General features: G+C 44.3%; 3 protein-coding genes across 3 annotated transcripts in view; all 3 read right to left on the minus strand.

Moving 5' to 3' along the window:
• Positions 1-3,245: 3,245 nt before the first annotated feature.
• Positions 3,246-21,628, minus strand: IBSP (integrin binding sialoprotein). The gene is made up of 7 exons (XM_033160993.1): positions 21,534-21,628; positions 18,174-18,240; positions 16,280-16,330; positions 16,109-16,180; positions 13,000-13,074; positions 5,985-6,104; positions 3,246-3,966 (listed from the first exon to the last, which is right to left on the minus strand). Exons 2-7 carry the CDS (start codon positions 18,225-18,227, stop codon positions 3,397-3,399), a joined length of 942 nt encoding a protein of 313 aa, XP_033016884.1. The 5' UTR covers positions 18,228-18,240; positions 21,534-21,628; the 3' UTR covers positions 3,246-3,396.
• A 17,481-nt stretch (positions 21,629-39,109) lies between these two features.
• LOC117052604 (dentin sialophosphoprotein-like) lies at positions 39,110-46,480 on the minus strand. The gene is made up of 3 exons (XM_033159572.1): positions 46,431-46,480; positions 42,339-42,407; positions 39,110-40,576 (listed from the first exon to the last, which is right to left on the minus strand). The coding sequence occupies exons 2-3, from the start codon at positions 42,390-42,392 to the stop codon at positions 39,179-39,181; spliced, it is 1,452 nt and encodes a 483-aa protein (XP_033015463.1). The 5' UTR covers positions 42,393-42,407; positions 46,431-46,480; the 3' UTR covers positions 39,110-39,178.
• Positions 46,481-67,752: 21,272 nt separating this feature from the next.
• LOC117053480 (dentin matrix acidic phosphoprotein 1-like) overlaps positions 67,753-71,827 on the minus strand; it is a 6,153-nt gene continuing 2,078 nt past the window's right edge. Inside the window, exon 4 of the mRNA XM_033161224.1 lies at positions 67,753-69,981. Within this exon, the coding sequence (XP_033017115.1) occupies positions 68,023-69,981 (1,959 nt within the window). The 3' untranslated portion in view covers positions 67,753-68,022. The remainder of the gene's footprint in view (positions 69,982-71,827) is intronic.

Consider the following 71,827-nt stretch of genomic DNA (forward strand, 5'->3'; position numbering starts at 1 on the left):
GCGGCTCACCCCGCCCCGCCTCCGGCTGCAGGACATGCATGCCACACCTGGCACCCAATGGCTAGCTACACCGCTGCCCTGCATAACAGCTAGTTCAACTTTCCCTGCATCATAATGATATAAGCTGCCATATCTGCACTCCTACTTCACATCATCTGCCTCTGGTCAGGGGCAGAGTAGACACATTGTTGCGACAACAACAAGAAGAAGCGTTTGGATTTGATATCCCGCTTTATCACTACCCGAAGGAGTCTCAAAGCGGCTAACATTCTCCTTTCCCTTCCTCCCCCCACAACAAACACTCTGTGAGGTGAGTGGAGCTGAGAGACTTCAAAGAAGTGTGACTAGCCCAAGGTCACCCAGCAGCTGCATGTGGAGGAGTGGAGACACGAACCCGGTTCCCCAGATTACGAGTCTACCACTCTTAACCACTACACCACACTGGCTCTCAACACACGGGATAAGTTGATATTACAGAGGGGATGGAGGAACCTGGCACTGAGCCGCCATTTTTATTGGAAGCTGTTCCATGTGACGCCAGGATGGGAGATCTGCAGCCTTCTAGATGATGTTGCTGGACTACGACTCCCATCATCCACTGCTGGCTGGGGCTGATGGGAGTTAATAGTCCAGCAATATCTGGAGGGATGTGTACTTCCCTGTTGTATGGCACAGTTCCAAACCCAGTGTGGTTTTGTAGCTTCCCTTCCACCTTATTTACCATCATGGGTGTTGAACTGAAAGTGATCAAGTTAAAAGGAGGGCTACATTGAGTGAGTCAGAGCAATTATGTTCTGCTTTTTTGAGTACCGGGAATGCATTTTTGCCTAATTGGTTGTAATTGCAGCTTTTATTAAGTATACAAAAAACAGTTGTTGTGGAAACTTTAGGGAGTAATTGGTCTATTTTGCTTGAGTATCTGTAGGCAGCAAGTCTCCTTAGCATCAAGCAAATTTGAAGCATGGTAAGGAAATATACCTGTGGGCTGAGCTGAGGTAAGTTAAAGGGTAAGGCAGCTCACAGGGTGAAGAAAGACGAGGCAGGGAATAAAATAGCAAACACAGCTTGATTGCCAGACCAGCACCATGCCAGGTCAATACCCGTGAAAGCTTAAATATTTGCTGTGGTATTAAAATAAATGCAGAGCATGGGCAAATGGTAGATAAAGTAGGGAGCTAACTGCTCATAATTCCCATTTAGATTTATTAATAGGTTCTGGTTTTCCAGTCTGCTGCTTTCATTAAAATAATGGCCATAATGCACAGTTGCTTTATTGGCATAAACCATTGCTATGGCAACAGCTAAGGAGTGAAATATTGTGGTTGTGATTGACGAGTAATTTCAAATAACCTCCTCTGGATTAATTTATGTTCGAAAACCCCAGCAGGTGTATGGAGGTCCTGGGCTGGCCAGACAACAGGACCCCCCTCATGTGGGTCCAAAGGAAAGCAAAGCAATATGTTTGGCACCAGCTAGGCTGCAGGAGTTGCTTGAAGGTGCCATCCAACCATCTTAGTGATTCCACTCCAGATTTATGGGTGTTTTCTCCTTAGCCTTTTCTTCTCCTGAAGACATCCCGTGGGGCAGTGGAGGCTTAGGATCAGAGTTTTCCTTCTCCTAGATGGGTTAATAACCAGAGTGTAGTTGTTGATAGAGTTTCCTTTCCTCTTCAGAGAAGGGGAACCTGTGGTCCTCCAGATGTTCTTCAACTACATTTCCCATCATTCCTGACCACTGAACATGCTGCCTGGGACTGATGGGAGTCCAATAACATCTAGTAGGCAACCGGTTCCCCATTCCTTCTCTGTCTGCTTACTGCTAAAGTATTATGCTGTGTGAGCACCAGCTCATATGTACTGTTAGTCAGTACATATGCATGCATAATGGTGAGACTCGTGTGCTGTTTACTCAGATGAAGGGAAGTCATAATGTGGAAGAGGAAGCAGTCATCAAAGCCACTTTACATTTTTACACATACATGACATACGTGAATAGAAATGCACAAGGGAATGTGGAAGTTATGCACTGTTTCGGTGGCTGCAACTTGAAAACTTATCTGCAGTGTTATCTGCTTCCAAACATGAAAAAGTGTGTCAAGAGAAGTTTCTGGTCCCATATATTTTTCAGGATTAGGAGTGGCGGAGAAATTCATGGGTGTGCATTTAAAGCCTAATTATCAAATCTGCACTTTCTGAAACACTGTATGTGAACCAAAACACAGCAGTTCTTCAGAATTCGCACTTATCTGAATTTTGCAATGTACTTTTCCAACCAAATGGTGTTTACAAAAATGCATATATTTGGGGAATGTGTGCATGAAAAGGATGCTATTAGTGAAGATAACACAAGAAAAATGCATTGCTATGGGAAACTGCTTGCAAAAATGTGTACATTAGTCAAAAGTGCATGGAAAAATGTGTTTATTAGGAGAAATTTGCACTGAAATTCAATTTCCATCAGGATTTTTTTTTTTTTTTGCTAAAAAATATTGCAAATTGCTGAAAGATGTGTGGAGAACTGTATTTAAGATTGGAAGATGAAACTCTGGGAGAACCTAACCTTACAGATCCTTTTATTCCTAGTCAGGATCTGGATGTGAATGTTTTATGGTTATGCCACATAATGTTGACAGATGGGCATGGTATAAATAATAATTTATTATTAGAAATTATTATAAGGGGTTGTGGGGGCTCAGCCTTGTTACCTTTTATGATAAGTCCCATCGTTCTTATTTTCAGAAGGCTATTGGGGACATAGTCTGGCTAAAGTTAGGGGATTCAGTAGATGGGATATGCACATTTCATAACGGAGTCCCCTGCCTTTCTCTCATCCTATGTCTTCACCTGTCATTTGAGTACTGGGTTTTATACTGTTCAAGCTAAGCCGATTTCAGCCTGGCTGGATAGGATGACCTCTGGGTGCCCCATGCAAAGTGCTCCGCACTTCCCAAAGGCAATGTGGAACGAAATGAAACTGGCCTGACAATTTCATCATTCTTTATCTTTACTTAGAGCAAATCCAGCCTGCACACTGTTTCAAAACTCATCTTGACTTTAATAGAATCACACGGGCAGAGCATGTACGGCATATGACACACTTCAGTTTGACAATAACTCCATTTGAAACACAATCATTTTCTTCCAAACTGTTTTAAAAACAAAACTGCCAACCCTCCAAAAAGTCCACAACGGGTACATGAATACTGGTCAAAAGCGCAACAAAAACAGTTATCAAAAAAAAAAAACCCAGACAAAAAGAATACATTTTCATAGTTAGCAATAAAAACAGACAGCAACCTCCACTCTCACTTAAAAGGCACCATGTTATATTGTGATACATCTTCCTGAGTAGGCATTTGCAAAAACATTAAGCAGGCCAAGAGACAGCTTCTTTTCTTCATTGGTTGTAGTAGTAATCTTGGCCATAGACGTCGTACCCATGGCCTTTGTAGTAGCTATACTCGTCCTCATAGGTTCTGAAAGTATCCCCTCGGGGTTGCCCATTCTCACTCGCGTAGTATTCTGTTTGAACCTCATAGCCATTCTCATAACCGGTGGTGGTGGTATCGTACGGCCACGGCTCTTCAGAGGGCGTGTCATAGTGCCACTGGTCCTCCGTGGTGGTTTCGTATTGGTCCTGATACTCCGTGGTGGGGAGGACTGTGGGGAGCAGGGTGGTCGGAACGGCGGTGGTCGCTTCGTTTTCTCCCCCTTCTTCCTCTTCCTCCTCTCCATTGCCACCGTTTCCATTCTCTTCCGCAGTGCTGTTGGTGCTTGTGCTGTTTATGCCGCTTCCGTTCTCGTCCACCGTCTCTGCTTCTTCCTCTTCCTCCTCTTCGTTTTCTTCTTCTTCTTCGTCACTGTCTTCCTCTCCCTTCCCTCCTTTTTCGGGAGCTTTGTCCTTTTCACCCTTTTTAGCTGCTCCTCCATTTCCAGGTTTCTCCAGGGGCTCTTTCTTTACGGGGCCCTGCATGGACACATCAAATATTGGGGGAGGCAAGAAGGGGGAGAAAACCCAGAGTTAGAAAGGAGGAAGGTGGTCCAAGGCAATCCCAAATATGAAAGCTAGGAACATAGTATAACAACTTGTCCAACTAATCAACATACCATGTCCTCTTGTGATCCCAAATAGCAGTGAACGGGAGTTGTCTAACCCACTACATGATACAACTTTGACCATGTATATATTAGCAGCAGCGTTCAAAATTAACCAGGCGCCAGGCGCATTTTGCACCTGGCTATTGGCCACTTGCGACCAAGTGAAGATGCCTGGGTGCCAGGATGGTGCCTGACGTCTCCACCATCTGGAGGTGCATGCCTGGGGGATCCCCACATCTTGACTGTTTTCACATGCCAGCAACGCACCCTGTAGAATTCTATCCATTATATTTCATCTGTATCGTACAATCAGAATGAATTTCAGGAACCAAAAAGCTTTATTGGAAAATGCGACTTTCGAACTATCTGGCCCCAAAATGGCAGCTAAGCATTCCGTTTTGGTGGCTGTAATCCTGGTTTAAGGAGCCATTTGGTGCCTAGCTTATATATCCGAGTTTCTAAAGCTGATTAGCGCAGGCATAGGCAAACTCGGCCCTCCAGATGTTTTGAGACTACAATTCCCATCATCCCTGACCACTGGTCCTGTTAGCTAGGGATGATGGGAGTTGCAGTCCCAAAACATCTGGAGGTCCGAGTTTGCCTATGCCTGGTTTAGCGGCTTAAAATGCAGCAAGGTTGTTTTCGCACCACTGTTTCCCGTTGCATTTGCCACATTGCTGTACACGCTAGAGAGGGGCTGGGGATGCCTTCACCTGGTGCCCATTACCTGTTTGGTTTCCCCGTACCTGCAACCCCTCCCAAACTTCTACTGATGAAGCTGTCATCTGCACATACACTGTCATCTGCACATGCACTGTCATCTGTGCATGTGCCACAGCTTTCTCAAATGTACTCTTGGCTTCACTGCCAAGTGAGTGCAACTACCATTTTCATATTGGATGGAAGGTGATCTGGAGGAAAACGCAGAAAGCAGCAGAATTCCTCAAGAAGCTACAGGATAGATATGGACTGTGGCAAATGTCACATGCTCTGGGCAGCCTTCCAGGGGCCAGAAGCTACAGTGGGTGGAGAAATGAATATGAATTTTACTTTTACACAGGAGGTTAGCTTCTACACACACCTCTCTCTATCCTCCTTGCAAGCAAGCAAGAGCCGTTATTAGAGTTAAAGGAGACTTTCCAGAAAATCAGGACTAGGGTTGCCACATTTTGAAAAGCAAAAAAAAGAGCACGCTATGACGACTCACATTTTAAATACTTCTACTATATGTAGGCTATAAGAAGCTGTGATATATTGCTGAGGGTGGAAGGAGAAGAGAAGAGGGAAGCAAGTCTTCAACCACCAGTTACGTCTACATCTCATCCAGAAAGTATAGCCCAGAGACATTTTGGCAAATTTAAAAATACCCACTGGGACAGAAATTTCACCCCTGAAAAAGAGGGCCTGTCCTGGAAAAAGAAACACCCAAGCAAGAGGGTTAAGGTGTGGCCTGGAAAAAAGTCCATTAGGCCAGATGGAGAGGTCCAGGAGGCTGCACCTGTCATTGCAGACAAAGCAATATGTATAGGGTGCAAACCCATGTCCGCATTCCACCTGCTGAAGGGCCATAGGATATGTTGGAAGCCCTGCTGTGTCCGTAGAGGACCAGATTTGCTGCTGCCATAATAGATATGCCCCTGTCTGAGTTGGGTGGGGACCATGGCATGGGAGCGGGCAGGGAAGTTTTAACCCTTTGCCCCCACAGCAGTCCTGATCTAAATCAACTCCCCTCCATCCCCACTATTTGCAATGGGAGGGAAACTTGCCTTGATGCTATTAAGAAGAAAGCATCCCATTATATGGGATGGTTTGAGGCAACAGGCTGGTAGTAGCAACCTGTACAGCTTTCAATTTATTGCAGGGGTATTAAAGGTCCACCAAACTTACCTGCTTAGGAGGTGTGGCTTTGCTGGTGCCCATTTTATCTCCAGTCACTGGTGCAGCGGGAGCCTCGGTCGCCTCTTCATTCTCCTTTCCACCTTCAGTGTTTTCTTCATTTGACTGTCCCTGCAGATGTATAAAAAAACCAGGAATCTCAGGATTAATTTCAACTTCCAGTAGATGCAGCAAACACTGGTCTTCTGCGTTTATAGAATGGGCAACTCTCTCTCTCCTCCCATTTCTTATGTGTGCAATAACCATATATCATCAGATTATGACTGGTGCATAGAGAAGACATCAAACAGCTCTTTATGCACTATATGAAGAAGAGCTTTGTGGTGCTCAAAAGCCTGCACTGTCATCAAACAGTGACATAAATTATAGCACCTGTACACCTCCTGCTTTGAAACCATCCCAGCTCAACAGAGTCAATGGTGTGTGAGAGAGAGAGATCGAGACAGAGGACTCAGCCATACAGCTGCAAATAAAACATTTTGAATGTGTTGTAAAGTGCAATGTACAATTGTGACACAAGATGGCGGTTGTGAGCTATAGCGAATTCAATTTTTTTTTCAAAACAATTTTTTTTATATAAAAAAGCATTTTCACAACGTTTTTAACATGTGTGCAGATTCCACCAGACAGAAAGAGAACGAGACAGCCGATTGATAGATCCGCATGCCAGATCAAATTAAATGGAAACACTGCTAACCATATTTTATATAAAAAAAAGACAAAGCTTGAAAAAATGTTTCCAGGCTAATATTGGAATGATGATCCAAATGCATGCATGTTGCATTCTGGAAACACAACTAGTATCTGGTATTTATTCTAGAGCAATCAACAGTGTTGTGATATATGAACGCTGCTAAGGAATTTGTAATGAGTGCTTAAAATTAAACGGAGGCTGGAACGATGCATTCAACAGAGGTCCGGGTCTCTGCTGAACAGTTGCAAAGTGTCCTGGTGAGGGGCTCACTTGTAGTGGAGAAGAGGGAAGCAGGAAGCAGACGTTTCACCTTCCGCATGTCTGCTGCTTTTTTTCCTGCAACCCCCTGCCTTTCAGCTGCTGTCCCCTATAATGCAGTAAATACCTGTATTTATCAGGAACCCTAAAAATACCACCTTGCCTGATTGATCACTGTGTAGGGCCTCGTGCAGATTTCACCTCAACAGGAAATCTTTTCCATATGATGTTGGAATTGGGCCTTTCATATGGTGGCACCCATCCTTCAGAATCTCCATTATATATCAGACTGGGGCCTATTGAAGACCTTTCTTTGGAACAAGCCTTTTGAGTGGCTATATGTATATATAGCTCAGTTGGTACAGCATGAGACTCTTACTCTCAGGGACATGGGTTCAAGCCCCATGTTGGGCAAAAAAGTTTCCTGCATTGCAGGGGGTTGGTCTAGATCAGGCATCCCAAAACTCGGCCCTCCAGATGTTTTGGGACTACAACTCCCATCATCCCTAGCTAACAGGAACAGTGGTCAGGGAAGATGGGAATTGTATTCCCAAAACATCTGGAGGGCCGAGTTTTGGGATGCCTGGTCTAGATGACTCTCGTTGTCCCTTCCAACGCCATGATTCTGTGATCTTCATTCCAGTCTCTGCCTGCATTGGATTTGAAATTTCTTTTTATGTATGAAATTGGTTTTTCTGTATGTATGGCTGATGTTTTTACTGTGAAATCTCATTGACATATTTTATGGGAAGCGATTCATAAAGGGAATCAAATAAACAAATAACCCCAGACTTCAATAGGAGGCTGTTGGAGGGGCGCGTGGAGGGTCTCAGAAGAAAAATAGTGGTTGGAAGAAGTATAAATAACTCATTTGCACATGCCTCTAGTCCATTGCAAATCACTCCCACTGCACTGTTTGGCCAGGAGCTCAGCTAAATGTGTAGTTTTGGCATCAGGGACATTTTCAAAGGGCAGGATGTTCATTTCTCATACTATGGATGCACACACATTTTAAGATTTAAATTAGTTTGACTGAGAGATGGGGGGCTAGGGCACTTTGTGCTACAGCTGTCATTAAGGCAACTGCCTGATATTTGAAGGGCGAACTGGGAAAGTGAATCTCAGGTCCTGGATCAAACCTGATCTCAAACATTTGCACTGGCACCAGGGCCCCCCAATGCTGGCACAACCTCACCGCAAACTGGCATAATGCCGTGTTTTGCAGCGTTGCTCTGGCATTGCTGATGGTCAGAGCAAGCTAAGTACTTCTGTGCCGGGGCAGTAGTTCTTAGGATCAGGCGGTGAAAACACTTAAAATAAGATGTCGTGCAGTGCCAGTAAAAACCTACGTTATTTTCTTCTCTATTGCGAGAACTTGCAAAATTGCATGGTGTGGCTGGCTATTTGGATAGCAATCTGAGAGCATCACAACCTCTATAAAAAGCAATTATAGTGTTCTTGTTTGTTTAAATGTTCCTGAGGTTCTGCTTTTGTCGAGGCTGGACATAGCCAGTAGCAAAACCATGGAGATGGAACCGAGAAATACAGTGGTGCTTTCTGAATGTTCGCAAGTGACATTCTGCTTTTCTACATACTGAGGCTTGTGAATAAAAGCCTCCAGCTGTCTGTCGTGGCAGCTTGGAATCCCAAGAGCCCTCTTCCAACTGCAGTATTGCATTACAGCCACTTACATCCTTGTCAGCACCTGACAGAAGAGTGGAGGAGCAAGGAAGTGCTGCCTGGATAGGTAAATAGGTGAGCAACAGCTCTGAAGGAATGGATGTGATGAAGCACCCCAGATCCCTGTAGCAGCTGTCAGCTACTACAGTCAACTAGAGGCTTCTATGTGATTTTTTTCCATTGTTCCTTTGAACATATTTTCAAATCACTTAAAGTTTCTTAAGATGGCAATAAAAAATTATCAGGAAATATAATGTTTTCATTTAGTGCGCTTCCATCCACCCCTGAAGGGCTGTTTGTAATGTGATTGGGAAGATTTTGCAACCTAATTCAAAAGATCCCTGCATTGCAGGGGGTTGGACTAGAAGACCCTTGTTGTCCCTTCCAAATCTACAATTCTGTGATTCTATGACTGTGCTAACTACCTTCTGTTTCCCACTTGCAGCCCCACATGTCTTCAATTCCCTCTCCCCACTTTGTTCGTTTTAAATTCCCTAATTTACACCACCCCACCTCTTTGAATATATATTCCACACACATTTAGTAAATTGTGTTTTAGAGTAGTTTTCTCCATGCCATTCTAATTACTAATTGCTTCCCAACAAAATATATTATGGACAGAGGGTACAGTGCAAACATTGGCCCTGGCGTTCAGACCTCCTGATCCCCGCCCCCGCCCCCCCAAGCATTGACACAGGATAATTGCCTCTCATGTGTGCAAATTACAGCCTAGCAGAGCTGGTAATAAATAGATCTTTACCTCTAAAGCCCTATTCTGTTGTAATTAGAGTTGCCAACTGTGAGGATTATTTGTTTGTTTGCTTCTTTGGAAAGACAGTTCCCACCTTTCCATTTTAAAGACTATACTCAAGGCAGTTTACAGCAAGTATTAAACACACACACACACATACATATTCGATAAATATGAAGTTTTAGTGTTTTGACCATTTTCTTCAAGAGAAGAATCATAATCTCCATCCCATCCTGTTTTTGCATGAATCTGACATTTTAAAAAATCTGTGTGAAAATTTGTATTTAAATATATATTTCTGAATGTATTTTCTCACAAGAGATGCATTTATCAGTATACTTTATCTCACATTTATAAACATATTTTTATCCTAAAATACATATTTCTAAAGGTACTTTGGTACATTTTATGGTGTGCACACATTATATTCAATAAGTGTACAGTCTATACCTGTGTACACAGATAGCTGAGCTGCATGCTTGCGGAGTTATTCACATGTAAATTTCACTGGGTGTACAGTTTGTGTGCCTGTGTACACAACAGCTGAGCTGTACAAATCAACAAGTGTACACTCTTTCACACAAACCCTTGTACGTGTGTAGAGACTGCTTGTGACTTGGCACCACAAACAGCAGAGAGAGACAACTCCTTTCCCCAAAAAAACTTGGGAACTGTAGTTAAAGGTGCTGGGAACTGCAGCTCTCTGATGGGGAAAACTACATTTCCCAGGATTCTTTAGGGGAAGCCAAGTGCTTTAAGTGTATGGCATGTATGCAGCCGGGGGGGGGGGGTTGCCTAATTAAGGACAGGAGGTTAACTTTTTGTTAGGGACCCCTCCAATGCTCCTTCTTTGACCAGAAGCTCATTCCGTTCACACAGCAAGAAGTTATAACTCTTGCCACCAGGTTGCTTCACCTGGAAGCTCAATCTGGCACTTATTCTGATCCGCCAGGTGCCATCCTTTGCCCTCAGTTACCAAGCACTGCTCTGCTCTGCCCCCATCCTACCAGGCTCCACTTTGCGATCCATCAAATCTCACCCTCTAGTTTCCAGATTCTGCCCCTAAATCTCAGGGCCTGAGCCTCAGGAGAGCTGGCTAATTGTCATGGGGACAAGAAGAACCTTACTCAGAAGTAAATCCTCATTGTTGAAGCCACAGAGAACCCATGAAAGAGCATTTTTTGGGGAAAGCCAACAAGGCTTTCCCTAGTAACCAGAGAAATAGTAAAAGGTTGGGCAAGATGGTGAAGCCTGCATTTAACTTAGACCCACCCCAATAACTGTTCATAAAAACAACACCCTAACAGAGTGGGCCCAGAAGGCTCAGGGTTTGAGACAAATGTGTGTAGAGTTCTGATTCTCATGCAGGAACTTCATTTACATGGGAGAAAACATTTGCCCCAAAAGTACAATAGAACATAGTGGCACTCTTTTAGCTTTTGACATCCAAGTCAGGCAATAAATAAATAAATCATTTTTATAAATACTCTTGTGTCTAAGCACATATTGACCCAACAGACCATAACGGTACTGAAATGAAGAAGCTATTCCAGGCTGTTCAGGTAAAATATGTGTTCCCCAAATAGCATCTATACCAAGATACATATTTACTTAGGAGATTATATCGGCTCTCAGGGAGCTAACACGGTCCTGAGGTAAATACAAACATGGAGAAGATTCACAACAGCCAACACTGCAAATACGCCAGGGCCCAGACCTGTGTTAGGGGCCATTGCTCTTTGTGGACACATTGCCCCTTTTTGTGTCAATGGGCTTGCTTTCTGTTTGACTGAGGTGGGTCTTGTTGTGGATGACTCTTTGGGGACAATCCAAAGGAAATACAGTAAGACACAAGTCTACTGGCTTAAGGAGACCTAAGTCCTATTGATTACAGTGGGGCTGAGGACTAGTGGGAAATCCCTTCCTGGATTCTACCAGGTTGTGGATTGAGTGGACTTTGTACAGTCGAGGGAGCAGGTGGAGAAGCAGGGGAAGGCCTAGGCTGAACCTTCCTCCTTAAGGTAAATATTTTCTTAATGTAGGAAGTGATATCTGGTTTTCAACATCACAATATATCACCAACTAAACATAATGATATACCAATACAGTCGTACCTCGGAAGTTGAACGGAATCCGTTGCGGAAGTCCATTTGACTTCCAAAAAGTTTGGAAACCAAGGCGTGGCTTCCGATTGGCTGCAGGACCTTCCTGCAGCCAATTTGAGGCCGAGGAAGCCATGTCAGATGTTTGGCTTCCAAAGAACATTCGCAAACCGGAACATTCACTTCCGGGTTTGCAGTTTTCGGGAGCCAAAATGTTCGAGTTGCAAGGCGTTCATCAACCAAGGTACAACTGTATATCACAATGTCTGAACTAAGGATGGAGCTATGTAGAGGCATTGGCTGGCTTCATGGTTTCCCCCCACATTGTGATTTTTGCATAACACACACACACACACACACACACACACACACACACCATGATTCACGATATATTGCCAGGTCAAAAATTATGACACCAATGTCACAATATGGACTTCAAACTGCTTTGGACGATATAACATCCAGTCCTAACACACATTCATGATTTGCAATATACAGTGGTGCCCCGCTAGACGAATGCCTCGCTAGACGAAAAACTCACTAGACGAACTGCATTCGTCTAGCGGAAGCTGCCCTGCAAGACAAAAAAGTCAATGGGGCTGCTTCGCAAGACGTAAATTTTTCGTCTTTTTTTTCGTTTAGTGGAGCGCGGCTGTCATTGCCGCTTCGCTAGACGAAAAAACCGCTAGACGAAAAAATTCGTAGAACGAATTAATTTAGTCTAGCGGGGCACCACTGTATTGCCAGGTCAAAGATTATGAAACCAATATCACAATATGCACTCCCAACCGGTTTTGGATGGTATACGATCGTATATATCAGGCATGTCCAACTCCCAAGAGACCGTGATCTACTCCCAGTATTAAAAAAACTGGCAGTGATCTACCCATTGTCATTGGAGGAAGGAGGAGCGTGTGTGGGGTGGGTGGACTGCCCAGAGTTGTTGAGCTTGTTTTTAGGAGGGAAGTGCCCAGAGTTGTTGGAGGGGGGAGGATTGCACAGAGGTTTTTTAGCTCCCCCCATAACTTTTTGTGCACAATAAGGATCCCACAATCTACCAGGATTAGCCGGATATCTACTGGTAGATCACAATCTACTGCTTGGACATCCCTGGTATATATCACAAGGTGTTTCTTTAAATCATAATTCTTTAGATATGTGATTATCCTTATAAAAGAACACCGGAGGGTGAATTAAAGCTGACCTCCCCAAGTACTAAAGAACAAAATATTATTGAATGGTTCACCTGAGGATCATAACAGCTGTATTGGTATAAATGGACAAAAGTCACATCTGTCTCTAAAGCTTTGGCTCTCACAAGCTCTCACTGTGTCTTTAAGGGTTACTTCTTGTTTAGATGACTTGAGACTTAAAAAATATTGCAAGGAACCAGAATGGAAACTTGTGGGCAGTTAGTAATCGTCACCATGGACGCTTGCAGAGTGCAGTCTATAAAAACAATCCTGGTTGTTTTCTTATGCTCCTTGGTTATTTGTGACCAATGCCAAACATGTCTCTTACCCCTTCTTCTTCTTCCTCCTCGTCCTCTTCTGAACTATCACCACCATAGCCTTCTTCGGATGAGTCACTGTTAAACTAAAAAGAGATACAATTGTGAGGCATTTCCCGTATTTCGATCACAAAACAGAATGCTGAATTATACACATGTAAAAGGTCAACTTCAGTTCTCAGGGGGGGGGGAACACACCCCAAACAGCAACAATCCCATCTACACTATACATTTAAAGCAGCATCATCCCACTTTAAATAATCACATCTTCCTCCAAAGAATCTTGGGAACTGTAATTGATTAAGGGTGATGAGAATTGTTGGGAGACGCACACACACCCCATTCCCCTCACAGAACTACTATTCTCAGAGGTCCTTGGGGAAAGGGACCGACTGTTAAACCAATCTGGGAATTACTTGTATAGCACGGAAGGGCCTTGGTAGCCCACATGCTTGTTATGCATATATGAAACTTCATGTTCAATGTTTAAAACCGGAAGGTCTCTGTTCTGTTCTGTGTCCTGCTGATACTGTGAAAGTTATTTCTTTTTTCTTTATTAGATTTTTAGACCTCCCTTCATCAGTGGCATTGCAACTGTGTGGGGGTGGGGAGTGGGAGGTGGGGGGCGGAGTGCCCCGGGTGCCATGTCTTGGGGGGGTAACAAGGTGGCACCCTGCGGAGGCTCACGGTGGCACGAGCAGCCATCGCGCCGCAGCAGCAGCATGTGGAGGATCCTCCGTTCACGGCTGCAGCCACAAGCAGAGGATCCCAGTGCCGGCGGTAAACTGTTATATAGAGTGCATGTGTGGCGTCATACGCATGCGCTTTACGTAACAACGACGCACATGCGCTGTACATAGTGGTTTGGTGCCGGTGCCGCTCCAGCACCGTACAGACGGCGGTGGGATCCCTCCGTCGCCGCTACAGCCGCAAACGGAGGATCCTCTGTTCGCAGCTGCAGCCACGAGCAGAGGATCCCGGCACCGTTCGTACGGCGCTGGAGTGCCGCCGCCGCCAAATCACTATGTACAGCGCATGTGCAGTGTCACTACATACGGCGCATGCACCGTACGTAGCGACGCCACACATGCGCCGTACATAGCGGTTTGTCACCCCGGGTGTCACGACGCCTTCGTTCGCCCCTGCCCTTCATCATAAGATCTCAGGGCGGTTCACAGAATAAAACACAGGATAAAAGGAAGTAATTAATTTAAAACGAAACAGCAAAACAATAAGCCCACCCTTCCCAGAGACACATTTAAAAGGTTGTAGAATATTAATCAGCCAAAAATGTCCCCCTTTGGCTGATTAATATTTTACAGTTGCAGGTAGGTAGCCGTGTTGGTCTGCCATAGTCAAAACAAAATAAAAATAAAATAAAAAATTCCTTCCAGTAGCACCTTAGAGACCAACTAAGTTTGTTCTTGGTATGAGCTTTCATGTGCATGCACACTTCTTCAGATACTCTTTTGTTTTTAATATTCTTCTCTCTCTCTCTCTCTCTCTCTCTCTCTCTCTCTCTCTATATATATATATATATATGTATATAACTTTTAAAAAGGAGCAAGGATTATGAAAAATGGATGCTATTCAGCACCTGACCTTCAGCCAAAGAGCTCAGATGAGCTTATCATAGAAACGTATATTTGATTCCCAGAGAGACTTTCACGCAGGCTTTTTATACAGTGACAGGCCCACTGAACTTCAGCCATAGAGACCCCTTTTTAGTGCCATGGGATGGACCACACTTCTCAGCTCATTTAGCATCTACACCTTGGCAGTGCTCTCAAGGGGAGATGTTAGTTTCTTCCTATCAGCCATATAAAAAACCGGAATGTTGCAGAAGCATCCTTCGTTTTAGGTTAGGAAATGTTATCCCATTACAAGAATTAAGGGTCTGAACAGTGTACCTAGAAGTGTACCTAGACACCCAAGCAGTCTACAGATGTTTGGGTTGTATGTCTATATTGGCCTTAACCTAAAAGCCATGTCTGTTGTTGTTGTTTTTTAATGAGGAGGCAAACAAGAAAGATATGAACAGGATTCATCTACACAGCGAAGCACAAAAATATCTCTGTACTCAAGAGACATGCCAAACCACTATTCTGCCGGCACATCATTCCCAGAAGTAGGACCATTTTTAGGCTTCTTACATGAGCTATCCTTGAAAACATGTAATTAGCATCCCCCTGCCCCAGCTGGTATTTCTCTCTTACATGCAAGAGTAGGGGTGGAGGGACAATGTCAATTCTGTTTGCGTTTCAAGGTGAACCTGAAGTTTCTTAGACAATATGCAACCTGAAACACAGCCATCCTTAGAAATCCAAATTTTGCAGTGCACTTCTCCAACAAATTAATGTCTACAAAAATGCATATTACTTACGTGAAAGCATGCATAAATTAAATCCAGTTGTGAAAATATCATGCAAAAAAATGTGTTATCTTACGAGAAATGGCTTGCAAAAATGTGTCTATTGGTAAAAACTACATACAAAAAAAACTGTTTATTTGGAAAATTGTTAAGGAAATTTCATGAGGGTTTTTTCCATACACAACCCCCTAATTGCTAAAGAAATGTGGAGAACTGAATAAGACTGGAGAAAATAAGATACTGAAGAGAACAAGAGACCCTGTTCAAGAGACAATGATCAAGACTCCTCCATATGAAGCTGCCATGTGAATAGCTGCAGGCAAAGGTTTGGTTTCCTTTTCTTATCTTTACAGGGGAAGTTGTTATTATAAGGAATATTGTGACTTGTATTCAGAGGCCATCAGCACTGATCCCACGGGGACCAGCTTAAAATTCCAAAATTCTAAACACACACACCCCTTTTTGTGGTGTATGTGGCAAGGACCTGAAATTACAAAAGGGATTTCACATAGGGCTTGTGGGTTTTGTGGTTCTGTGACTTGTATGCCATTTCTGAGGGCTACACATAGATGGAGATGGTCTTTTAGGGTGAATGGCAGACCCTATTTTCCAGGGGACAGTCCTGGTTTCTGATTTGGTCCTGGAATTTCCTGCTTTTCCTTAAAGGGGCCTCTAACTCAGTGTCTCAGTAATCGTTCTTACATTTTTAAAGATTCAGGTTTGGCATTTTAAAAAGGAATTGCATTTACCTGATGTCTCTTTGCAGGTGGGTAGAGGTAGGGGTACCTATAAAGAAAATACCTATATCTGTTCTTGAATACCTGTCAGAAAAAGAGAAAAGTATTTCAGCTGTCGTATTTAAGGAAAGCGTCAACACATTTTCATTTTGAAGCGAGAATTTGATTTAGTTGACAACATACTGCATTTTCTTCAGAATCCTCTGCTTTGAATCTTCTTCTGAAGTTCTTTACCTACAAGAAAAGAAGAGATTACTTAAGCAGTGGTGATTTTCCTTTCCCCCCTGCTTGCTTAGCTGGGTTTGGGTGCAGGCCTTAGTGGTTCCTAGGTGAAACACATATCCACAATAGAAAGGAAGGTGTTCTTTATTTCTCCCACACTTTCAGGCTTCTGATCTGGGGTTGTGTTGTAGTAATTGTAATTTGTCCATACGTTGCACTAAAGTGCTGTTTGCTTCGGCATTACACACACACACCAAACAACAACGCTAGAGTGACACCTAGTGATGTATGTAAGATTGGCCTTCATAGATTGAAGCGATTTCTGCAGAGCAAAGAACCAAAACAGTTATCCTTTCATTCATTCATTCATTCATTCATTCATTCATTATCTGTAGTGGGGGTGGACCTCTCTTTATATTTGTAGGATGCAGCTGGATGGGATAAAGAAAAGAGCAGCAGTGTGATAAGAGAAAGAAATATATCATTCTAAACTGTACTATGTACTATGTGCAGGGATATAAGAAGCCAGAGATTTCCACCCTATCCTGTGGTGTTGTTGTTGTTGTTGTTGTCGTCACCAGCGTTGCTTTCATTTTGCTGCAGTTCAGCTTCTTCTACAACTTACATTATTCATCTTGCTATTTGCTGTGGCCAAAAGCAATCAAATCAGTTATGTAATTAATTTCAATGCATTTCGCTGGAAGGGAAACATCAGAAACACGTAACATTTGCAAACTGGAAAAGACAGAGCAAATTTCACTTATATTCTGTTTCATGATTTCTGTTCCTAACCTCAGATGAACATGTGAATTGCAGCAATTTCTGGTCACATTTCCGTTTCTGATGGAATTATCTTGCATTCCTAAAGGAGGTGATATTTTCACTTCTGTGAGTTAACTGCAAATAGTCAAAGCTCTAGGTGGGATACAAATTCACACACACCCAAGAGCCACATTCCCTTGGGGTTTATTTGCCGGGGGTGTGTGTGCATGCAGCAGCTCCCATCCATCTATTCAAATTGACATACAAGTGCATCCTATTCATCCATCAACCATTTATTCTCTCTCTCTCTCTCTCTCACACACACACACACACACACACAGAGAGAGAGAGAGAGAGAGAGAGAGAGAGAGAGAGAGAGAGTAAGATCCTTTTCGGTAATGCAAATTGCAAGCAAAGGGGACCCAATCTGCATTTGTGACTGCTGTTTGTGTGTGTGTGTGTGTGTGTGTGTGTGTGTGTGTGTGGAGTCTCTACACACACTCTCTCCAGGGTCCCAAACTCGATCATGCCCCCATCATCTGCATTTTGTTCCTTTCCCCTTACTCTGTAGTCAACATGGATGTCAAGGAGAAGAGATGGAGCTGAGAAGCACAGGACCCCTGGAGCCGTATGGGGAGGCTCCTTGTACACATCTTCCTTGGATGCTAAGCAGCAGATGTTTGATTTTGTCTGATGAATGATATTGGTATGTCTTTCTCCTCAACCATGACTTTTGTGGTTGTGGTTGTGGCTGTGGCTAGGCAACTCGGACATCAATCCATGACCAGTCCCACTGGGGACCTCCTGCCAACTTATCCACACACACACACACACCCATTCTGTTTGCATATCTGCCATCATGGCTGTGTGACCTGAGCAGGAGAAGGCATATTGCCAATATACACAGAGTTTTCTTGTAGCATTTCAACGGTCTGCCAGCAGGCAGGGCCAGCTGGCAGGAAATTCAATTGCTAGATGCAAAAACACAGAATGGAAGGGTCAGTACCCTTCAGAAACAGTTGCGATAAGTGTCATTGAAGTAGATGTTCACAATGAATCCTGTGCTTCGTAAATAATTGCTGCTTTTACTCACCGAGAAGGCGCAAGCTATTCCCAAAATGCAGAGGAAGATTAGGGCTGCCTTCATTTTTTTCTGATTTCTGGAAATAAAAAAGAAAATAGACTTGTGAATCTTCTAGGTTGGGAGACCAGGCATTTATGCACAAGAGGTGTTATTTTCATTGTCCCATTCACATAGAAATGTGTGTGGAGTAAACACATGAAAGAGGAAACAAGGCTGTGTCCATTGGGCCCACGTGTTCATCAAGAAATCATGGTCAGTAGAATTGAGCTAGATGAACCAATGATCTGGCTCTGTATAAAGCAATTTCCTAAGTTTCTAACAGAGCCTACATGTCTGTTTCTTGGCAAACTTACAGAGCGTTGCAGCCTCTTGACTGAGAGCCAAAGACCAAGAAGGTGAGACTATTAGACACATCCTTCAAAAACTCAGGGCCAGCTCCAGCCCACCCCCACCATCAGATACTGAGGGGACAGATGCCGAGGGGATAGGGAGTTGAGGTAAGGTGTCAGAGGACAGAGTTGTTGTTGTTGTTGTTGTTAATTGAATTTATATACTGCCCTATACCCGGAGGTCTCAGAGTGGTTCACAGAAAAGACCACAATATATAAAATCAAAGTAAAAACAATAACCCAATACCCCCCCCCAAAAAAGCTGCATTTTAAAAGGGTACAGGGTGTTGATCAGGTCAACCAAAGGCCTGGTTAAAAAGGAACATTTCTGCCTGGTGCCTAAAGGTGTATAATGAAGGTGCCTGGCAAACTTCCCTAGGGGGAGCATTCCACAGATGGGGAGCCACAGCAGAGAAGACCTATTCTTGTGTTGCCACCCTCCGGACCTCTCTAGGAGGAGGCACACGAAGGAGGGCCTCAGAAGATGTTATGTAGGCCATGCACAGTTTGCCATGAACCCACTAAGCTAGCCTGCTGCCTTCAGATAGATGGAGGATGCTGTGCTCTGGGCAGTGCTAAGAAAGCTGCCAGTTCTGGCTGGTTGCAGTTTATGTCTATGGAATTGGGGCAGGAACCGTCTTGTCCTCCTTTACCTCAAGCAGCAATGTTCCTTGAGCTAGTACTGCCTACCATGTTGATAGCCTCCCCCCCCCCTGTGTTGGTGAGTGGTCCCTCCTATATATTTCTGCTTGGACGTGGTAGAAGCTCCGTGGGTGGAGGAGAGGGCAAGGGCAGAGGTGGTACTCCTCTGATGAGTGCCTTTGCAATTGCTCACAGTGCCCCACAGCAATGTGATATTGCTCTGAGGCACTATGAGCAGTCCCAGAGGCAGCCACCCTGCTGGAAAAGGGAACTTAGGCCATCGGCCTCAACAATGGTAGACCCTTGGCAGCTGCCTGCGGTTGCTGCCTGCTTGTGCCAGGTTTGAAAAGGGCTGCCACTATTGCATTGACATATGGTCTGTTCCCTTCATCTGGTGCTCCTCCTCTCTCCCTTGGTCATGTTTCAGTGTGACCAACACGCTTCATCATGTTTCAGCATTGCCAATATACCTTCAGTCTTTATACATGCGACGAGAATGGCTGTTTTGCACCGTGAAGATGCTATTTCTTTGCAGCAGAGGAAACTTAAGCAAAACAGAGACACAAAAAAATGTTGTACTTGACCTCACATTTGCTGTCAAGATGGAATTAAAAAGGGGTTTTTTTCTGAAATATGGCTGCCAAACATGTCCTATACTCAAAAGCAACTCTTGATCCTATCATAATCACATGTATAGGCATCTATTATGTTATCACCATCCTATCATGTAATGTAGACCATCATAGCCTCATGTGATATAATAGGCATCTCTTATTTCACTGTAGCTCCAACTACCCATTATTTTTGAGAATTTGGCAGTGACATTGTGAGGAACAGCTGCCCTGGAACAGCTCCATGGATCTCAGTGGGATAGGAAGTAATACAGAGTTAATTGAATGAGGCTAGTGCTCCTCAAACCTCAAAACACCAACTCTGGACTGATTCCATGGGCCAGCTGTGGGGAAAGTTGAGAGACGGTGATATCTTTATCTCATTCCAGTCATCCAGCCCTGTTAACAGACTGATATTCCAATCCATTCCTTAACAACTTCACTGTTGATATAAGGCAGCGGGAGTGGCTATTTTTTGACCCAAAGGTCACCCTTGTCCAATTATTGGAGACCTCATATCAGTGGTAGACATTGCCAATAATGGGTGTGGCTACCCACAAGCTCTCTTGAACACAGCTCCTCCTCTTCCTCAACTGATCAGGGATGTCTGCATCTCCATCAGGGCACTGGCCTCTGCCTACCCCAGTTCTGTGCCCCCCCTTGCCACTACAGTCAAAATTGGTGGAGTCTTGGGGATCCAGAAAACTTTCTTGTGGGGCTGGATCAGGCCTTGAGTTTGGGAGTTAGCCACCCATGTTAGGTAAGTTCCTTGTCAGTAAGGATTGAAATCATAGTACGGGGGCTGGCTAAACGAGTTTTGAATAATCTAATAAATCACAATGGTTACAGCTTTATATGCATTCACTTCATTAAAAGAGACCAAGGCCCCTCAATAAACGGTCTAAAGTAATTGATGGCACCCACATTCCTAGTTTGGTTTTCTCAGCATAAAATCTTCACAACTTGGTGCCTTCTACCTGTTGTTGGACTACAACTTCCATCAGCCCCAACCAGAATGGGATGACAGGCGCTGTAGTCCAAAACATTGGGTGTGGGGGGCACCTGGTTAGGGAAGGTTGATATAAAGATTGATCCAGGAAGTCCCTCGTCATTTATTTCACTTCCTCCATACAGCAGATGAGTTCTCATAGACAGTGTGTTGCTTATGGCCTCCTAAGGAGACCGTGGCTGATGTGATGTTTGAGAAACTCAAGTAGCTTTAAGCAAGACAGTTACCTGCTAGGCTCAGCCTTGTCTACAGACGGCCGAGAGAATGACAGTGACCTACTAAGTAATGTATGGATTGCTGAGTAGAAGAATGGAGAATACTCTGAACATGCACAAAAGACTAAATAAATGAAAAGGATTATTACTGGATGTATTAGCATAGGCTCATTACATACAGCTAGAAAAAAACTTTTGCTGTTGTGGTTGTTAATGATTTTGGACTTCCTGCCTTCCCTCCACCCACTAGTAATGATGTAAAATAAAGTTCAGCCAAGCATCTTTGAAGCCAAAGAGCTACAAAATACTACTAGCTTGTAAAATGTAAAGCATTCCAGGTTTTATTCTGTTTAAGCAATTTCTAGCTAGCAAGAAAATGACTTAAGTCACAGAAATTGTACTCTTGATAAATTCACACATACAAAAAGAAACATAGCTAGAGTCAGAAATCCAGAAATCCGTGGTCTAAAGAGGAGAGAAAATTACAGTTGCCAGTCACTTACCAGCTTGCAGTCCTGAGAGTTTACAGGCTAGTCTCAAAGGAGTGAGGGGACAGAGATTTAACAGTTCGTCTGTTTGTTCTCGGCCATCCTAGTGGGATATAAGCACTATTTTTACCCTCCACCAGCCAATCACTGCTTCCCTTGCATGATGTCATTGAGTGGACTCTTACCAGAAATTCTCCAAACTTCAACATTTTTCTAGTCACAGATTTCGTTTATAAACACACAGTGCCATTTTAGTGCCCAGAGTTTTGGATCATTCCACTTAATTGAAGGTTTGAACCAGAGATGAATAGGTTCGGATGCCGAGCTGCATAATGATGGTCTGGGTTTAAATTAAACTAAATATCGGGAACATTAGTTGGGTGGGTTTTGTGTTTTGTTTTTTTAAAGAACGTGCTTTTTTCTTTTGTGAGAGGGAGGCAGAAATTGCAAAGGGGTGGAGTGAGAATTTCTCTATTTCCTCCTGTAATGCTCTCTACAAACAGAGTGAAGTCATTTGAATATGAATTAGAAATAACCCTGACATCAAAAGGGCCACTTCACCTGTGATGTTATTTCTGCATGGAGCTGCTGCAAATAAGCGGACGTTGCATTAAAATAGACATCTGTACTATTTTCTTAATCAACAGTTAACAGCATATTTTATTTAGCATTCAGATGGCACTTTAAAAAGTGTTCAATGCACTTTGCATATGAGACCGTTCTGGTGATGCTAGACTACAAGTTCCATCATCCCTGACTATTGCCCATGTTGGCTGGAGCTGATGGGAATTGGTGCCCAACAGCATCTGGAAGACCATAGGCTCCCCCCGATCTCATTGAACATCCTGTTTTCCACACTGTATCCACAATATCCTCCTGAGTTGCTCCCCAGTAAATATTATTCATTGGCAAACTATTTCTGAACCTTGAGGTTGCATAGGGCTGTCATAAATAATAACTATTGATAGACTTCTCCTTTGTGAATTTGTCTAATCGCCTTTTAAGTCCATCTGAATGAGCTGCCATCACCAAATCCTTTGGCAGGGGGACATCCATAGATTAATTGTGCAAGGCTGTGAAGAAGTACTTCCTTTTGATAAGTACCCCCTCTCCTGAGAAATTTCAGTAGCCTCAAAACAGTTTCCCCAGCTCCTCCATCAAAATGCTTTGGGTGTTTCTCCAACCTCCAAAATGCATTTGAAATTTTCACAATGCCCAAAACAACACTAGGTTGCGGCATTGTGGATGAAACAAAATGGTGGCTCTGTTGCCAACACAGTTCCAGAAGCAGCAAGGGGAAAACAATACAACCTAGGTGAAAAAGAAGGAAGCTGTGCTGGGATCCTCAACTTTGAGAAACTGTTGGAGAACTTCTCCTTCTCCAGGAGAAAGCTGGTGAAATGTTCCCTTATTTATTTCCTGTCCATTAACAAAGTGGGAAATTTTGAATAGGCCATTTGCAGACAGCTCTAAAAAGCAGTCAATGAAGATTGAAGATGTTAAATGCTTCATATATGTGGAGCAACAGTATTGTCGTAAATTACCGAATCAGTTGGATTATGGTCAGGACCCCAGGGCCAGCTACCCTAATCCTGAAGATCTGCAACTGGCCACAAGTGATGTTTGCAATGCTTTTTGGTTCCTTTGAAGACTGCCACCTTCTGAAGCTGTGACCTCCCAACACAATTCTAGGTTTGGCACTCCATGCTGACTCAGAGGGAAAATGGCCACCTACATTCAGGGCAACTTCCAGAAAACATGCTCCTTGGTGGTCTGACACTTGGCTGGACAACCAGCAGAAGCAGTTGGCTGGGATCTGCGATGGACACAAGCTCCTAAACTGGAAATGCCTTGGCAAATATTTGCATGTTATGCACATTCCAAATTTGAAAGAAGCATGCTAGTGCTATGTTTGAAACAGCATAATACGTGTCATTCTGATGCAAACGTGGGAGAACTGCAAACCAGAAATGGATTCTAGCATGCAACCTGTGTCCAAAATCCAGATGGGAAGGTCATTTCCTGCCGAAATAACCCCAGTTGACACTAGGTACATTTTTGTTGTGAACCCAACATGATGGAAAGTAATTGTAAGCCATGCTGAAAATAGGAATCTCTCTAGTTTCTCCTGGGATCTAGTGTCTGGCTGGAATAAAAAGAATCTTTATAAGACGATGTTGCATAAAAGTTTCAGTACTGGATGTTCTGACTTGAACCATGATTTAAGAATGAATAGAGGTCTGGAGAAAGGTCTGAAGGTAACTGATGTAGTGCCATCTCTGCAGTTTTGCAGATTTTGACCCAGCCAGTACCAAGGTGGGTGATGTCTTGGGTGGAAGGAATCCCATGTATCTTGCTCTGAGGCCTAGGATACAAGTAATAATACTAAGGCTGCAATCCTATACCCACTTACCAAGGATCGAGTCCCATTAAACTCACATAGAAAAAAGTGACATCCTTTTTTCTCTCTCACAAGACTTTCTCTCTCACAAGAGGCCAAAATGGCTGCTGCAATCTCGTGCAATTTCAGGCTGCACTTTTTTCAGGCATGGTGCCCAAAAGCACATGTTTTGGCGTTTTGTGCCTGGAAAAGGTGCTTTATGGGGGCACATGATCTTGCATGAGTCACTTGACTCACAGGGTTGAGGACCTAGAAGTTGGGTTCTCCATTTCCTCCATTTCCATAGCAGTTTGTGTTTTTTTAAAAAAATTCACATGAACATTCACCAGCATTTTAGTGCGAATTTCCCACGCTATACACACACTTTTGTATGCAGTTTCCCCGAAAACTCACGTTTTTGCAAAGCAGTTTTCCCTAATACAACACATGTTGTATGCTATTGTCACCACTGTATGCATCTGTATGCACATTTTACCCTAGTAGGTGCATTTTTGTACACATCGCTCGGCTAGAGAATTGCACTGCAGAATTAGGAGAAGTGCAAATGTCAAAGGATGGCTTTGTTTCCTGAATTGTTTTGGGAAGCATAAATGAGGAAGCTTTGGGCTGAATTTCTCCTCCATCCTTAGTACACACAGTGCTGAATGGGACACTAATTGTCTCTGTTGGTCCTTTAAGGCAAAGGTAGGCATTCCTCTCCTATGACTTTCTCATTTGTTGTTGTTCAGTCGTTCAGTCGTGTCCGACTCTTCGTGACCCCATGGACCAGAGCATGCCAGGCACCCCTATCCTCCACTGCCTCCTGCAGTTTGGCCAAACACATGCTAGTCGCTTCAAGAACACTGCCCAACCATCTCGTCCTCTGTCGTCCCCTTCTCCTTGTGCCCTCCATCTTTCCCAACACCAGGGTCGTTTCCAGGGAGTCTTCTCTTCTCATGAGGTGGCCAAAGTACTGGAGCCTCAACTTCAAGATCTGTCCTTCCAGTGAGCACTCAGGGCTGATTTCTTTAAGGATGGATAATTTTGATCTTTTTGCAGTCCATGGGACTCTCAAGAGTCTCCTCCAGCACCATAATTCAAAAGCATCAATTCTTCGGCGATCAGTCTTCTGTATGGTCCAGCTCTCACATCCATACATTACTACTGGGAAAACCATAGCTTTAACTATACAGACCTTCTCATAGGAGCCACCAGAGATTTTGTCTAGCAAACATCCACAGTGGGTGCTTCTTTTTCTCTGTCTTTTTTGTTTTCAGTGATAGAAGAAGGGGTGGGGAGAATTAAACTGCTTAGCTGACAGTAAGCCCTATTGAACTCAATGGGACTTACTTCTGAAGAGACGTAAATAAGATTTCACTGCTAATTGCTTAAACTGTGATCAGAAATATTTGTGTTTGGAAAAATGATTGTAAGATGTGCAGAACCCACCAGTGGTATTTGACTCCTAGTAAGTTGGCAAAATAACCTTTGTTAAAAAAAAAAACTTTAAAAAACCAGGAGCTTTTCTATTAGGAATTACAGGTACTGACATCCCAAAAGAGAAGAAAAGACTTTTTATGTGTGGAACAACAGCTGCCCAGATGTTACTAGCCCAGAGATGGAAAGAAGACAAGGTCCCCACCAGAGAGGAATGGCAAACCAAGCTGATAGACTAAGCCGAAATGGCAAAACAGACTGGAAAACTCAGAAACCAAGAGGACAAAAACTTTATGAAAGAATGGGAAAAATTTATAAGTTGTTTGGAGACCATTGTAAGCCAATGGAAACACTGGCATGATTTTGATTTCACTTGTAGTGTATGGACAATATGGATTGATATAAAAGTTAGAGTATGGAAGAATATGCAGTTCTAAATGTTTAAAATGGGACACCATGGAGGGAGTGGGGAAAAGTCGCGAGATTCGGAGGAATCTCTGTAAATGGATATATATATTTGGATTTTTATAACTCTGTATTTGTAAAATCAAATAAAAATGATTTTAAGAAGAAGAAGAAGTAAGATGCACTGAACCCAGGCGACATATAAACCCAATAAATGCACACAGAAATAAAAGCAGTTTGCCATGTCGTCATGGAGAGGATGCTATTAGAGGAACACAAGTTCAAAGCCCCTTTGGGACATATGGGACCAGTTGCAGTGAATGATTTAAAAGCTGAGCAGGAAGCAACTAAGTCAACCAATGGAATGTAAGAGAAAGAGAGAGAAATGTTATAGCTTCTCCAGAATCTCCACAGCGGTTAGGTCAACAAGCTCCTATTGATTAAGCACTTTCTCTGCAGGGACCTATAGAATTTTAACTAGTTTTTTTCCCCAACAGCTAGGTAAGAGTATGCATCCCACAAGCATGATTTTAATAATTAGTGATTGCCCCGGTGAGGTTAGCAATGAAAGTGAGCCTTTCAATGCCTATGGGGTAAATCATGTCAAGAGCGCAGGAATCCCACAGAGACAAGTTTATGCTTCATATTCTTCAACCCTGCAAAGCAAACAGAAGAGAGTGAAAATTGCCTATTGGTGTTTTTTATTATTATTATTTTAAAAAAAGACAAACCTCAAGAGTGAGATCGTACGTCCTGTTTCCAAATCAAACTGGAAAACTCCGTAGGACAGGAAAACCAAGGTTATGTCACTTCAAATTCCTTACCCCTGGCAGATTTCCTTCACAGCAATGGCTTATAAACACCTGGCTAGGAGACCCAAGTTTTTGGTTTAAAAAAAAAATGTCGTTGCTTTGGGTAGGGACGTTCTGGCAAAGATGGCCACTACCCTTGCTGCTCCCATTCCAAGTTTGCTGAGTTACTGAAGTTACGCCACAGATTATCAATCATGAGTTTTCAAAGGCACACCTCAGGGATGGCATTATCAAACACAGAACTCTTCCTTCTTGCATGATAATGAGGGTCACGAGGTTTAATCCCTTAGTGTTGGACCTGAGTGTAAGGAGAGCTGAGTTCAAGTCCTTAGGGATGAAACTCACTTTTTAAAGTGAGGGCCTTTTGGGTAGTGGCGCCCGCCCATTGGAATGCCCTCCCATCAGATGTCAAAGAAATAAACAACTATATGACATTCAGAAGACAACTGAAGACAGCCCTGTTTAGGGAAGTTTTAAATGACTGATGTTTTAATGTATTTTTAACCTTCTGTTGGAAGCCACCCAACAGTGGTTGGAGAAACCCAGTCAGATGGGCGAGGTAGAAATTATTACTATTATTATTATTATTACTATTATTATTATTATTATTATTATTATTATTATTATTATTATTAAATTTGGGTGCTGGCAAATGAGACAAATAAACAAGATCATGAATCCCTGTTCAGTTACCTTAACATCCAGCCTAATTAGGAGTTCCAGAGAATTTGAAAGATTACTCACTATTGTATGACATGTTAGTTGGTTCTCAGAAAGGTGTTGTCTGTGTGTGGTGGATTGAAGGTTTTTTTGTATGGACGCAACATCCTTTTGGGGGGTGGGGGGATGCCTTTCAATAGTTTACAGAGACAAAATAAATCTCTTTCACAAGCCTTCCATTATACTTTTCACTAAGAACTTCCCTGTTGCCTTTTCTGATAAAGAGACTTTGCATAATCTGATTTCATTAGCGTGGTCTGTACCAGGCTGAAGAAAAATGGGAAAGGCATTAATGCAATGCAATAGCCAGAGGACTTTAGCTTATGGGCTAACACAGTATTTTTGGTTCTTTTTCAAGGACAGCTTAGGAACCCTTAACGTCATCAGGAATATTTATAAGCCATTTTAGTTTTAACCCCTGCTTTCCAGGGAGTTTGATACATCCCACCCACCACCCACCCCACCACCCAATATATGGTGCTACTCTTCACTTGATCCTCAGATCTGTGATAGGCTAAAGTTGAGAGGAAATTACTGGCCTGAGGAAATCCAGTAAGCATCACGAATAAGCAGGGATTTGAACTTATCCCAGCCCAGGTGCAATATTTTAGATTCATAATGGCAAAAACATGGTTTGTCATTTAGTGCACAGGAGAGAGTCACAGGCCTGAAGCTTCCTTTTCTCTCTTCAACTCATGCGAGAGGAGGAATTTAAAGGTTCTAGTCAAACGTTCTAACAAACTGCAGTTTTCCATTTCTTCTGAATCCAGGAAACTGTGGTTTAGGTGGGGATAAGTAATAAAAAGAGGACAGGAGAATGGAGGAAGACTGTGGAGTCAAGTGTAAGGAAGTCTAACAAAGTTCTGATTTTCCTTACGAAGACTGAAATATCAAGTGTTGATTTCTTTCCCATTATATTTCTCGTTTCTTTTGGTGCCCTTGCTTTGCTGGTGCCCTAAGCACGTCCTTAGCCCGCCTATTGGCTAATCCAGCACTGCCAGTTATTGGTAGGGAGGTCTTCATATCCTTTTGATTTCACATTCCATAAATCGCTAAATTGCAGGGAGTTCATTTCAGCTGGGAGGGCTGTTGTTTCCTTATCTTAATCAGCCATGGAGCCTCCCCTCAGATTTTATTCTTCTCTCCGTACGTCTACTGCTTTGACAAAGAACTTGCAGAGCCATTCCAATGGCTGGGGTTGCCCCAAGGCTTTTGGAAGCAAGTTGGCTGTGTCACGCTAGTGTTAACAGTTACACAAACCACTTGGTTTATTGAGGCATTTACTTCAAAGCCTAGCTGAAGCCCATTGTGCTGTAGCAAGTGAGGCCTAATTATAAGGATCTGAAGCTCAGTTTGGGTTTCGATTGAAGCTCTAGGCCAAAAATATCCTACAAAATCAAAAGTAGACCTTGTCATCTGATGCCAGCTCAGCACACTTCAAGTGGAGAAAAGAAAGGACTGGTGTTCAGCATTCTGCTTTTTTCATGGACCCTAAACAAGCATATTAGTGAAATGCCTGGAGTCAAATGTTGTTGTTGTTCTTTACTTTCACTGAAAACCTGTATAGCTTTAGTTTGTGAAGTTGTGTTATATTCTTTTAGCTTTCCAAGCAGAAATATTGTGTGTTTGTGGTAAATCATGAGCTTGGTATTACGTAGTCTATTGAGAGTTGACTATTGATTTTTCTTGGAAAATGTTGGTTGGTAGCTAAAGAACTTTATTAAATCAAATCCAAAATGAATTTTCATGGGACATTATTCTAATAATTCTGTGATGAGATCCAAAAGGAACTGAGCTGTGTGAAGACAAGACTAATTAAGACAAGACTGGGAAGCCTCCAATAAATTTTGCTGCCAGGAACAAAAGACAATATTCTCCCCTCCCTTTCCATGTACAAATGCCAACCCAACTGGTAGTTAATTTTCATTTAAATACTGGTGGTGAACCATTGTTTTCCACTGCATCTAAGGTGCAGAGTGCATTGGTTGAAACAAACTCTTTGTCTTTCTGTCTTCTAACACCTCGCTGCAAATCGCAACCTTGCTGTCTGAGGCTCATTTTGCCTAATGGTAGGAACAGCCCTGAGACAAGGTTATCAAAGCTCTGAAGCTGATTTGAGAGAACTTCCTATATTAAGATTTTCTTAATCACCATCATCATTATATTCTGTTAGTGTATCTGTAGAAATCTGGAGGTTTGCAAGTCACAACATCCTCTCATGGGGGGAAACTGTTATCTAAATGTGTGGTTTCGGACTGGCCAAAGATATTTGCAGAGAGTCTGATTATGCCAGGAAATGAGATGTAACTTTTAGTGTCTGCAATATGGCGATACAACATATCTTTTAAAAACAAACATGTAATCTCTTTCCTGCATTGCTTTCCTAATATATTTTTGCTTCATGCTGCTTAATCATCTAAGTATCTAACTACTGGAACATAAGAGAAACAATACAGATAAAACAATAAAATCAAAATAAAACAAAAAGAAACCTGAACACATGCCTGCTAGAAAAAGAAAATCATTTGTAAGGTGCTTGAAATTTAGGAGACCTACAGCAAGGTTTAGTCCAGTGAACAAGGGGAGAGACAAATTTCAGCTTCATTATTACTTATATGAATGGAAAATGCACAGTTAATCTACTGATCATGAACGCAACAGGAAAAATGGGAAATCATTCAGCCCCCTGGGTGATAGAGGAAGGCTGTTAGCAGTTTAACAAGATCAAGTAGCAAGTTGGGATGGAGGAATCCATCCATTTCTCTCAATTTCACATTTTCCTCATTTTACATTCAGTTCTCCACATTTCTGCAGCAATTTGGATTTTTTTTTTAAAAAAAATATGCATTATAATTTATCTGCATCTTAATACAAATTTCTTCTAACAAACCCATTTTTATATGCAGCTTTGACCAATGTATACATTTTTGCAAGCAATCTTTGCTTATATAATGCACTTTGTATGCTATTTTCACTCTTGTATGCATTTTTGTACCCCTTACTTGGTTAGACTTGCAACTGCATTGCAAAATTCGGAGAAGTGCAAATTTCAAAGGAAGCCCTTCTTATAGTTCGTGTATTGTTTTTGGGAAGTGTGAATTAGGATGTTTGGGGCTAATGTTCCTCTCCATCTTGAGCTTGCACAGTGCAGACTAAGACACCCCCTGTCTCTGCTGGTACTTAAAAGCAAAGGCAGGAACCTGTCTTCGCTTGACTTCCTCGCAAAAGCCACCAGGGATTTTGCCTAGCAAACTTCCCCACTGCATGCTTCTCCTCCTCCTCTTTGTCTTCAGTGAGGGGGTGGGCAGAATTAAACTGCTGACCATTGTTCAGTCGGGCAACTGCCTAAAAAAATTCAGATAAGCACAAATTTCGAAGGACAGCTTCAGTTCACAGAAAGAGTGAATTTGCTAGATTTGCCTTTAAATGTGAACTAAAAGTGATGCAACGGCACCTGCCCTGGAGAGTTGCATCCAGTCAGCTTGGACAACACTAGGTCAGAAAAGGATTCAGAGATCGCTATGAATGTTGATTAAGCTGAAACACCAAGAGTCTTAGATTTGTAGCCTAATCTGTTCTGGACACAGGGCAAGTCCCATTGAAATCAATCATACTTAAGTAAACATGCAGGGGATTGGCTGCCCATTGTATTAAACCCTCCACTGTTTCTCTGTGAAATGTCAACACATTTCTTTTGGTTAATGCTCACCAGTTTGCTTTAACTACAATGCTAATGCCAAAAATGTGGTAGAAAGGGGACACACATACACCCAATTTTAAAGTATCCTCATCCTAACCACAATTACTCAGCCTGGTTGATTTCAATTGGGTTTACTTCCAAGTAAACATTGTGGCATAAAGCTCCCTTTCTAAACACGCCTGCTTTGAAGCCAGTTCCGTTTGACTCAATGGGCTTATGCAGAATTAAACTGCTTAAGTTTGGGGTGCAAATGAGGCTTCTGTATTTATCCACGGAATGGAATATGGAGCAAAGCTTAGGCAAGAGACACATTAATGAAAATTCTACTTGGATGTGTTTTTATTTTTAATTTCAATAATAGCTGAAGACACGGTGCAGCAAAAAATATCCCTGTACTCAGAAGACGCCAAACCACCATGCTACTGCTGAGACATCATTCCCAGAAGACAGACCACATTTAGCTTCTAAGGAGCCTTCCTTTAAAACTCCAGCCAGTTGTTTGTGTCCCCCCTCCATGCAAGTGCATTCCAGTGTGGGGAAATGCAACCTCTGGGGCAGCCTGACCCACTGGTGTTCAGTATTGTCTACCCCAGGGGGTCAGCAATTTTTTTTAGCCGCGGGCCGGTCCACTGTTCCTCAGACCTTGTGGTGGGATGGAGAAGCGGCACCAGGGGGGAGCTGGAAGAAGAGGCGAGGGGCGTAAGTAGTCCTGCTCCCCACCCCCCAGCCCCAGCCGCTGCGCCTACCTTCCCAGGGGCTGCCACCACCACCACTGCTGCTTCTTCTTGTGGGTAGGCAAAGCGAGCTCATCCGCTCCGCTCTCTGGCCCAAAGGAGCACCAGGGCAGCGATGTGACGCTGACGGGAGGAAGGGGCCATGCCGCGAAGCTGGAACCTGCCGTGAAGCTGAGACTCCTGGCGGTGGCGACGGGAGGAAGAGGGCAAGCGGCGGCAGCTCTGCCGGTAACAGGAGGTAGGGGCCGAGTGGCGGTGGCTCTGCTGGCAATGAGGGGAAGAGGCTGAGAGGCGGCTATATCAATCAAACGCTGCGCCAGGTCTCTGCCAATCAAACGCCGCTGAGGTAAACCAGACATTTGAGTGGCAGAGCCGCCGCCGCTTGGCCTCTTCCTCCCGTCACCATCGCCAGGAGTCTTGACTTCCTGATGGATTCCACCTTCGTGACGCAGGCCAGATTTATGAGCCGGGGGGGCGCATCCAGGCCCCCGGGCCTTAGTTTGCCGACCCCTGGTCTACCCTGGCTGGCAGGATTTCAGACATGGAACATTCCCAGCCCTACCTGAAGATGCTAGGGACTGAAACGTGGGCCTTCTGCATGAAAAACAGGTAGACTACCACTAAGCCTCAGCTGCCTGACAGAATCCCAACTTCACCACACTCAAGAGCAGTAAAAAAGCCCACAGAAATCTGTGTTTTTCTTCAGCTGACGCTAAAACTACATATTTTCTCTTGAAAATAAGGGTGCAGAGTAATCATTGAGAATATTTCTTACTGTTTATGTTATTGGGATTTAAAGTTCACAGCATGTTACACGTTGAAAGAAAATTTAACGCCTAGTAAATTAGCAAAAAAAAAATGTATAAAACATGCTCAAATGTATGCTGGGAATGTTAGGAAAAAGAAGGCACCTTTTTATCATATGTGGTGGAATTGTTAGGTAGTAAAAGGATTTTGGGAAATGATTTCTAATGAGTTGAAATAACTTTTGTTAAAAAGCCCGAAGCCTTCCTTTTAGGAATTCTAGGTGCCGAAATCTCAAAGGAGCAGAAAAGACTATTTATGTATGCGACCACAGCTGCATGGATGCTACTGGCCCAGAGGTGGAAAGAAGATAAAATTCCTACCAGAGAAAAATGACAGATGAAGTTTATGGACTATGCTGAAATGGCTAAAATGACCGGAAGAGTCAGAAACCAAAAAGACCAAAATTTTAACAAGGAATGGGGGGAATTTATAACTTACCTTAAACACCAATGTAAACAGTTAAAATCATCAATAGGATTGGAATATCACTTGTACTTTAAGGTTGAATTCTGGACATAACGGAAGAGGTATAGGGTTTGGATTATCATAAAAGATGCGGGAGGAAAAAATTAATGATAGGACCACAAAGGGGAGGATGGAAGTCCAGGAGATTCCTTGGAATCTTGCTTTTATTATTTATGTTTGATATCTCTGTAAAATTTTAATTTGAAAAACCAAATAAATGAATTTTATTTATAAAAAGAGATAATATTTCTTATTGTTATCATCAATTTTTCAGATAATGAAAGCTCAACACCCCCCCTTTCCCCTTACTTTGGCCACATCATGAGAAGAGAAGACCCCCTGGAAAAGACCCTGGTGTTGGGAAAGATTGAGGGCACAAGGAAAAGGGGAGGACAGAGGACAAGATGGTTGGACAGTGTTCTCAAAGCTACCAACATGAGTCTGACCAAACTGCGGGAGGCAGTGGAAGACAGGAGTGCCTGGCGTGCTCTGGTCCATGGGGTCATGAAGAGTCGGACACGACTAAATGACTAAACAACAACAACAACAACATATTGAAGCCATGTTCAGTGCTGGTGATTCACCGAAAGACAATATGGCACCACGCTGGAAAACTTTACCGAGTAACCATGATCACTTTGACGACTCCAGCAAAGTAAAGGGACAACTCTCCAAATTACATACGGCCCTATGGAAGGATCGGCTTGTATACTTAAACTGCATTTTCAGCTTTCTCTTGATCCCTACCCCTTGTCTATAAATACTCCATTTTTTTCTGAAAGTAAGCATTTTAGTGAGAAAATTAGGGAGGGAAAGGAAAGGGGAATGTGGGCTGGGTTCCACTCTCGTTTCACTAGATGAAGCATTATGGCTGCCTAGGAAGTGGAATCAAACGCTTTCTGAAACCAAGTGGAGGGAAAAGAGGCAACATTACTCAGGGCAGAACCATGTATTATAAAGAAGGCAGGATGCACACTGCTGTGGCAGCTGCAGAATCAGTGTCCTGTTGGTTCAGACCAAATCTCCACCTAACCATCTAACTTTCTCTACATTGGGCATAACTTCGCAATTTTAAATACCCATACCATAACCCTTCCTCGGCTGTATTTTTTTTTAAAAAAAAAAAAAAAACTCTGCCCACTTCCCCAGAATGGGAGGACATGTCAATTTTTGTCTTTTCTCTCTGTTTCTTGTTTTTTAAACCAAAAGTCCAGTTTTTCACATTTCCACATCATTTTGAAATTATTGTGTGTGTGTGTTTTAAGAAAACACTCTTCAGCATTTGGGTGAGAATTTTTTTTTTTTAAACAGAATTTTATTAGCATTTTCATAATAAAACACAAACCCAACCCCACACCTACAAATACAAAAACAAATACAAATACACATAAAGTCAGGATTCTTCTTCTTGTTTATATACCTTACAAAAAAAAAAAATTCTAGTTCCGAATCTTGACGTTTGACTTCCCCCGCCTTTTCACCTTCGATTTTAATTCAATATACTATTTCCTTAACAACTTTTCTCTATAAAATTTTTTAACTTTACTTAAAAAACAAACAAACATACTTATCTCCATCTTAGCATTATAACCTAAATCATAACCAAATATTCTTATAGCTAAACTTATTTCTTCTGTCCTTTATCATGCTGCTTTTAACTTAAAATTCAATATCTCCTTACTTATTTAAAGTAATCTTGTAATTAACAGACTCCACACTCGGATTTCGGATGCCATGGCAGACCATTTAGATTATACATTTAATACTTCAACCCACTCCTCCTCTCTCCATTGTCTTTTTCTGTCTTTCTCCATAGCCAAATCTCCCATTGTCTTCCTCTGAGTGTCCACAGATCCAGGCAGCGTCCACAACAAACCCAGCATCGAGCCTCAGGGCGTTCCTCGTCTCCAATCTGGGCTCCTCCGATTCTTTGGCTCCTTCTTCTTGTAAAAATCTTAAATCTATGTCCCTTGTCCCCGAGCTGCCACCTCGGGGTCCGGATATTGTAAATTTTCCCGTTCCAGGGCTGCCACCCCCAGAAACCGGCCCCCCTTCCATTCGGAGTTGCCCAGCCATCTCAGACCATCCTTCAAACACCTCTCCCAGCTCTTTGCAAAAGTTTGTTTCCATTGTGTAGAACTTTTGAAAAGCCTCCTCTGTGGAAAGTACATCCTTTTTATGAATAATTCCACTCAAGACCTGTAGTTTCCGATTAAGCAATTCCATCTGCAAAATAGTAAGCATTTCCTCATCCCTTAAACCAGAGTTCGATGCCAGTGCGATCGCAAAGTCCAGCATTTTGAGAGAGAGGGTGAGTATCAGATTTCAGTTTCTGTCTCTTCCTTCCTTTGTCTCAATTTTTCCCACGACATACCAAGTCGCCGCCATTTCTCCGAAGCCGGAGTGTAAAGACCAAAACTTCAAACGGAGATATTTTCTCCCCAGTTAACCCCCGAAGGGGGATCTCAACAGACTCAGTTTTTAAATTCCAAGTACTTTCTATGCTTGTTGTAGCAGCAGTCACTTAAAGGGTTAATCTCTTTCACCACTCGAAGGGAGGGAGGCGGGCTGCCTTTCTTCTTTCCCCCAGAGCGTTCCAGGAATACAAAGAGTCAATCAATTACTCACAGCCTCTGGGTTCTTATCAGCTCCTTAATGACAGGTAGAACTTAGACGCTCATCACAGGCTTTGCCGCCGCATTTCCATCCCGGTTGGGGCATGTCCCCTAAAGCCCGGCTCCGTAGTCCCTTCACCCCCACTCCCCCTTTACAGGGGGCGCGGGGGAAGGGTTCGGAGCCACAACGGGCACAGCCGGGGAGCCCAGGGCACGGGACGCTCTTCCCGCACCCCAACCGGAGCCCCGCTATGCGGCTGCAGGGCTCCTGACCCCCGGGATGAACTGGGTGCTTCGCAGCCGAAGCAACCCACGACCACCCATAATGGCGTCAGCCGCCGGAAGCCTTGGGTGAGAATTTTTTGTATGCAATTTCACCCAACACAGACGCTTTTTGCAAAGTAATTTTCCCCAACACATTTCTGTGTGTTATTTTCCACCAATATACACATTTATTTGCACACTTTAATCAAGCATATGTGTTTTTGTGCACATTATTTGGATGGAGGACAGCACTGCAAAATTCAGAGACGTGTAATTTTCCAAGGATGGCTGGTCCATATATTTCTTTCGAGATGTGCAAATTGGGTAGGTTTGCCTTTCAATGTGAACAGATTACCTTTCAATGTAAAATTGCTTCCCCATTTTATTACTGCTCCCCCCCACCTCCCAGGTAACATCTAGGTCAAGCTACCTGATATGCCCAGACCTCATTGCTACATATATTTTCCCAGCCTCTTGTTCTTTGTAAAGTGTTGCTCCATCTTCAGATCAGCTTCCCTCACCACCATTTCCTTCCTTTGCAGTGTTTGGATTATTTATTGGCATCTCACCTGTTCAGGACCTCACTGCTTTTTTTGTTTTTTTCAGTTATATTTTATTAAATTCCAAAAGTTTCACATATACACTCCAATACATAATACAGTTTTGCCAACTTCCCACCCCGTTTTCCATGGTGCTTTTTCCCATTTCTCCCCCTTTGCTGCACCCTATCTTCTATCTTCTATGCCATAACAACAATACAACAATCTCTAATTCCTTCTGTTGCTTGTGGTTCAAATCCTGCTCATGAATTCATCATACTATAGTATTTCTTTAAGTAATCCGAGAAAGGCTTTCATTCTTCCACAAGATTATCATCATTAGGCTTTCTTATTTTGGCTGGTAATTTTGCCAATTACCAGCCCACCACCTTACTTATTCATTCTTCTTTGGTGGGAACTTCTTCCTTCCTGAAGATTATGACCCAGTCTGTAAGTGGACTGGACCGTGAATGTGGCCAAATATACAATAGGGTACTATTTTGTTCAATAGCTGAAGCTTTAAATAAAGCAGCCCCTGAGGCTTACAAAAGACCTTTGTTCACGGCGCAGTTTGAAATCTGGACATTTGATTTTTTTATTATTACTTTTCCGAGGCATGTTGAAAGCGGGTTGTTTTTTTCTTGTTGTTGTTCCTTTTCTGCCAGGATATTTACAGCACAGCCTGGGCTTGTCCTTCTGACAGCTTTCAGCACACTAGCTTTGTTGTGTTGTCAAGTTTCCACGCCCTAGCTCAAAAAAGGAAGCCACAATCCCCAAAATAAGTAAAAAGAAAAACCCAGAAAAACCACAGAGAATACAAGAGTAAGGGATTTGTCTGCTGTCCCCTTCCAGCAGATCCCTTTCCCTCTCTCTGTAGAATTTGAAGGATATCTCTCTCTGTGTGTGTCCAAAGCTTGTTTGAAGGTGCTACCCTGATAATAGAAATCCATCTGCATCAGTGGTGGTATCAATGTGCAGGGATATATGTTCATATATATGTTCATAGGGTTTGGTGGGTATGCATGGTAGGACAAGCTTAGGGGTACTGCACTAAGGGGTACTGTCAGGGACTGGACCTCAGAGGAGGTATGGTGGAGACATCCCCCCTCCTTCTCCTCAGCCTTCTTGAGAAGAGGAGGGCAGTAGATATTTACAACGGTGGCTTGCAGAAGGTCATGACTCTGAGACAAAAGAGGGGAAAAGCTGGGAGATAACAGAAGAGAAAGGGGGGAGAGCTGCAGAGCTGGAGCAGCTGGCTGATATGTTATCATTAGAAAGTATTCCTGACCCTGCTCCTCCTAGGACCTGGCGTGCATTGAGAGTAGTAGAACAGAAAGCTCAGAGGCAGAAAGCACAGATCAGCCGGCGCGGGGATGACGTACAATAGGAGAGAGACGGAGGGGGTGGGACTTTACTCAGAGAAACACCATTACTGGGATGGAGAGGCAATTTTCAAAGCCTCTCACTGTGAGTATTGAATAACTCTTCCTGTTATCTGCTTCTTGGCTGCCTACCGAGGGAGGGATTGGATTCCCTGAAGCCTTACAGGTACCTGCAGATGACCTGCTCACTGAGGATGTGTCCTAATTTGTTTGCAAAAGGCTTCTGCATACAATGCCCACTATTTATTTGTTTACTGAGCATTCATTCTGACTTGCCTGCATGGAGGTTATGTGGCCTCCCATCGCTCCATAGTTCTCCCACACGTTCTGGTGGATTTCCCTATCACTTTCATTTCCACAAGAAGCCTCGCAGTTTTCAAAGCTGGCTTGTTGCATAAGCAGACCAGAGTGCTTTGAGCCCTAAACTTGCAATGGAATCCCTCCTGCAAAATAGTGACGGGCTGGAGGTGAGCAGTGACAGGGCATAGTTACACTTCCTCAACCACTAGACATGCTTTGCACCCTTGGGTATTTTTGTGGGGCTGGAATGGGTCCTTGAGCTCTGCTGATCCTCTCGCTGGTCTGGATGGAGGGCAAGGAAGGGAGCATGAGTTCTGTGTAGAAACCAGCCTGCTGTACAAAAGGGAAATCACCATTCGTTGCTCCACCCACTTTTGCCCCACCCACCAATGACATGTGGCTCCTGGAAGGTTGCTCAGAAAGGTATGTGGAGATGCTTCTCCCTCCTGCCCTAGAGAAATGTAGTTTCATAATGATGGCAAATGTTTCTTCTTTAGAGGTTTGCGCTCTGTTTTGCTGTGGCCAAGTCAAGAGAACAGTCAGGATGGAAGACGCTCAAAATCTGCCCATGGGTATGTGAAGGGGATATGTGAGTCCAATGTGGCTGTGAGGTCCACCACGGTTGTCATGTGTCACTTCCAGCTTCCCTCATGCACGGTCCCTGCACAATCAAGGTTCCAAATTGTGCAAGGAGGCCCCCTGAGTACAGCAGGCTCCATGCTGCAAGTGTTGGTACAGAACGTGTGGGAAGCTGGAAGGAGCCATGTGACAACAATGACAAAGCTTCTTTGCTGCCCCTTCACACAACTGAGCAGGGTTCATGCATAATTTGAAATTGTTGGAAATTCATATTTAGACAGAATCATCACATTTGCCTTCCATGCCCCATGGAGCAAGGCAGCTATTTCATTTGTGAAATGCGCTTTGGAACTACACAAAATATTGCTTCAGTACTACAGGACCTGCTGTCCCCATTCACTCCCCTATTGCAATTTTGTCCCAAATTCCACCATTTTGCCTTATTCTGTTCACAGGCTTCAGCTTTTGCCTTAGTACTGATATCTGTGGGTGGCACCAGTACTATCTGAGCAACTTCTCACTCATTTGGCAGTGCTAGAATTATTGTAATCACCAGAGTCACTGGAAGTGCTACCGTCACTGGAACTATCAGAATCAGTGGAATCACTGGAGCTGCTGGAATCACTTTGCCCACTGGAGTCATTGGAGTCAGAAGAGTTGCTAGAATCACTGGAGTCACTGGAATCACTAGACTCAGAAGTATTACTTGAGTCACTGGAGCTGCTGGAGTCACTAGAGTCATTGGAATCACTGGAACTGCTGGAGTCACTGGAGTCACTGGAACTACTGGAGTCACTAGAGTCACTAGAACTGCTGGAGTCACTAGAGTCACTGGAACTGCTGGAGTCATTAGAGTCACTGGAACTGCTAGAGTCACTAGAATCACTAGAACTGCTGGAGTCACTAGAATCACTAGAACTGCTGGAGTCACTGGAATCACTGGAGTCACTAGAGTCACTGGAACTGCTGGGGTCACTAGAGTCACTGGAACTGCTAGAGTCACTAGAATCACTAGAACTGCTAGAGTCACTAGAATCACTGGAACTACTGGAATCACTGGAGTCACTGGAGTCACTAGAGTCACTGGAACTACTGGAGGTGCTAGAATCATTGGAGTCACTAGAATCACTGGAGGTGCTGGAGTCAGGGGACCCATTAGAGTACTCTGGACTTCCAGAGTTCCCTGAACTGCTGGCCTGTTTCACCTCTTCCTCATTTGAACCACTTGAGCTATTTGGTTCTCCAGTCTGCTGACTGAAATTGCTCTGGCTCTCCACCTGCTGACTAGACTCAGAGTCATCAGTACAACCTGGGTCATCTCCTTGCATGCCTTCATCGCTGAAACGGTAGCTGTTCAGATGATAAGGGACATTTTTTCTCGCATCAAACTCACGGCTGGCATGGAAATCCTTGATGTGCTGTTTGCCAGCAAACAGATCTGCTTCCGAAACTATGGACTCCCCTGTGGTCAGCACTGGACCATGAACTGTGTTTCTCTCCCTCAAATGCTGCAAGCCATTTTGTTCTGCATTGCTAATCTTTTTAAGAGGCGCTACATCCTGGCTGTCAACCTCTTTCTCTGTTGGAAATTCAGCATAGGTCTCTCTGGTTTTTTGTGTGTTGGGCTGACTGTTGCCTTTGGCCTGCACAAAGTTTTTGTCCTCATGGAGCAGCAGGCTCTCGGTTTCGTGCGGATAGCCTCCTTGGGAACGGATAGGATCAACTGTAGAAACTTCTTCAGCAATGGCATATTCTTTGGTGAGATCCAGAAATATTTCTCCTTCCTGGTGACCCTCATCTCCATTCTGCTGGTTCCCATTCGCAACGGCAGAGCTGGTCTTTAAGACTCCTTTATCTGCACTGATGGAATTAATATTGCCCTCATAGCCTCTCCTGAATAGAATTCCACTTCTTTGGATCTGTCACACAGAAGTAAAATAAAACATCAGTGTGTTAAGTCAATTCAAAGGTATATATGGAATCTCCAGAAAAAGGAGGAGATAGTTTAAATCCTGCCATAATGACACTAATACACTCACTAATTGCTCCAAAGTACCAGGACATTTATGAAACTCACCGGGGCCAACATTTCCTACCTTTTCAGCGCTAGGCAAAGGTGTGTGCCCCCCCCCAGCTTTTAAAGGCTTTATTAAACTTATTGCTGCTGTTTTAAGGCTTTTTTATATTTGATGTTATTGGTTAAATTTTGTATACTGCACTTGTCTCTTTTTGTAAAGTGCTGTTGATGCTGAGCAGAAAGGCAGTATATGGCCTCATCTGCATTGTACTTTTAAAGTAACATCATACCACTTTAGCCAAAGAATCCTGGGAACTGTAGTTTGTAAAGGGTGCTGAGAGTTGTTAGGGGGCCCCTATTCCCCTCACAGAGCTACAATTCCCAGAGTTCCCTGGGAAGAGGAATTGGTTGTTAAACCACTTCGAGGATTGTAGCTCTGCGAGGGGAATAACAACTCTCAGCAACTTTAACAAGCTACAGTTCCCAGTATTCTTCTTCTTGTTGTTCAGTCGTTCAGTCGTGTCCGACTCTTCGTGACCCCATGGACCAGAGCACGCCAGGCACGCCTATCTTTCACTGCCTCCTGCAGTTTGGCCAAACTCATGCTATTCGCTTCGAGAACACTGTCCAACCATCTCATCCTCTGTCGTCCCCTTCTCCTTGTGCCCTCCATCTTTCCCAACATCAGGGTCTTTTCTAGGGAGTCTTCTCTTCTCATGAGGTGGCCAAAGTACTGGAGTCTCAACTTAAGGATCTGTGCTTCCAGTGAGCACTCAGGGCTGATTTTTTTAAGGATGGATAAATTCGATCTTTTTGCAGTCCATGGGACTCTCAAGAGTATTCTTAGGGATAGGGAAACTATGACTGTTTGATACCGCATTAAATATACACTGCAGAAAGGCCAGGAAGCCAGTTAGTCAGCTATTGTTTATATCCTGCTGTTCTGAAGTCACACTCTAAGTAGCATTCAACAAAAACCATACCTAGAAACCAATCAATAACATTAAAACAATTTTAATGCCATGTATGATACACAGCTAAAAAATTTTTTTTGAAGAAGTTGAGATGACTCAGATGGTAGAGCGTGACACTCTCAATCTCAGGGTCATGTGTTTGAGCCCCACATTAGGCAGAAGATTCCTGCATTGCAGGGAGTTGGACTAGATAATCAAAGCTGTCAACTTTTTCCTTTTTTTAAGGGAAATTCCCTTAAATTCCGAATAGGATTCCTCGCAAGAAAAGGAAAAAGTTGACAGCTATGGATAATCCTTGTGGTCCCTTCCAACTCTACGATTCTGTGATTGTCAGTGAAATAGCAAAATCCACCAAATGGATGTCAATGAACAGGTTTTCCATTCTTGTTGAAAGGTGCTTCCATGGAACTCCTGGGTTTCCCAAAGAATTAAGTCCATATTCTGCAAAGAATTTATGCATCCACCTAATTTTCATGCACGCAAGTATTGCAATTAGCAGGACTCTTAATACTTTTTAAGACTGAAGCATTTTGGATTGCATCCAACAGAGCTTAGTTGTGAAAGGAAGCAAGGCAGAAGGCACTGGTCAGTCGTGAAAGACCTGCTATTGTAAGCTAAGCAGAAGCTCAGAACGTTCCTTAAATCTTTTATTTATGTGGTGTTAGGACTTTTCATATTTTGTATACTTACCGGGGAAGCAATGGCTATACCAATGATATATATAAGCAAAAGCAGAGTCTTCATGCTTGGGATTGCTTTCTGTGAGGAAATGGAAAGTATATTATATATTTCACTACTAACACTGAGTATTTAATTACATAGCAGAGATATACAAGAAAGGCTCATTTGGCTTGCATAGGGGCAGGGGGTTTATGGCAGAAGAACCAACAAGTGAACCATTAGGGGAAATAACTAAATAATGAAAACATATTATTCATATTGACCCACAATCAAAACTGACGTTAGAATATTGCCATAGAATGCAAATAGCACCCTCAGTTGAGGTATATATATAAAAATCCCAACAGAACAACTATGCAGCAAGTATAGAAGCAGATGTGTTGAGTGAGATTAGTTTTGAGGATCTGATTGAAGCGTCTGCAATTAGAAAAAGTAGGAGAATTTTTTCAAATATAAATAAAGTGGATGTATAAAAAAAAATTAACATTATTTTCCAACTTACTGTAGGCTTTGTTTCATTTCGAAAAATAAAATTTTATTTTATGGTTTATTATTGTTTATATTTTGATTATTATTTTTTGTGACCCTAGCAGTTCGAAAGCACACCGGTGCCAGTAGATAAATATGCACCACTGTGGCGGGAAGGTAAACAGTGTTTCCGTGTGCTCTGGTTTGCGTCACGGTGTTCTGTTGTGCCAGAAGCGGTTTAGTCATGCTGGCCACATGACCTGGAAAGCCGTCTGCGGACAAACCCCGGCTCCCTTGGCCTGAAATGCGAGATGAGCGCCACAACCCCATAGTCGCCTTTGACAGAACTTAACCATCCAGGGGTCCTTTACCTTTACTCTTTATTTGCCTTTTACCTTATATTTTGAATCAGAGACAACGAAGGACAGAGTTTGGCACATCACTACGTGTAACACAGACTCCCAGGGCTCATTGAAAGGTGGCAGTACTATTCTAAGACAAGCCACTACCCGTCTGAAAATATACCAGTCTCTCCAAAAAGGGACAGAATTCCTGGAAATGTAGCAGTGTGCTGAATGCAAAATGTAGCCCTCACAATTACATTAAGTCCTTGCTTCTACCATGTCGTTTATATATAGGACGGAGCCCCCTGGGTGGCTGAAACTGAGCTCTGACTGTGAGGGCTCCTAATCTGTTATTTCCTCTCTCTAGAATATTTGACGGGAATTAGGGTGAGAACTGTAGGCCTTATGTTGCAAGTGTAGGGTATTTGCATGCAATCCTATAAAATCCTCTTTGTTGCTCACCTGCCGGTCTCAATAAGCCTATTGAGACTACTTAATATTATACAGAGTAACAATTTTACTGCCTGAGTAATAATACATTTTCCTTGCAAAGTCCAAGATCTGGGTTTCCTTTCTTGTGTTGAGAGAGTGACACGATGACAAACAAACCTAGTCACTTTTTAGACTGATTAATGTTCACTGCCCATTCCTCCAAAGGTGTAAATTATGCTGGAAACATCTGGCAGGGGTAACAATAAACACTGCTGCAGCTGGTGGAGGTTTTTCATTTTACTTTTTTGTGTTCTCAAGCACCAGAGCACTAAATGTACACATCTAGGCCTCAATTATTGACACCAGGCCTGGGGCTTGATGTGCCACCCAAGACCAGAGAAGCCACATCAGTTGGTTAATCATAACTTCTATGGCTGACTAGAAGATTCTGCATGAAGCAAAGGGCAATCTTAGCTGGGCATTTTCCAGCTAGCACAGGGTTCTAGGCGTTGCAAAACCACAGGGGAGGCAGAAAACTCATAATAATGGGTTTCCTTCAGTCATGAGTGTGACATCCCCATTTAGGTGGAGAAAATGCTCTCCTTCTGTGGCTGGAGAGAAAGAAAGAAAAAAGCTACAGGGGAAATCTCCAGACACATGAGAAAATCCACTATTCCACATGGTAAAAAAGGAGGGCTGGGGGAACCAACGTTCTCTTTTGAAAGTAGCTAAGAGTTAATTATTGTGCATGGTTTAAACCAATGTACCTATTGAGAAATTCTTTTCAAACCATTTTTGGTTTTTACGGTTTCCACAGATGGGTGGGTGATTCACAAGCAATCGCCAAGAGAATCAAGTGGGTTTTGCTGGTACCCAGTGTCTCTGGTAAGCGTTACCCACAAAAGGGCCACAGCTCAGTGGTTGAACATCTGCATCCCAAGTTTCCATCACCAGAATCTCCATGCAGGGTAGCGAGAGACCCTGGTCCAAAATCTTGTAGTCATGGCTAGTCAGTGTGGACCATACAATGGACCAAGGATCTGACTCTGTATGATGCAGCTCCCTATGTCCATATGTTCCAAATGGAAATGTAGGCAGATGCTTCAGAGGAAGCTTTAGAAAGGGGAACCCGGGATGAACCAAGTTTTAATGAAATCTAAAGTTTGCGTTCTTTGTAGTATCAGTCACCAAATCAGATGGCCACATCTTAATGTGGTAAGTTTCCTGCCACTAAACCTGGGTAACTCCCCCACTCAAAACAAATCCGGGGGGGGGGGGGAATTCTGGAGGGCACAGCAGGAGCAAAGTATATTTCTTTTTTCTTTTCTGAAAATCATTTTTATTAAATCTTCCAAATTAACAATCCAGTCAAAACCATATTAAACATTCCAAATTATACATAGACTTAATCCAAATATTCAATCCATTTAGTTATTTAGTTATTTATTTATTTATTATTGGACTCCCCACACTTCAAGTTCTGGAGGGCTCTAATCTCATCTCAGTCAATTTCTGCATTTTATATTTCATCCAGTAATCCTTTTGGCTCTCTGCTGTTGTCCTTCATTTTTTTTTAAGAAGCAAAGTATATTTCCAGGTGGACAAAAATAAAATAAAAAAGGCAATCTTGTAGGTAAACTGGTCCCAAGTCGTTAAGGGCTTCGTATACTGATGGTAACTCATTGAACCTGACCTGGTAGGAGTTCAGAAATGGAGGGCACATGGGGGATGAGGTCCTTGCTTGTGATGGCTGCTTGCCATGTGTCTAGCACCACCATTGCAATCTAGACATGGATTTAATGTGCAGAGACTGTGTGTGTGTGTGTGTGTGTTTACATTTAAAGTCAAATAGCATCATGGTGAGCCTGATAATTATCAACCTTGCAGGAGTCACAGTGGGAAAAGTTAACACTTTCCTCCCCTGCTGTGGTCATGAGGAGAATCCCTCCCCTGAAGCCAGCATTTGCTTTGGAGGGGAAGTCCCTGAGTGATGTCAATGAGCAGCACCCAAAGGGGGGGGGGTGGATTTTCCTCAAGACCACAGTGAGGGAGAAAAGAGTTACATTTCCCCTCTGTCCCGATTATCAGCACCACCAGCTGGTGCTATTTGCATTTTTATCAAAACAACAACAACCCAGAGACATTTTAAATGCAACGATGCATTTGATATCACGCATGATGTAGAGACCTAAGTAAGACCATTGCTGCTTCTGATTCAGAATTGCCTGCTCTGGTGGTGTCTGCACTAAGCAGGTATCTCTCCCAGTTCTGCTACTTGAGAAACTTTATTTTTCAATGGGGATGCCAGCGATGGAACCTGGAACCTTCTGAGTGGCAGTCTCGAGCTGTTATCTTCCCATGGACAATAGCACACAGGAGCTGCTATTGCCATAGTGATGATCTCATACCAACCTGTCCTTAGCCGAGGATGCCACCTTCTTTTCCTATATGGCTCCTGTGCCTTTATCTGCCTTTATGGCAAACAGAAATTCAACAGGGAGCATCCCTCATCACAACTTCTCCCTGCTGGGAAAAGCTGAAGCTGTTGGGATTTCTGCCTGCTGAGTAGAAATGATCGTGTAAACTGATGATACATATAATTTTGCAAACTACCTCTACCCCCTTCCATTAAACCAAAGAATGCTAATTGCTGTTAATCTTCCTATGCAAAATTGTTGGTTTTTTATATAAAAAACCCCCTAGCTTTGCTACCTGCTAAACGTCAATGCACTCATGCAAATGATCACTGTATTAGTTGTAGGAAATACTCGATATGTATACATTGTTTGTCCTTTTACAAAATTAAATAAATTCAGCACGAAACCGTCTGTTTCAAAGTAAAGCATGTTCCACTTACCTTCTTTGCTGTGCTGCAATGAGCAATCTTAAAATCATTAGTGATGGGGTTTTTTTTATGCCTCTGTGCCTCAGTTCTCTGAGGTAAGGACCCACGGAAGTACCCTGCAAGAATTTAAATAGTGTTTTAGCTTCTAGGCAACCAATCAAAGCCTTGCAACTTAACTGTGACTTCACACAGGGTCTTAAGCAAAAACCCACTAATCCCCCCCCTTTTGTCCTTGAAATGATTATGTGCCTTTGCACTAAATTGAAATTCTCCTTCTTCCCCACTCATGCAGAATGCTAGATAAGTATATTCCATGGCTTGTTTTTGCAAGATAATATATATTATGAATGCCAGGCAAATCCCTCCTTCTGTGATTACTATATTCCTTTACCTACGTTTTTCCTTTAGAGATATTCAGGTGCATTCTAACTGAAAGGTAAAATTTTGGAGACACTCCCAATCCGGTTAACTTACATGTCAGTTAATAGCTATTTTTTGTGTGTGATGCTCCATAATCCAATCTTCTAGGCTGGCTATTGTCACAAACCTTCCATTTGTTCAGTCAACCAGGTTTCCCGCTGCAATGTCCCTTGATTTTTGCAGTCATCAAACCCTTCTCGGCAGCTACTTTTTTTACACATCACTTAGCATCCCACCTCTGAATATATGATAGACTTTAGCCACGCTAGGTTTTTGCGTATGCAGTCAAACAAACTGTGTTTCACCGCACACCTGATCCTGGTTTTTCAATGTACACTGACATATTGCGATGTCGCAGCTGAAAAACCTTTGTGGTGGCACAGCAAACTTTCAATATTCACCAAACAATTGGAATGTGGAAGGGCTTTGGAGCAGCCCTGTTAATGAAGTCATGTTTCACTAAAGTCTCACGTATTTAGGGCCTCAAAATCTCGTGGGGTGGGGGGAGAGAAGGTACCATGGAAAAGAATTCCCCCCCCCAGAAGAACAATGTCCAAAACTCATTGGGAGTCAGCTTGTCAATAAACCTTTGTCTTTTTTTTGCACCAAATAGTTTTCACTTACTTACAAATAAAGTGTTTGTTTGTTATATATTTAACTGTACAAACTCTAACTGATTATAGAGGGTGTTTTTTTAATGTAAAAGATCTAATCATTACATGTTCAGGTTAAAAATCTAAACAGAGTCTTCATGCTCACAATCACCTTAACATTACAAAACAATACTGAATATGCAGCCAATGACCTCTCCCTCAATTTTGGACATACGTCCATGAATTTTGTCCATGAATTTGCCTTATACACTTTTGAATCCACTTAATGCTAAGGGCAAGCTAATTCCATAAACCCATCATTTAAATAAGTGCTTCCTAAGGTTTTCCCGGCCATAACTGGAATTTCCTGGACATAACCGAAAATCGGCAAAAATCCAGACGTATGGCAACCCAAAAATTTTGGTGAGTAGAGAAAGATTTCTGGTTGCTTGGCAGAGCAATCACAGAAGGCTACAGACCTTGTTACAGTGTAATGAGCGTTCCCCACATCAAATGGGGTGCGCTTTTTGCGTGGTCGCAAGTAGAGATGGTTGGACAGTGTTCTCGAAGCTACTAACATGAGTTTGGCCAAACTGCGAGAGGCAGTGAAGGATAGGCGTGCCTGGCGTGCTCTGGTCCATGGGGTCACGAAGAGTCGGACACGACTGAACGACTGAACAACGAACAACAACAAGTAGACCCATTGGATCACGGTGGCAGCTCCTGGCAGTTGGTCTGGCATCATCCTCCCCAGGTTGGGATACCTGTGGGCTCCACCTACCCTAGCAGCCACCCAATCCCGGCTGGGGAGGTGTTGCCAGGGGGATTGGCCAGGTAGAAGCAGGGATTATACAGTACACACAATAGAGCTTGAGTCATACCTGGGAAGCGGCCGTTGGATTCAGAGCTTCCCCACCCTCCACTCCCTCAATTGACGCTTACTTTGCAGGTTTAACCACCTTTTTTCCACAGCCACACAGGCACGCAGGCGCTGCTATGACAAGGTCGCTGTTGAAGGGCCGGAAAGGAATTTCCCTGCATTGGCAGGTTTCGCCTTTCCCGTAGCAATTCGTCACAACTTTGGTGGTTGCAGGCCTTGGGCGGAATCCTTTAGTCATTTACAGGATTGGGGGGGCGTGGGGCGGTGACCCCCGTCCCCATTGCGGTGGCGATAACAGGGTTCCCATTAAAGGGGTCTCAGGGGGAGGCATTGACCATACACCCAGGGTTGTCATTGCCCTCCCCTTCCAGCGGCAGCGAACATAGGGGGGCGGGCTATCTGCTTGAACATATGTTCTCCAGACTAGCCCACTCCCCACTCATGTTGGATAACCCTGAAGTTACCCAGAACCCCAGCTGGGGGGCTGGGAAGGATAAACGCCCAATGCCTGGGACAATGTCTTCCTACATCTGAAATATTAATAAAGTTGTGGCCAATTTAATCCCATGGAACGTTGTCACATATCGTTATTTCCCTCAGGGGCTGCCCCAGGGTACGGGGGATTTCGCCTGGCCGCGCAAACAGCATCCATTCTTTACAAGCCTATATGACCCTCATGGTTCCTTCCAACTCTACAATTCCATAGCTGTCAACCCTCCCTGCTGTTTCCCAATTCTATAATAAAGGAATTTCCCGCAAAACAGGGGAAAGGTTGACAGTTACGCAATTCTATGTTTCTATTATTTTTTTATGTTGTTTGCTTTATGAGCTCCACAGAGAACTCTTTTTGTGGGGCAGCTATAAAAATGTAAAAAAATAAGCACAGGATTGTGTGAAACTGTTCTAACATTTTTATTGCTCATTTCTGACTTCACATTAACTTTTCAGCCTTCTCCCTTTCTTTTTAATTAAAAAAAATCATATTTACCAAATAAAATATAAAGCCCTTTTTTCTAGCAAAGTAGCTCCTGGCCCTGCTCTCCCCCCCCCCATAAAAAAGCCACTGAAGTGTTTGTTCAAAATAGTTATTATATACTATATTGTAGATTTCGCAGGTATATGATGATATATATAACTAATGGGCACCCTTGAGTGAAGAGTAGTCATTACCCTATTGAAAAGCGAAGCCCTGGAGGCTCTGATGAAATTATAGATTTGCATTCTCAGGAAGCCAGGGCTTCAAATAGGAAGGGAAGTCTGCCACCATTCAGTAGATGGACAAAGTGCTTGTTTGTAGGAGTCCCTTCTGCTAACAAACAGCCATTACCCAGGTTTTATTGAAGGGATATAAGACAAGCCAACCCCAGCTGCTCAGATGTTTCTGCTCTCTTAAATCAGTGGTGCTCAGTGAGTAGGAAGAGATGGAATTGCCATATTTGTTCATCTACCCCAGTGCTTCTTATGGGTGCTGGCTAGAGCTGATGGGAACGGTAGTCCAGACAGTAATAATAATAATAATAATAATAATAATAATAATAATAATAATAATAATAATAATATTAATAAACTTTATTACCGTCATAGACCAGCAAAAGAGAAAATAAAACGATAGTACATAGTATAGATATTTCTTAAATATCGTCTTTTAACAATACTATTTCAGATCCCATGTTAGATTAAAATTAAGCTAAAATTTAATGGAAGATAATTCCATTTAAGTATTATCTGCTATGGCTTGGTGGAGGCTTTATCGCTGTTGTTGGTTGATGTCATGACGCGTCTCAGTCTTGCTGCATGATAGCAAAATTTAGCTACAGTCATAGTTCACTCTGGGTTGGTGTCCTCAATTAAATATCTAGTCAGCATTTCAATTGAACGGCCTGGTAGATTTTTTAACAGGGGTTCGATTAACTCCTTCCTCAAATCTCGATACAGAGTGCAGTGTAGGAGGACGTGGCTAATAGATTCGATTTCCTTGAGATCACAAGGACATAGCCTCTGTTCTATTGGGATCCAAAGATATCTACCAGTTAGTAACGCCGAGGGTAATGCATTAAAACGAGCCCTAGTAAAGGCCCATCAATGTCTCGGGTTTTCTAACGACTTTAGATAGATGACAGTAATAGTTTGGGGAAGGCTGGTCGAGCTCATGTTGTCTCCTCCAGCCTCTCCAGCTGCCCTCTAGATGTCTGGGTCTTTCGTGTGGTAGCTGCCATGTGTCACTCTGGAATTACCCAGACTGTATATGGGATTCGTCTGCCGAAAATAGTGTCTGGGCAGAATTTACAGTAACCAGTTGAAATGACCAGGCGTATGGCATCCCATATCAGAAGTGCTGGGGGTTTTTTTTGGCGAATTTTCTTTAAAAATAGCTTTAAAACGTAATTTTCACTTTTTGAAATATGGCAACCCTATGGTATTTCCCAGTCTGTATCTGTATTGGAGTTGTTTTGAATGTTTTCGTTGGTGCAGGGTGGGGGGAGTAGAAAGGAGAATTCCCAGGATGCCACAATCCAGATTTGGGGCAAGTACTCTCTTGTGAGATAACCCCAGCAGAGATTTAAAAGCACAAAATATGCAGCAAATTAAAGCATGGGAATATAGGCTGTTAGACTTTTAAAATATGCCCTTCCAAGCTCCTTTGAATGTATCTCACTTCCCCTAGCGTAGAAAAAGACTACACATTTAGTACCGTAAGTTAAAATGGTTTACTTACAAATTCTTCAAAGGTCTGCTTCATGTGCTTTTTCCATACCTCAGAAAAGTTGCACCGGCAGTAAAACCTGATTTAGTTAACAAAGTGATGGAAGTTCCTAAATTATTGGCACAGGAACACAAGAATGGCTGTTGAGAACCATACCAGCTTAGCCTCTTCACATGCTGAGATCATCAGGTAGACTGGGGAGGGAACAAAGGCTTGATTACCTAGTTCTTTGCAATGTGAGAGGAAGTGAACATCGCTAAGCCTGGCTGGACAGATTACTCCATAGCAAGGTTTCCCAAACTTGGGTCTCCAGCTGTTTCTGGACTACAACTCCCATCGTCCTAAGTTAGCAGGACCAATGGTCAGGGATGATGGGAATTGTAGTTCAAAAACACTGGAGACCCAAATTTGGGAAACCTTGCTGTATGGTAATAACTCCTTCATGCATTAATTAGGCTTAAGTGTGATGGTTCTATGAGGCTACTTATTCCACATTTTATTGTTTTGTTGCTGTACGTTGGCCACCAGGGACTCCTTTGGGAGGAAGGTTGGGATATAAATCAATTTAAAAAACAAATAAATATAAACACACAGAATTTATTAGAGGGAGAGAAGCAGACAAGAGAGATAATTTTTAAAGATAAGTGAACTCTTCTAATTAAATTTATGAAGAATAGATATAAGATAAAGTTTCTCTATGTGGATAAATATACATATATATATATATATATATATATATATATATATATATATATATATATATATATATATATATATATCTCAATCTCAGCATGTATTTAAGTATTTGTTGATATTACATTATATTTCTGAGATTTAATAAAAGTTAATAATATTGATAATAATTGCAGCGATGGTGCATTTCTATTTAAATTATAGTAATTACATCTAAATTTGCATCTATGCATGTTAATTAGCCAATGCAAATTTTATGCAGTGTCATGGAGCCTGTGTCTCATATAGATACAGTGCTTTTTCTGGGGGGACGCAGGGGGACGCATACCCCTAAACATTTTGTGAATCTAAGTTTGGCCTCTTTGAGGGGTAGGATTTCAATATGAGTAGGAAAATGAGAGTACCCCTAAACATTTTTTTTAAAGAAAAAAGCACTGTACACAGAAACCTGCTTTGTTTGGATAGCAAATATTTCTGACAGGGAGTGGGAAGTAGTTACTTAAAACAGCATTTTCCCTCGCAACGTATCAAAATACGGCCATGGGTTTGACCCAGAGCTGTTCAAACATTTTCCTTTCTGCTGGATTGATTTTCTATTTCTATACAAGTCCTTATCCTGAATTAGTATTTCCCAAGAGCAACAACCGAAAGGTTACAAAAATACCCCCGCCCCTCCAAAATGAAAAGGATGAGGGATATCCAGCACAGACTCCTAAAATACCAGGTGCCAGGTAAATGTTCACATCTCGACGCAAGGCTTGAGCTTAAATAGAGCCGCAGGCAAATATGACAGGGGACTTGTTCTTCACGTCAAACAGTGTGGGCACAAATTCCTCAAGTTTAGGGATGGCAAGGCAATAACATCACATAACCAAACAGATGGCCAAACCACTGGACTTGTTTATAACCGCTGAAGTGCCTTTTGATTTAAAACATGGTGGTGTTAGTAGCAAGACCGGTGAGATGTTGCATAAGGCTTTTGAATAGCAAAGGGCTGGTGTCTTCCATGATACAGAAAACACTCACTGTGGAACACTGGGGCCGATCTCTTGCCTTTATGCCACACCTTTGACAGGCAGCTGTTTATCATAATGCTCTTTGGGGCTTCAAGGAAGTCCGGCTCTCAGGGGCTGGACTGAGGAGGAATGGTGGGGACGGCCGCCCCTCTTCCTGCATCGTCCCTAGAAGAGGAGGACAGTATAGATTTTGAACAGTGGTTTGCAGAAGGGCACAGTTCAGAGCCTGCAGAGGACAGACGCTGGGAAATATTGGAAGAGGAACAGCAGGAAGAAGAAGAAGCACCAGGGGAGAGACAGCTGACACACTCAGTGTCCTTGGAGAGCATTCCTGACCCCCCCCCCTTCCCAAGACCAGGCAGGCATTGAGGGTACTAGAACAGAGAGCTCAGAGGCAGAAAGCTTAGATTAGCAAACGCAGGAGTGACAATGAATAGGGTGGATGTAGGAGGGGTGGGACTTTACTTGGAGCAATGCCATATTTAGGGAAGGCTGCTGTTAAGTAGTGGGTGGACACAGCAGACGACACAGTGATTTTCAATCAGCTCTTGTTTATTCTCAGGCTGGAACAGAAGTGAGCTGAAGGGCTCAGCAGCCTGCTTATACAGAACTCAGCTACAAGCAACAGTAACAACTTTCTGTAGTTACCCAATCCCTGAACGTCACTTTCAATCCCTCATTTGCACGTGCGGAGTGAAAACTGCAGCAGAATGAACTATACGCACACACCCCTAGTGGCCTAGGGTGAGAACTTCAATACATAACAGCTGCATTCCTTCGTCGCTCTCTGTGAATTATTGCATGGTAAGAACTTTTATCGTTTCTCTGATTCTTGGCTGCCTCCGTGGGAGGGATCTGATTCCCCGAAGCCTGACACAGGCCCATTTATTTAAAACAAAAAGAGCTAGAAGCCTTGCAGCAAGGTCAGCCTGATATCCAGATGATATATTGTCCTCAAAATAGACCACGGTCATTGCTAAGCAAGAAAGTGTCATTTAAACATAATCATTTTTCACATGGCTCTTGAACATTCACCACCGCTGCCCAAAATTGCCGTTCTGCACCTGGCCTTACTAGATCCCTCGGGGTTCTAGCAAAAGAACATGAAGCTGATAGCACAAGCCTGAAGTGTGTCCATCCCTAGACCAGAACAGGGGTGGATTTAGGGCTGTGCGAGTGGTTCAGACATATTGGGCACTGAGCCAAAGGTGCTGAGAGAGGGACTGGGCTTTGGAAAGGAGGTGTGAAAGCTCTGACAGGGTCCTCATTCCTTAAGTTTAGTTAGCATTTTCCCAGCTTTGGGAAGGAGGTGAGGGACTCTAGGACCCTGCCGGAGCCCTCGCACCCCCTTCCCAAAGCCTGATGTCTCCTTACTCACCTTTGGGAAGGCAGAGCAAGGGCTGGGAGAGGGCACCAAAGTTTGGCCTTTCAAAGTGCCCTCATAGTACCACCAAGAGATAAGGGAAACCTTACATAAGCACTGTAGTGAACATTAGAGTTGCTGTATTTAAAACTTTGGATTTGAGTTGTGGCACCGCTTGGCTACTAATTTAGACCAAGGGTACAAGGTGTAACAGTAAGGGCAGTGGCTGAGGAGAAAATTCTCTCATTCTCTCTCTCTCTCTCTCTCTTTCTCTCAAAAGGCTGCATTCCTGTGGTGTTCCAAAAATATGGTTCTCACTAAAAGGCAAAATGAGAGAGTGATCTTGTGTAAAGAACACTTTGAAATCCTTTTCCTTACTTTTCCTTCATCTCGCTCTTGGCGGTGTGTTATTATACTTGGGAAGCTGGGGCTCCATGCAATGGGAAGACATTTGTCTGCCGAAACAGTTTGAAAGCACAAAGGTTTACTATTGCCATGGCGTCCTCTTGGGCCCCCGAAGATGGAAGAGAGAGCTGAAGCCATGTGTAACAAACCTTAGCTTGAGAACCTCTCTTTTTTAAGTCCACAGCATTGTGGTCAAAAACAAGAAACGTATTTAGAACTCTGTAGGACGTTTTGGAGTGGGTACTTCAGTGAGACTCTGGCATGCTTTCTGAGGGAAATGCTCCCAGTTTTATAAATTGATGGTGAAGATCATATTAAACCAAGAGTTGTGTTGCCAGGTTGGTTTGGTGGGCTTGAATTAGAGGAGAAATGCAATTTTGAAGCAATTTAAAATTCAGTATGAAAATTTTGAAGTTTCACATTTTAAACCACTGGGAGATAATTCACATGTAGTGCTGAGCCAAGCCATAGCTTATTATGAACATATAAGCATTGGTTTGGCTTAGCATGCCATGCAAACCTTGGCTCATGGTTTGTGATCTCCTGACAAACCATCCACTCTGGGCCTGCAAGTTCACATATTCCTGCTAAGCCATAGTTTGTCTTAACATCACATGAGCTTCATTAACAAACAAAAAATAATTATGGTGCTTCAATGAAACAAATGACTGTGTGTTTTTAATAAATGTGAAGGCAATCACCTGGAGAAACATCAAAACAACTGTCACGGCAACCTTGCCTTTGGTGTTGCGGTGAGATAACAGCCGGCTCGTTTCTCGCTTTTGAAAGCATTTTATTGTCCTTACTAATTACAGAGCTATAATTCACGTCTGCACTCCATTAAAACAAACATCCTAACTGCTATCTTCCTTTACGCGCCTTTTCCAGCACAATAACCCCTTGGTGCTCCGGAAGTGACGCGTGAATCTCTTCTTCCCGCTTTTGCTCCCCTCCCCCTGTTTATTACTGACATCAGCACTCCCCCTTTCTTCTGGCGATACCTCTAAGAGATTGCTGTCATCATCGTCGGACGTATCTGTTGAGATTAATGGGCCCGGTTCTCGATACCTCGCCCCCTCCCCCTGCCTGTCTGTTTTGCTGCTTTCCCTCACTGATCCTCCTCCCACGCTCCTCTCCCGATCCAGGCTTGTCTCCGTGACATCCACTCCCTCCTCCAAGCCCCCTTCCTCCCCGGAGTCGCTGGACTCAAGCGGATGGTGTATGATCGTGCTAACATTCTCCACTTCCCCGTTCCCATGCTGCCACTGTTCCGTGCGCGGTGGAGTGACAAACCCCAGGAAGTCTGTGTCCTCATTTTCATCCGACTCAAACACCGTCTTCCACTGTTCCGTCGTAAAGGGTGCGAATGACACTACCTCGTCCACCTCCTCCTCTGACCAGTCTGGATGGGGTTCCTCTGCCTCCTCCCCTCCTCTGGACCCTTGGTCCCCCATGCCCTCCTCCTGATGTCCCTGCCAACATTCATACCCCGGTGGGGCTGGCTTTTGTGGGTATAACGCATGGAATTCGGCCTTGAGGTATTCCTCCTGAATATTATCATGGCGCATCCATGTGTTGTTCTCGGGGTCCTCCCCTTCCCAGGCTACCAAGTATTCCACCTGCCCCTCCCTCCACCGGGAATCGAGGATCTCAGTGGCCTCATTGCCTGCCCCCACTTCCTCCACTGAAGGCCCTGTTGTCACCCCCCCTTCCCCTTGATAAGGGTGCCCTTCCCTGTATGGTGTTAACAGCGCTCTGTGAAACACGGGGTGAATTCTCATGTCCTCAGGCAACCTCAGCTTGAAGGCTACGGGATTGACCTGGCCCACTACCTCGAAGGGTCCCAAACGTCTGTGCTCTAACTTCCTGCACCTGCTTCTGGTGGGCAGCCCCCTGGAGGACAACCACACCCTGTCCCCCACCCTGATGGCCTCCCCCTCCCTCCGATGCTGATCCGAAGCCCTCTTATAGGCTTCTTTGGCCCTGTCCAGCGTGCTCTTGAGTTGCTCGTGCAGTTGGAGCATCTCCTCCGCAAAATTTTCTGCCGCTGGCACACTCGGGCCCCGGTCCTCTCCCCTCGGGAACGACTTCGGATGTCCTCCATAGTTCGCAAGAAAGGGTGTCATCCCTGTGGAAACATTAACTGAGTTATTATAGGCAAATTCCGCTAAAGCTAGGAACTTTGGCCAGTCCGTCTGTCGTCGGCTAACGTAGCAACGTAGGTACTGCTGCAGTATAGCATTGGCCCTCTCTGCCTGTCCATTCGTTTGTGGGTGCCTGGCCGTCGACAAGTTGAGTTCCACACCCAAGAGCTCCATGAGCTTGCGCCAGAACCGCGACGTAAATTGGCGGCCTCTGTCGCTCACGACCCTCGATGGTACTCCATGCAGCTTGAAAACGTTGTCTACAAACAACCTGGCTGTCTCCTCTGCCGACACTGCCCTGGGACAAGCCACAAAATGGCACATCTTGGTGAGCATGTCCACTACGATTAGCACTGCCGTCTTGCCCTTCGACGCCGGCAGATCTGTCAGGAAGTCAATGGACACCATCTCCCATGGCCTCCCCGGGGTGGGCATGGGATGCAACAGTCCGGCAGGGGGTCTATTGTCACTTTTGACCCGTTGACACAAATCACAAGCTTGCACATAGCCTTTAACGTCCTCCTGCACCCCTGGCCACCAGAAATCCCTGGTGACCAACTGCAAGGTCTTTTGCTGTCCCGGGTGCCCTGCCGAAGGGCTATCGTGCAGTTGCTTGAGAACCTTAGCCCTCAAGTGATCCCCCGGAACATATAATGCTCCCTTGTAGAACAACAGTTCATCCTTGGCTACGAAGCCGTCTTCCACCCCTGTACCTTGTTGCAGGTCTTTGAATTTCTGCTGCGCAAACGCATCTTCCCTAGTTAGACGTCGTATGAGAGACTCTTGATCCCTGGCTCCAGCGCACTGCCATCGGCTGGGTGGCATCACATGTCTCTCCTCTGGCACTCCCTCGTCCTCTAGGTACTGCGGCTTGCGAGACAAGGCGTCCGCCCTCGCATTCTTGTCCCCCGGGACATAATGGATCCTGAAATCAAAGTCGGCAAAAAATTCCGCCCATCTGAGCTGTCTCTGGTTGAGCACTCTGGCTGTTCTCCAGTACTCCAGATTCTTGTGATCCGTGTAGATCTGGATCTGATGGCGGGCTCCGATAAGGAAATGCCTCCATTTTTTGAGCGCCGCTACAATGGCCAACAGCTCCTTATCCCAGATGGTGTAGTTGCGTTCCGATTTGCTGAGTTTTCTTGAGAAAAACGCACAAGGTCTCCAGTCGCCTGCTGCATCCTGTTGCAGCAGTACCGCTCCTACCGCCCTGTCCGACGCATCAGTTTCCATGCGTATGGGCCGCTCCGCGTCGAGGTGCAGCAGCTGTTCCTCTGAGGCGAATACCTTGCGTAACTGCTCAAACGCCTCCTGCGCCTCTGGAGTCCACTGAAACTTCTTCTTAGTACTCAACGTGTCGGTTATTGGGCTAGTGAGCTGCGCAAAATTCCTGATGAACTTGCGGTAGAAATTGCTGAACCCAATGAAGCGTTGTACATCTTTTCTGGTCTTGGGTGTTTTCCAATCCAACACTGCCTTTACCTTCTCCCCGTCCATTGCCAGACCTTTGTCCGACACCCTGTACCCCAGAAAGTCCACTTGCCGCACATGAAATTGGCATTTCTCCAGCTTCGCATACAGTTGATGCTGTTTCAACTTCTGCAACACCTGTCTCACATGCTGCTCATGCTGCTTCTCATTTTCCGAATAAATCAAGATATCGTCCAAAAAACATACACAGCTCCGGTACAACAAGGGACCCAGAACATGGTGCATAAAGGCTTGAAAGGTGTGTGAGCCCGCCTGGAGGCCAAAAGGCATCACTGTGTATTCGTAGGTGCCAAACGGGGTAAACATAGCTGTTTTCCACTCATCTCCTTCTCTGATCCTTATGAGGTTGTAAGCTCCTCGTAAGTCCAACTTCGTGAAAATCTTCCCTTTTCGCACTGCCGCCAACAAGTCGTCGATCCTGGGCATCGGAAAGGCGGTCGGTTTCGTTCGCGAGTTTAAGATCCTGTAGTCGCAAATAAGGCGTTTTTGTGCCGTATTTTTCTTGTCCACGAAAAAAAATCGGACTTCCTCCCACCGCTTTGGATTCTCGAATGAATCCCCTTTCCAAGTTCAGTGTGAGGAATTCCTTCAGCTCCTGCAACTCCTGCTCCGACATAGAATACAACTTTCCTGCAGGCAACTTTGCCCCCGGCAGCAACTCAATTTGACAATCATACGGCCTATGGGGGGGCAGTCTGTTGGCTTCCTTTTCACTGAACACTTCCTTGAAATCTTCATACTGTGGTGGAATTCCCCTGGAGTCTTCCAACCGTACCGTGGCGATCCTCCCCTCCGTCTCCGACGTTTCCACCTCCATCAGGCAATTCTCCGTGCAATGCGAAGATCCGAAGGTGAGCGACCTCTGGTGCCAGGCAACGACCGGATCGTGAAGATCTAACCAACTCATGCCCAATATGATTGGCGCTCCGGACAGGTGTGTGACATTGAAAGCAATCACTTCCTGATGCCTCGAGACGCTCATCCTCATGGGCGGTGTCTGATGTCTCACTTGGCCCCCCAGCAGCTCTCTCCCATCAATTGTGGTCACCACCAGGGGAAAATCCAAAGGCAGTAAATGGATCTGGTGGGCCTTGGCGAAGCTTTCGGACATGAAAGAGGCTGAGCTGCCCGAATCTAGTAGAGCTTCTACCTCTAGGGGGTACCCGTTTGGCAATTCCAGCCGTACCATCAGCACAATTCCCGGCCTGGGCTCCCTTGGAGTCACTGCACTCTGCCGTTGTGGGGGGTTTACTTGCGTGCCGCCTGGTTGGTCTGCTCCTCTCTTTTTTCCAACCAGGCGTTTGGCGTCTCCCTGCTCCTGTGCTTCCCCACTCGCCTCCTGCCCCGCAGCCGCTGCCATCCCTTGCCACACTCGCTTCTGCGAACAACTACGGGCTAGGTGTCCCGTCCTGTCACACACAAAGCATTTGCGCGTCTCCTTCTCCCCCTTGCTTAGCAGCTCCCTGCGAGGTTTCTCTTTGAGGCTTTCTCTTGTGTCCAAACGACCGATTTCCATTGGCTCTTCGGGGGTCAGATGCTGCCTGTTTCCCTGAACCGGCTGAACACCCTGGGAAGGCCTCCTGTAAGCATGGAATGTCTTACTGCCCGGTACATTTCGCCCTTCCCATTCCCTTAGTTCCTGCCGAACCCCCACTTGCAGAGCCAGTTTGATATAAGCATCCGTATCCTTGGGTTTCGGTCCCCTGCTTATTTCATCCAAAATTTCCGGGTTCAGCCCCTGCTGAAAGAGCGCTTCAGTTTGTGGGGCTAAAATCTCCCATCCCAGTTTATGGCAGAGAAGGGTAAATTTAGCCACATAATCTCTCACTGTCCCTTTCCCTTGTCTGAGACTCATGAGTTCCTGCTTTGTTATCTCTTGATCAATGTCACTTGTGTAATGAGCCGCCATGGCATCCAAGAAATCCTGGAGATTCCCAAGCGCTGGGTTGTTGCTTGCCAAAAGTGGGCGTACCCATTCTCTCGCTGACCCCGTCATGTGTGAAATAATAAAGGCTACCTTCTCAGCATCAGTCTCAAAGTCTCTCCCTCTCACCCTCAGGGCATAATCAACCTCCGTCCTGAACCCCAAATATCCCCTGGGGTCCCCATCAAACTTACTCACTGATGCCAGCTGTTGCCTCTGAGTCACCACTGCTGTGGCTCCTCCTCCACCGGTCTTGCGAGCCTCATCAAGCCTAATTTGAAGATCTCGTAAATCTTCCTCCAGTTTGGCAACTCGAAGCTCAGAACGCTTATTTATCTCTTCCAAATCATCAGCTCTGGCTTCTCCTTCCTGCCGAACTTTCAAAATTGCTTCCTTGGCTTGAATCTCCCAGCTGGCCCTCGCAGCTTTCAGCTTCTCTTCGACCCCTTCCATGTCTCCTTTCCAACAGTCCCACAGCAACGCAGTGGAGTTAGGATGTGTTGTCACGGCAACCTTGCCTTTGGTGTTGCGGTGAGATAACAGCCGGCTCGTTTCTCGCTTTTGAAAGCATTTTATTGTCCTTACTAATTACAGAGCTATAATTCACGTCTGCACTCCATTAAAACAAACATCCTAACTGCTATCTTCCTTTACGCGCCTTTTCCAGCACAATAACCCCTTGGTGCTCCGGAAGTGACGCGTGAATATCTTCTTCCCGCTTTTGCTCCCCTCCCCCTGTTTATTACTGACATCAGCACTCCCCCTTTCTTCTGGCGATACCTCTAAGAGATTGCTGTCATCATCGTCGGACGTATCTGTTGAGATTAATGGGCCCGGTTCTCGATACCTCGCCCCCTCCCCCTGCCTGTCTGTTTTGCTGCTTTCCCTCACTGATCCTCCTCCCACGCTCCTCTCCCGATCCAGGCTTGTCTCCGTGACAACAACATTTCATCCAATAGACCTGAGCAACTTTACTGTCCCTTGTTTTTCTCGTATGTGCCCAACCCAGGATTAAATGGAAAGAGTCATCATTTGCTTTGTCAACAGCTGATGTCAGCTCCATTTAAGTAGAGGAAGAACATGCAATTTGCCATAAAGGTAAAATACACATTGCATTTAAGTGGTACCTAGTAAGGTAAGGAGAGGGGTCCACTCAATTAATGTTTTTTTTTAATTAAAACAAAAACAAAAACCTTTCAGGCTCTAGCCATAAGAAGCAGACCCTTTATTTCAGCCTCTTGTCATACCTCCTGGAGTGGCTTCAGGGCAATTCAACGTGATGTTCCCCTGCACTTCGCCCTCCTTCTGAGCAGCTTCACATGTAGCTAGCCTGAAGTTCCTGTCAGGCTCACTGCCTCCTCCACTGCTGTGGCTCTGGGGAAGATGAGAAGGAGTCTGAGAGCTGACGGAGAATACAGACAGTGATGTCCATCCCTGGGATTGGAAGGTCCAAACCCAATGACTTCTCCAGATGGCTGGCCGTGAAGAGATCTTCTGGAGAGTGCTGCTCTCCTTGGTCCTTATCTAAAGAGACCTAAGATTCCAGGTCTGAGTAGGGCTATACCATGGCAGGGAATTTACCACCACCACCACCCAAAAAAAAAAAAAAATCCTGGGCAGTACCTCTTCATTCAAGCCCCTCTGGTTCAAAATGTGTACAGGAAACTATTGGTAGTTTGTGTCTGTGACTTATGACTTGGATATATATGGTTGGTTGGTTGGTTGGTTGGTTAATTGATTGAATATATATCCCACCCTTCCACCCTAAGGAGCCACGGGGCAGCAAATATATATACAATTTAAAAATGAAAACAAAGTATAATCATAATCATATTTATATGCTGCTCCCAAGTAATGTTCTAAAACAGATTAAAACAATCTAAAAATAAAGACAATTAAAAATATACTTCCATATATTAGCCATTTCCAGACTAAATATAAAATATCTAAATATTAATAGATTTAATAATATTAACAATTCAGATATATAATATCTAAATATTTGTGACAACTCTTGGAAGTAGCCAAACTATACTGAAAGTCTCCGGGGAATTTATGGAACACCCCTAATGGAAACACCTTTATTTTAGGGGATCAGTAATGGAGAAAATGTGCCTTTGAAACAGGTTGAAAGGTATCCTTTCCAGAAATTTCAATGAGCCTCTTCTTCTGGCTTTATTGATCTACTTAAATGGTCAGGACAGGCAGGCAAACCACCTTAACCTCAGTCATCCAGGAAGGATGCCTGATGGTATAAATACTCCGGCCGGCCACATCCAGAGGCAGCTCACCTTCTGTGATCCCCAGGACAGGTGGAAGACAAAGCCGACTTTTAAGGTTCCTCCTTAAAAGCTTCTTTGACTTAGGAAGTCGTAACTTCTCAAGGAAACTTTGCTACAATAATCAGACTGGCTGTACTTTTCGCTGCACAAACTCTAGGGCAGAGCTTCCCAGACTTTTCATGTTGGTGACACATTTTTTAAAGACATGCATCATTTCGTGATACAGTAATTCAGTTTTACTAGCAAGCCGGAGGTGAAACTAACCCCTTTACCAGCCCTGGGAGGAGTGTGGGGAGCATTCGCACAACACACGTACACACTGTAGCTGACAAACTAACGTGTCATGACACACAATTAGGAAAGCTCTGCTCCAGGGTGCTCACCTGCCCAGAGTGGCTGCGGAAACCCAGCCAGATGGACGGGGTATAAATAATAACTTCTTGTTGTTGTTGTTGTTGTTGTTGCTGTTGCTGTTGCTGTTGCTGTTGCTGTTGCTGTTGCTGTTATTATTGTTACCCTGACATCCCCACCATCACACACAAAAAATAATGTGATACCTTAAAGTTAGCTTCCCAAAAGCCATGGGAGTGTAAAGGGCTTGTGTTAACTCCAGACACCCTCTGGAGCTCAAATATGGATGGTAAAATATGGGGTGGGGGATGAGGCTAAGGCAGCAATCCTAACCATGTCTAAGGTAAAGGGACCCCTGACCATTAGGTCCAGTCGTGTCCGACTCTGGGGTTGTGGCGCTCATCTCGTGTTAGTGGCCGAGGGAGCCAGTGTACAGCTTCTGGGTCATGTGGCCAGCATGACTAAGCCACTTCTGGTGAACCAGAGCAGCATACGGAAACACCATTTACCTTCCCGCCGGAGCAGTACCTATTTATCTACCAGTACTTGCACTTTGACGTGCTTTCGAACTGCTAGGTGGGCAGGAGCTGGGACCAAGCAATGGGAGCTCACCCTGTCGTGGGGATTTGAACCGCCAACCTTCTGATCAGCAAGCCCACACAGCGCCACCCATGTCCCCTAACCATGTCTACTCAGATGTAATTCCTACTGAATTACCCTTGGGCATTCCCTCCCATTAAGTATGAGACAGGAGCTGTCTTTGTTGTCTGTTCTGTGCTTGCTGAAGATCTTTCCTTTTCAACAAGTCTTTTAAGCAGAGATATTTCCCAGTCTGCACCTGTATCGGAACTGTTTTTTGTTTTTTTAAAGATATTTTCATTGTTCCGTTAATTAGTGAATTAAAAGGGAGAGACATGTGCGTGGCATGCTCTTCCAACCACAGGACCCAGAGTTCTACAGTTCCTTGTGGCAACAGGTGGGGCCAACAGGATGTGACAACAGGAGGGAGAAGAACCATAATCATCAGAGACTTTGAGAACCCAGGTAAGGGGCAGTGAGGTTTGTTGGCTGGCAGGGGAACAGAGCGCTGAGACTCAGTAACAGGATGCCCATAAAGAATAAAAAAGAAGTAGCTGAGATCTCTACCATCCTATCCTGCTCAAGGTTCAGTTAGTTGCCAGTCCTGAAGCATCATCTTTACACCTAAAGACTGTGAGAATATTGTAGATCTGCTGCAAGTTCCTTAATTCATCCTACTCCTGACTCCTAAGTCTTCCTTCTAGAGTACATAAATAATATTTTCCCCTCCTTACACAACTAAGCTCCATGTAGATTATTGTAGAAGTGCTTTCTACAAATTTCCACCAGGACTCAGTTCTGGAAAACTGCCCCCCCCCCATTACATCTTTTCTCTCTGAAAACATTGCCTATTTTGACAAACTTGTATGGAAGGTTTGCAAATCAGATCTTCGATTCAGCCTGAAAGCAACAGGCATGATTCTTTTGACATTAAGCAGCAGTGCCACTTGCTGGCCATTAAAAAGCATGACAGTTTATTTTCGCAGCAGCTTCTAGGACAGCGGTTGCCACTGACAGATGTTGGACTGCATTTCCCATCAGCCCCAGCCAGCATGCCCAATGGTCAGGGATGCAGGGAATTGTAGCCCAACAAACATGTAGAGGACGACAGTGGTGTGGACAGGCTGAGGAGAGATGGGAAGAGCCATTCCTGCAAGGCTGGGAGTGTGTTTTCAACTGGCTTGTGAGGAGCTTACCATTTGCCACCTTTTGGGAAGAGAGATCTGTGGGGGTGCTTTTTTGGCACACGTGCTGTGGGGGCCCTGCATTGTTATGTGGCCTCGGGCAACAGCCCTGGTCCTGCCCCTTCTTTCACAAAGGCACAATTCCCTGGCTGCCAGAGACGCTGACTTGCACCCAGGATTGAGGGGGCCTGACATGCAGCGTGTGTGTCATCATGTGCACGACGCACGATGCGTGTGTGTGTGTGACGTTATGCATGCGGTGCATGCACAACATTGCATCATCAGGAGGAGGCTGAGCCGAGGGCCCAGCAAGGCGCAGCTTCAATGGCTGGTGTTCTTACTCTCTTTCCCTTTCCAGCAGATATTGAAGGGCCTGAAGACACTTCAGCCCTATAGACAGGGCCGTCTTACCGATAGGTGCTAGGGGTGCAGGGCACCTGGGCGCAGGGCTCTCAGGGGTGCCAGGCCGAGAGCCCGGGGCCCGAGAGTTGAGTCTGGGGAAGAGCCCACCTGTCGGTCTGCATATGCTTAAGACAGCCCTGCCTATAGAGTTGGCGCTAGTGCTGGCTGCACACCCTGGTGAAATGTGCTGCAGACACCTATGGTGCTAAGAGTTGTTGGGAAACCCCTAATCCCCTCAAAGACCTACAATTTCCAGAGTTCCCTTGGAAGCAGGATGGACTGTTAAACCGCTCTGGGAACCGTAGCTGAGGAACATCAAGTTAAAACTGGGAAAGTGTAAAGGATTGGGGGTGCTAAACTGGGGGGTTTGTCAACAAGACCCAGGCAGCTCTGTCCACCAGAAGAGGGAGCAGCTGGGCTGTTTATTGCTATTGTACACAAGGTGATACTCTAAGCAGTGGTTCTAAGTCCAGTGGTTGTCTGGTGACACAAACAGACATGCTGGCAAAGTTCATTGGGTTCAGGCCCAGATATGAGTTTTGGGGGCTGGTAACATAAGCAGGAGATTGGACATATTTCCCCAATCCAACCTCCGTTTGCAAGCTTAACAAAATTAGGAGATTCAGAAGCAGCAGGTATATGGCTGGATTGCATATACTGGGCATCATGTTGCTCTCAGATACCCCCTTGGTGCCCATCAATGTCCCCTTGCCCCAAATATTGTACGTTTATATTGAGAGGGCTTAGATTTTGGGGAGGTTGTTTGGTGGGAGGGGGGCTGTTTTTTGTTGTCTTTTATCTCCACATACAAACTTGTCACACTCCTGCTTCTGTTCTCTGACACCTGCACCCAACAGACAATATATCAAAACCATTCAACAGAGATGTATTAAACCAGGTAACTAATTTTTCTTTTACATTTTAAAGTTCTTTATTAGGAAATACAGAGTTGTGTTTTTTTAAAAAAAACTTAGGACCACTTGTATAAAAAAGGGATTAGAAAATAGCCCACAACATTTTCCCAATACAGCTATACATTTATTACAAAATATTACATACATCCTGTATTAATTATACCTCTGAGGCTGTGTGAACAGCTTATGTGCACAGGCATGTGGCAAGTATCTTCTGTGCTGTCTATCTGTGCAGTTGCTACAGTTAACAGATGTCTTTTCATTACCACACAGGTGCATACTGGAGCTGGCTACTATATATTTGGAATCAGTGTTTGCCCTAGGCTGTGCATGGCTGCGATTCTTTTCTTTTGTACAAGCAATGGAAAATAGGTCCTCCTTTAGATCTCTCATTCCTCAAGAACCAGTCTTGTATTTGGGGGTGCTTTAGTTATTCAAATGAAATTTGGGAGTGTGGGGTGTGTGAAGCCTTTCTGTATGTGAGCAACTTTGCTGCATAGAAAAAACCAGCTCCCTCTTTGTCCTCTTTAAAAATGAGGCTTCATTTCCACCAAGGAAATAAACAGTCATGCATACATTCACCATGTTTAAATAGTGGAAGGAGCAATCGTGCTATAAGGCAGAGGAAGACCCACCCTCAAAAAAGAAAAGAAAAATAAACTCCATTCTCCAAACAGCAGGGGGGGGGAATGCTCAAGAATGGAGGGAATGAAATATATTCCTTGTTGTCTCTTCAGTGACGTCACAGGAACTGGCCAATTGATGCCAATAACAAGGCCCAAGCAGCATGAAGACAAGCAAGGGATTTCACTGCTGTGGGGCAGGGGCTAAAGTAAGCTCTGCTACATCACTACTGACCTAATTTCTTGAATCGAAGGAACACAATGTAGGGGCTCTTAAAATGTAGCTGAAGTTCATAGTGGAGATGGTTCCCCAAGTACTTTACTAAAAGGCCTTCTTTTGAATGGAACAAGCATCAGCTGCTACAGTGACAACCTATTCTGGGACTTTTATTTTGCTAATACTGTGGATTACTGTTTCCAATAAGGCTATGCTGTGGTCTAAACTGCTGAGCCTCTTGGGCTTGCCAATCAGAACATCAGCAGTTCGAATCCACGTGACGGGGTGAGCTCCCATTGCTCAGTCCCAGCTTCTGCCAAACTAGCAGTTTGAAAGCATACCAGTGCAAGTTGATGCATAGGCACCGCTGCGGTGGGAAGGTAAACAGCGTTTCCGTGCACTCTGGCACTCGTCACGGTCCTCCGTGCGCCAGTAGCGGTTTAGTCATGCTGGCCACATGACCCGGAAAGCTGCCTGTGGACAAACGCTGGCTCCCTCGGCCTGAAGCAACATGAGCGCCACACCCCATAGTCACCTTTGACTGGACTTAACCGCCCAGGGGTCATTTACCTTTTACCTTTAGCTTGCAAGACACATACACAACAGCCCCCAAAAATTTCAGTGGTAGTGACAGAAACTGATTGCTAGGATGGGGGTGAACTCCTAACTCCCATCAGCCCCAGACAGAATGGCAAATGGGATTATGGGAGTTGTAGGAGAGCAACACGGGGCCAGCCCCAGATTCCCAACCTTTGTGCCAGGCCAGTGCAGAGCTTGTCTGAGGCATGGAACTTGAGTCTTGTTAGAATAAAGTTATAAACTCAAACAAAAATGCAGCTGCTCACTGGAGGGGCCCCTCAAGCCAGCTTAGCCCTCTGAGGCCTGAGGCAAGTCTAGCCGGCTGTCCCCACCTCTGCATGGACCTGCCCTATGTCAGGCAAAATTCCTGGTGGCTTCCACTGTTCTGAGGTGTTGATGAAATATTTTAGTCTCCCTCAGAATTACTCAGGTGTTTTACCTGAGGAAGAACCTCAACATTTGCTTTGACTTGTGCTTTAGACTAACGTTACCAGACATCTCCATTTCCCGGGGACAGTCCCCGGATTTACAAATCAATCCCCGTACAAAATCCATTGAAGTTGAAAAGTGTCCCTGGAATCATTGAAAAAAATCTGGTAACCTTACTTTAGATAGAATTCCGTGGCAACTTGGTAGTGTGTCAAACCTCACATGGTTTGTTCTGCTAATCTTACTCCTCAGATAGGATCCATCTTGAATTTCGCTTTAAGTGAAATTCAGCAGTGACTCTAATTTCCTGTTATCAATATTCACATTGCTAAAAATGATAAAATAAATTAAAAGGTGAGATGGCATCTTGACCTCAAAATATGACGTAGAGTTGGGTTTGTTTTTAATGCTTTAATACCCATCCTGGCAATCGTTATCATCGTAATCGCTAAAAGGCTTATTATGATAAATGTCAAGCATTAACTTTCGGCTTTCTAGCTCCATGCTCCTTGACCAGCTGTCATCTTCCGTACTTGCAGAATTGCTCTTTGTGTCCTCTCTGGATTGGCTGGATTCCCCTTCTATAGAACGACTGTTCTCCTCGCCTTTGGATTCACTGCTTTCTGTTGATCTGCTCTGCTGGCCTTGCCATTCATCGGACCGGAGAGCGTTCGAATCGCTGTCTTCACTGCTGGCGCTGTCTTGGGAATCTTTGCTGCTCTCAGACGATGCACTTTGAGACAACCTGCTGTCACCCTGGCTGGATTCATCTGTGTCCTCGGATGATTCGTCACTCTCTTCTGTAGATGTGCTCTTCTCACTTGATCTGCTGTGTTGTCTCTTAAACTCTCTGGATTCACTGCCCCTTGGCGGGACTTTTCCTACTTCTTCAGTAGAGTCACTCTCCTGCTCTTTAGATCTGCTGACACTAGGTTCATCTGATTTGTCGCTTACCTCTACAGATTTTTTCAAAGTCTTCTCATAGGAGTCCCTGCTGTCTTCAGTGGATTCACTCTTTAAGTCTTCTGCAGATGCAGTGTCGTCATCCTCTCTAGACTGACTGTTCTCATCCTCTCTAGACTGACTAGCCCTGAGTTCTCTGGACTGGCTATCTGCATCTTCCCTGGACTGGCTGTGCACATCTTCCTTGGAGTGGCTGGGTGCATCTTCCCTAGATTGACTGTGCACATCTTCCCTGGACTGGCTGTGCCTAACTTCCCTGGATCGGCTGTGCACATCTTCCCTGGAGCGGCTGCGTGCATCTTCCCTGGATTGACTGTGAGGATCTTCCCTGGAGTGACTGTGCTCAGCTTCCCTGGATTGGCTGTGCACTTCTTCCCGGGAGTGACTGTGCTTGGCTTCCCTGGATTGGCTGTGCACATCTTCCCTGGAGTGGCTGTGCTTGGCTTCCCTGGAATGGCTGTGCACATCTTCCCTGGAGTGGCTGTGCTTGGCTTCCCTGGATCGGCTGTGCACATCTTCCCTGGAGTGGCTGTGCTTGGCTTCCCTGGATCGGCTGTGCACATCTTCCCTGGAGTGGCTGTCAAAGGTCTCTTTGGACTGACTGCGGCTGTGCCCTCTGGATGAAGGCTTTACAGCCTCTCTGGAATGACTGGTTGCATGCTCTCTGGATCTGCTGGGAACATTTTCTGTTGATTGACTAATGTCTTCTACAGACTGGCTTTCTTCTTTGGAATCAGCATCCTCCTCCTGCAGGGACTTTTTCTCTTCAGGGCTGTGATCTTCATCTGAATCAGCATCAACATAATGGTATACTTTCCTGGCAAACTGTTCCACTGATTTGCTGTGATGTTTGGCTTTTCTCTGCCCGTTTTCTCTGCTGCTTTCCTGGCTGCTTTCTTTTGAATGGACATCTCCATGAAGCATGTGAGAATCACTGTCATGGCTCTCAAAGATGTTTGGGTCATCTCCCTGCATTCCTTTGTCATCAAAATCATACCTATCCTCCTGGCTGCTGCTGTAACTATCACTTCCTTGTGTTTTGCTATAATCAGTAATGTGGTTATTCTCTTTTTCAAGGTCTCTGCTCTCGCTACTGCTGCTACTGCTGCTACTACTGCCATCATGGCGTTGGCCGATAGCATTGTCACCATCTTGCTCCCCGTTGGTCACCCAAGTTTGCTGATCATTTCCTTTGTTTGGAGTTTCAGTGTGCCCATGAGTGGCTTCCTCCTTATGTCCATCATCACCACTGGCACCCTCATCATTGGACAGATCACTCCCTCCTTTCCCCATGAAAGTATACAAGACTTGATCAGGGGTATAAAGCATGCCATCATTTTCAACATCAAACTGTTCTTTGGATTTTCTGATATGGCTGTGGTCTCCATGAACTTCATTTTGATCCTCCTATAAAAGAAGACAAATGGGAAGGGAGGCAAAACTCTATTATTTCACATTGTTTTTAGAGTTTCATAGGCCAAGTGGCACTCTTGCTTCTACCCCAACAAGCACCTGTTTTTGCAAAAGCAAGGTGGTTCTTTTACAAAGAGATTCAGAAGCAATACAAAATACACAAGTGAGAGAGAAGATTAAAGCTTTTATTCTAAAACAGCAAATAATGTATTCATAGAATCATAGAGTTGGAAGATACCACAAAGGCCATCCAGTCCAACCCCCTGCCAAGCAGGAAACACCATCAAAGCATTCCTGACAGATGGCTGTCAAGCCTCCGCTTAAAGACCTCCAATGAAGGAGACTCCACCACACTCCTTGGCAGCAAATTCCACTGTTGAACAGCTCTTACTGTCAGGAAGTTCTTCCTAATGTTTAGGTGGAATCTTCTTTCTTGTAGTTTGAATCCATTGCCCCGTGTCTGCTTCTTATACCAAGCAAGCACTTCAATCTGCCACTTGGAAGCCCTCAAGAAGCGGAGAAGCGACTCCCCCAGTCTCAGTTTGCACAGCCCTGCAGCCGATCAGTCTATGAACAAGCTTCAGAGAAACTCTGCCCAAACTGTCAGATTTTATAGGCAACCTGTGTAGCTTTCAAGACTGGCTACGTGCAGATCATCCATTAGCTACCTCCTCTCAAGGCCTCACTTTCTCAAAACATGTCAAACATGAGAGAAGGTACCAAGTACTATCCTTCCAAACTGAAAAAGTAGTGGGGGGGGGCCTTCACCTCCTCACAATGTTCCCAAAACATCTAAGACTGTTCTCAAAACATTCATATTACAAAATAACGATGAGAAGCCAAAATACATTCCATCAAAAAACTCAACAAGAGAAAGGGAGGAGGAAGGGACAGAAGCAGGAAGGGCTCTGTGTAAGACCACTAACTCCTCAATACATTTTGTCTTCCAGATGCATTTCCCATATGGAACCACAACGCAGCATTTTGCTGCTGTACCTATCAAAATGTTACAACTGAGTGAAAATGGCCTCCTAAAATTCTCAACTCTATAGTTTCAGGCAGTGAAATTGGGAGCAGGGTAGGACTGTGCAGCTCAACTGACTTCCACCCAGGTGAGTTGCTGCAGTATACCGAGATGGGGTGGGAGATGGCAGTTGCAAGGTTGGCGCAGTGCAAATACAGCAGAGCAGTCAATCTGGCGTTCCTGCTGGCGTGTTTTCACCGTGCCAACCACACCACGGCCATGCTGCTCTCTGTCCCGGTGTGCTGCTGTGACTCAGCCAGATGGAGGTCCAGGCTGGGTGGGGAAAGCAGCTGTTAGTATGTAGAGAGACTTGGCAATTGGGTAGGGGAGAAAGAAAAGTCAGGCACAAGAAACTAAAGAGGAAAAATGAGGCGGGAACATCACTGGGGAGTGAATCTATTGAAGCGGGGGCTGTGATCAAACATTATATGCAGGCAGGGGAGTTTGGAGCTAAGTGCTCGAGCCTAAGCTGCAAGGGACAGCAGAGGATCTGGGAGCAGCAAGAGAGTGAGTTGCAGTGGGAACATCACCTTGCTGTGCCACACCAATTCACTAAAGAGGACTCCATCAACAAGGAGGACTGAAGGGTTGGCACATTGTATAGGAAAGGATTGTCTTATATTTGAAGGGAAGTTTGTTCTTTTATAAAGCTTTGTGAACTTTGCTTGTGCAGGTTTCAGACTTTCATCTGAAGGTCCTGTGTGAGTGTCTGGAGGCGGTTGGAGGATGGATGGTGGCTAACAGATTGAAGTTGAATCCTGACAAGACAGAAGCACTGTTTTGGGGAGACAGGAGGCAGGCACGTGTGGAGGACTC

This window comes from Lacerta agilis, chromosome 9, assembly GCF_009819535.1.
Source record: "Lacerta agilis isolate rLacAgi1 chromosome 9, rLacAgi1.pri, whole genome shotgun sequence".
Taxonomy (NCBI): domain Eukaryota; kingdom Metazoa; phylum Chordata; class Lepidosauria; order Squamata; family Lacertidae; genus Lacerta; species Lacerta agilis.

Bases quoted from the DNA above. Each gene is read 5' to 3' on its own strand.
- IBSP (XM_033160993.1), bottom strand. From the start codon at position 18,227: ATGAAGGCAGCCCTAATCTTCCTCTGCATTTTGGGAATAGCTTGCGCC. The intron at 16,181-16,279 runs GTATGTTGTCAA...TTTTTCTGACAG, and splicing joins AGGATTCTGAAGAAAATGCA to GTATTCAAGAACAGATATAG. The intron at 6,105-12,999 runs GTAAGAGACATG...ATACATCTGCAG, and splicing joins AGGAGGAAGAAGAAGAAGGG to GGACAGTCAAATGAAGAAAA.
- LOC117052604 (XM_033159572.1), bottom strand. From the start codon at position 42,392: ATGAAGACTCTGCTTTTGCTTATATATATCATTGGTATAGCCATTGCT. The intron at 40,577-42,338 runs GTAAGTATACAA...TCTGTGTGACAG, and splicing joins GTATAGCCATTGCTTCCCCG to ATCCAAAGAAGTGGAATTCT.